This window comes from Ovis canadensis, chromosome 22 (genome assembly GCF_042477335.2).
Source record: "Ovis canadensis isolate MfBH-ARS-UI-01 breed Bighorn chromosome 22, ARS-UI_OviCan_v2, whole genome shotgun sequence".
Lineage (NCBI taxonomy): Eukaryota > Metazoa > Chordata > Mammalia > Artiodactyla > Bovidae > Ovis > Ovis canadensis.
In genome coordinates, this window is record NC_091266.1 from 52,003,331 (window position 1) to 52,075,419 (window position 72,089).

Consider the following 72,089-nt stretch of genomic DNA (forward strand, 5'->3'; position numbering starts at 1 on the left):
TATAATTTTGTGTCTCCCATAGTACCTACCAGAGATTTTACGCTTAGTAGATACTCAATAAATGGTTGTTAAACTTGGTTGAACCTACATTTTTTTTTTTCTTTTTGGCAGATGCCCTAAGAAAATCATAAAACAAATGAATTACTTTTCTTCTTTTCGTTGCAATATATATGCCCTGGGCTAGTGGATATTTGCAAGCCTGGTTTAGAACTTAGGGAAGTCATCAATCTAAGAAAGGAAAGGAAATGCATTTTAAATCACAAGAGCAATATAGCCTTATATAAGGCCTTCTAGCAAAGCAATTATCGATGGCTCAATAACCCAGGTGCTAGTGTTATTATGAACAAAAATATGAGGTTGAGAGACAGTGAGTGATCTCAACTTTTATATTCCATAGGTACACAATTCAGTGAAACATGTACAGATGGAAAGTTTAGATCTGAGAATCATATGTGGGTATCATAACACAAATAATTGGCTTTCTTTCTAAAGAACATCTGTTTAAACATCTGAAAGCAGTTGTTTATATTGCTGCCAAGATGCTGAAAAATATAATAATTCTCCAATGAGGTTAGAATATCTGGGGGAAGAAAAATACTTTTTATGTAGTTCTATTTTTATGAAATCCTGTTGTTGTTTCTCTAATATGGCACATAGGATATGCTCAGTAATATTTGTTGAATGAATAGCAGAGACTCATTAAACAGTTGTTGAATGAATCATCTTTCTTTTTAGGCTTATAATATATATGTTTTCAGAAAATAGAATGCCCTAGTTTTGCCATGTCATATATAATTTTTATTTGGCATAAATTTAAGTAATGCTACTCTTGCTCTAAACATTATAGAATGTACTCAGCATGTATATCTATAAGAAAAAATATGTTAACACTATGGAAAATGTTTGAATAAAGCTTGATACAGGACAGCAATATCTTAATATGTTACTTTTACTCATTATTATGAAACACTTTTAAGAATTGTGACCTTGCATAATTGTGTTTGTGCCTATAAATAAAATTAAAAATCCTGCTAAAGCCTATAGGTGTGATACCTCTAAGAAAACCCAAACTCGGGATTTAAAAGCACAAAAATATTCTGAGAGGTGAAGACTACAAAGGATGAAAAAGCCATATTTCCCATGCCCCTTCCCCAGAATTTCCAGCGGTGTTCTCTTCCATACTTCTGTGTGACTGAAGCGACACTCCCTAAAGTCTGCCCAAATTTTTCTCTGCCAAGTTTTAGCACAGAAAGAGCATGTTAAATAATAAATGTGAGTTTGAGTGTAACTAATAAAATTAGAATGTTAAAGAGCAGCATGCTTTCGAAAACCAGCCTCCTTGTGAGGATGTTCCCACTGCAAGTCCACAGGAAATCATTCTGAAGGGAGTGATATTAATTAGTAATATAATTTATCTTATGGAAGCCCTTTCTTTTGATGGCTGCTGTGGCACAGTTCATAAGCCTCCAAACGAGTACTCAAAGAAAAATGGTTCACACCACAATTTCAGCTTTGTTTTCCATCGCTGAACAGATAAAAGTCAAATTTATTTCAATATATGTAAATTTTACATATGCATCCATATGATGGAGGATTATGAAGTTCTAAAAAATGTATTAATAAAAAGAGTTTTCAATGAAATGGTAAAATGCTTGTGCTGTAATAAGAAGGAAAAAGAGCAGAATCCAAAATTAAATTCATGGCTTCTGATCTCAGATCTTGCTCTCCTACGTACTAGATGTGCAGTCTTGGCGAAATACTTAACTTCTGTGCCTCAGTTTCCTCAACTATGCTCTGAAGGTAATAGTAAAAGTTAGCTCAAAAGGGCTTATAGTGTTCAGAATAGTACCTGGCAAGTATCAACAGATAATAACTATTATTGTTACTTATTCACCACGCATGTGTAAAGAAAAAATGCAAATGCACGGTGAGGGGAATTACCTGAAGGGCAATAACCAAAACGTTATTAACATTTGCTTCTGAATGATATATTTATGGGAAATTATTTTCTACTTCATTATACTTTTTAATATGTATTTTTTATAATAAAGTTTAAAAATTAAGTTTTTGCATACAAGTCTTGAAAAAAGGTTAACATTTATAACCGATTATGCTATAGCATTATTGAAATTTTAATTAAGTTTATTATACAAATGATGTGACAGAACTTACATTTACCATTTTTTACTTAATATTAAATACATTTCTTTAAAGTTTAGCCGCTTTGAATTTAACATTTAGACAGAAAGTCAAATGTTTATTATAATCTTAATATTTTGACCTACTGAAACTAAAAATATTTTATTTTTTAATATAAAAATCCCATACCAAAGTCCCAAAGGTGCCTTTCATGTTTAAGCTTTAATTAGCAACCACTTTGGTCTCTGACACATATTACGCAGATATTGAAGTGTTAATATTACCGCAGCTTGATTACAAAAGGCAGTGATTAATTTAAAAGCAGACAAAAAAGATATGCCCTGATTACAAAGGAATGATTAAGGCGAATGTCAGACACTGCACATTTATAGCAGTCTTTCCCATCGTCAAATGATAAGACTTTGCAAAAGTTTATATTTAGAATCACAGGTACTTTGTACTTTATTATAAGACTGGGTTTGTGCCTTGGAGACAGATCACTGCAACTCCCAGGACGACCTAAAGACTGTTGGGGGCCACGTTGCCAGAACGGAACCAAGCAAAACAACTGAATGACGCATAGTGGGCCCAAAGAGACACCGTAGGCTCAGTTCCCAGAGAACCCCGCGAGGTGAGGCCTGCCAGGTCTCCAGCCCACCGTATTGTTGCAAGTACTTATTTTGCTGAGAGATTGCTTTGAGGACTTTTATTTGAGACTGGGCGTTGGGGGGCGGGGGAATGAGAGGAAAAGCCCGAGCCCAGAGAGGGCTGCTGTTCCAACTGCTCCAAAGCTCAGGCCTCGGTGACTCCATTTTTTTCCCCCTCACCCCCCACAAGAACGGAAAAGAACCTCGCACAGGGGCCAAGGCCTTGTCTGAGGGGAGCTGCGCTCAGCCAGGGGAACAAGGCAGTTTGAGACAGGTCACAGGAAAAACGAAGGCGCACAGAAGGGAAAAAAAGCAAGTCTGTCCAACTTAACGGAGGCCCGGAGTGTGGTTGAGGCCCCGGAGCCTTGGGCCTCACCTCATCCCGTAGGGGCCCCGTTCTTGCGGGGGTACAGGCCTCTGGAGGCCGAACCAGAAATGACCCTGGAATCAGGCTTCTTTCTGCTTTCCAGGATCCTCAGACTCGGTTATAAAATATTTTAAGGACGAAGACGGGAGCGGCAGGAGCGCGGCCTGAAATGAGTCTGGAGTCTTTGTTCCAGCACATCGTATTCTCCGAGCACCAGGCAGAGGAGAGTCGCCGCTTGATGCGGGAAGGTCAGGGACTCTGCTGTTTGAGTTGGGGGCTTGGAGCCGGAGGGAAGGCCCGGGGCAGTGGGCAGAGGAGTGAGGGGTGGGGGAAAGACAGCCGAAAGATGTCTTATCACAGGCCCCAGAAGAGGGACTCCGGAGAGATGGACGTGTTTAAGCATTTAATTTTTATTACAGTAAGGTCGGAAATAAACAGATGTCGTGAGAAAATTAAGAAAGCAGCAGAGCAGCTGAATGAAGAGAAAATCCAGTTGGAATCTAAGGTATTGACATGCAGAGCTTGCTCATTATCACTTGAAAAGGTGTTTTTTATTTGACTTTTTGAGGATTTGATACTATTTAACTAGTTGTCCTTCCATGTGGTGGCTATGATAATGAATCCTCCTGCCAGTGCAGGAGACCCATGAGATGCAGGTTGGATCCCTTGGTGGGGAAGATCCCTTCCAGGAGGAAATGGCAACCTATTCCAGTATTCTTGCCTGGAGAATCCCATGGACAGAGGAGCCTGGCAGTCTACAGTCCATGGGATCACAAAGAGTCAGACATGTATGAGCATGCACAAAGACACACAGACTCACACACACGCACCCACCCACCATCATGAAGCATGCTACTATGTTAGTGAGTGTTGTTCCATGCTGTCTGGTAATATTTAAAGTTCTGAATTGGGAGACACCTTCCACCCTAACATGAATTTGTCCTATAGAAACCAATTTAAGTCATGAAGAATTCATTGTCCGTGTTGTGGAATGGTTAACGTTTCAAAAGAGCATAATGACATTGGAAAAAGAATGATTCAATTAAGTAGTTGGTGTGGGAAATAAGTTCAGAAGAATAAATAATTTAAGAAGTGTGCTGCGTTGATGAAACAATTGAATGTAACTTTCAAAGGAGTCTCTACCATTTTTTATTATGACTTTCTTTTTTTCACATTTTATTTTAATTGGAAGATAATTGCTTTACAATATTGTATTGGCCTCTGCCATACATTAACATGATTCAGCGACGGGTACAAATATGTCCCCTCCCTCTGGAACCCTCCTTGCATCTTACTGTTTATTTTTCAGTTTTCTGCTAGATTTTGGACATGTCTTTCATCCAGAGGAATCATTTTTTTTTCCCACTAGCATTTCAGTCTTTTCTGCAGCATTTGTAAAGTTCTGTTGTTTTACACAGAAACAGAGGAATCTGATGATATCTTGAAGGTGGATTTTGAAATGTGGATAGAATTTTGGAGAGACAGAGTGAAATATAATAGTAAGAGAAAAGTATTTGGAGCAGGGGGAGAATATGAACAAAAGGGAGGCATAAGCAAGGCATTTGTGGAGAGAAATCTCTCAAAGCAGGGGTTGATGCCTGGGAATAGGAAGAAACCATTGTAGGATTTTGATTAGGGAATGGTGTGATAAGAGTAGGTTTTGGAAGATCTCTCTGAGCTCTGGGAGGAGGGGAACTAAGCACAGCATCCAAATAGGTCACCCATAGCCTTGTTATGAGTGGAGGGTAGACAGCCATACAAAAATATTTATCCAGCTCCTAAAGATAAATTATGTGAGCAGTGTGCAATGGGAAATCTGTTTGAGGAAGTCTGTTTGCTAAAATAAGTCAAATAGGCTTAACACTGTGAGAAATTTCCAGTTCTCTTTTTGGATAAAATAATCATAGATTCTTTCTCTACCTCTCAAGCTTCTTCAGTTATTCCTTTCAATTCTTGTTCAAACACCATCTGAGAGCCCTCCCTTGTACATCTTGGAAAGATTTTTTTTATCATAGCATTTCGGATATCACCTTACCATTAAACAACAGAGCATACTTGTGTTTGTATCCCTCATTCTTTTGTGGGCAATGTATTGGATTTTTTTTCTTAACCACCTTTTATTCCCACAGCCTGTATTCCATAACACACAGTATACTTTAGTGTTTTGAATGAATGAGTACTAAAAGGGAGATAATAGGGAGAGTTCAGTTCAGTCGCCCAGTCATGTCTGACTCTTTGCAACCCCATAGACTGCAGCACGCCAGGTTTCCCCATCCATCACCAACTCTCGGAGCTTGCTCAAACTCATGTCCATCGAGTTGGCGGTGCCATCCAACCATCTCATACTCTGTCATCCCTTTCTCCTCCTGCCTTCGATCTTTCCCAGCATCAGGGTCTTTTCCAGTGAGTCAGTTCTTCGTATCAAATGGCCGAAGTATTGAAGTTTCAGCTTCAGCATCAGTCCTTCTAATGAATATTCAGGATGTACTGTCTTTTAAAATTGAATTTGGAAATATGGTTCAGTGAGACCTTAGGTCCTATTTTGCCTGTGAATAGTAGATAAACTAACTGCTAAAAATAATTCTAAAAGCTGATGCACGGGCAAAGTTTTAAGAATGTCATGATGTAGCTTAATTTCCTCTTTAAAAAGAATTAAGATACTTTCAGAATTGTTAACTAGACGCTAATACAGGTAATAGGCAAAATATATGCAATTAAGTAATGCATAGCTAACACTTATTGTGCACTTACTGTATGTTGGGCACTGTTCTAGATGCTTCCCTTGTATTAACTCTTTTAATCCTGCCGGGAATCCTGTGATGAGGCACCATCATTAATTCCCTTTCTGGGGGGAGGAAAAAGAGAGGTTAAATGACTTGTTCATGGTATATAATTTAAAAACAAATGACAACAATGAAAGTAGTAATTGAGTAATGACAGTGTATTTTATTAAAACATTTTTTAAAGCTCATCTTAGACTTTTTTCATCATGAAATTCACATATAATAGTGTCTGAAGCTTTTGCATCTAGTCTAAGGCAGTATTTTAAAAAGTATAGTAGTGTAAGTTTTTGTGCAAATGTATATTTCCTGGGTTGGTGAAAATATTGACCTGGCAGATAACAAATGTTGAGAAAAAAAGGGTTTATTCTTGAATATCTTTAGAAAATAGTAGATTTACTCTTTGTAATATTTTCTCAGTTAAAAGCCTAGTTTGCTGAAAATGGAAATGTAGTTTGTTGATATATATGCATACATAAAAAGCTGATTCAAATTGTTTTATTTGAGAGAAGAAAGAGCAAATCCCTAGCATTGCTTGGAAACATTTGCTGAAATTACTAATTAATATACACTCATGAATGCACATTGCTTTTTAATCAGCTCATATATGTGGGGAGTAATACAATTGCTTTTACTAATACAATTAACATATGTGGTTCACAGTTCATACAGTACTAATTTATAACTGAAATAATTTGATTTATTATATAGTCAACATGGGGGGGTGTGTGTATAAAGATCTTTAAAGTAGAACCACAATTACAATGTAAATGACTAATGAGAAGAACTGAAGAAGTAATCATAAATTGATTTCTTGTTTCTTTTATTCTCAGAGTTAATTATATGTCTGCCAATAACAATGAAAATATATTTACTTGCATATTTGACTTGGCATTTATTGACCAATTCATCAAGTAGAAGCAGCATAAGGAGAAACTAGAACATAATTTGAATAGGCCAGTGCTTGAGCTATTTGCACAGTGATACATTCAGAAAGTATTTTGGGCATTTATTTTGGAAGTTGCTTGTGGTCAAAAAATGAATTCAGGAAGTATAGTATTTATATTTTTCTGTTCTGTAAAACCCAAGTAGCATGTAATTAGAACTTGAATGATAGCATTTGCCTTTCAGGGCTCAATGAATACTTTAAAATATATGGTTGCAAAAGTCTCAGATTATGTAGTATGAGTACTTTGTGAATTGGAGAACTGTGATATGCCCGGTTAGGTTTGGTAATGTGAAAACAGAAAGACAAGAACATGCTGTTGATTTGTGTTAATGCTTACCAGTACCTATAGCTTCTGATCATCAAGGAAAGGTTTTATAATATTGATGACAGGAAAAATCAAAATTAGGGACTTGCAGGACATTTGTTGTTTTTTTTAAAGCATCTGAGGTTTTTTTTTCTTTTAAAAATAGTAATATATGGTTAAAATTGGGACATTTTAATGTTTAGAAACATATTACAAAAAACCTAACATAAATCTATCCTCCTTCAAGAAGAAGTAAATGGAGGAAAATCTGAGGCAGTTTTACTTTTTGCTTCTTCCAGTTTTAACCTATTACATAAACATAACACTGATGAAATAATATTTCATGAATTTTTAAAGGAAAGTGGTATTGAAATAAACAAGTAGCTTAAGGTGGCTTCATTTACTTCTTTACTTCAGAATATATGCTTTCATTTTTTTCAATTGATAAAAATTATGAACCTTCCTAGAACAGCAGGCAGAGTCTTAATGTGTTAGGACTGATGCTGAAGCTGAAACTTCAATACTTTGGCCACCTGATGTGAAGAACTGACTCATTGGAAAAAACCCTGATGCTGGGAAAGATTGAAGGCAGAAGAAGAAGGGGATGACAGAGGATGAGATGGTTGGATGGCATCACTGACTCGATGGACATGAGTTTGAGCAAGCTCTGGGAGTTGGTGATAGACAAGGAAGCCTGGCATGCTGCAGTCCATGGGATCACAAAAAGTCCAACACAACTGAGTGACTGAACTGAACTCTATTACCTAATTAGGGAAAGAACACATCACAAATTATTATTATTTATAATATTGAAGCTGTGTAATTAAGATTTTTCCCCTTTTAAGAAGTTTAATCAAAGAAAAATTTGTCTACTACTTATGTTTCATTTCATTGTTGACGAAAAGTTGCTTAAAACATAGGTAAAAGAAAGGCATTTCTTCTTTTCCAATTAACATTTGTTAAATAACAATACATGTGAATTATTTAATCTTAATTTTGAAAAATAAAGTTCAAATTCTCCTTATCATAATTTAATATATACCTGTAGCTCTGTTAGTTGTGACCAAGACACTTTTGAGGGTTCAGTTGAGTTGAGTCACTCAGTAGTGTATGACTCTGCGACCTCAGCATGCCAGGCCTCCCTGTCTGTCACCAACTCCCGGAGTTTACCCAAACCCATGTCCATCGAGTTGGTGATGCCATCCAGCCATCTCATCCTCTATTGTCCCCTTCTCCTCCTGCCCTCAATCTTTCCCAGCATCAGGGTCTTTCCCGATGAGTCAACTCCTCGCATGAGGTGGCCAAAGTATTGGAGCTTCAGCTTCAGCATCAGTCCTTCCAATGAACACCCAGGACTGATCTCCTTTAGGATGGACTGATTGGATCTCCTTGCAGTCCAAGGGACTCTCAAGAGTCTTCTCCAACACCACAGTTCAAAAGCATCAATTCTTCAGTGCTTTTGAGGGTAGTTATACTTAATTGTTTTTAATCTCTGACCTTTCCATTTGGAATTATGAAGTTATCTTGTCTTAAACATGTATAGCTGATTTTTTAAAGTTGTCATAGACGTTTAGGTGTATTTCCCCTTTTTTATTCGCCTTAGTCAGTTGTACAAGTCCATGTCCTCCTTGGAGGAGGGTATGGCAACTCACTCCAGTATTCTTGCCTGGAGAATCCCATGGACAGAGGAGCCTGGTGGGCTACAGTCCATGGGGGTCACTGAATCTGGAGTCTCTTGTATGAAAAATAGTTTTTCTTTCACATCCAAGGTACCTCATAATTGATGGTTTGATCGATGTCCTCTTCACTCCCCAGTGCTGCTTCTAGGACATGATTTCTCTACTTGCTTATGGTGGTTTATCCTGTATTCTAGACTCCGCCAACTTTCCTCCCTGCTCTTTTCTGTCATTTTACTCACTCACTGGGTAATCTCCCTTGTTCTTTAGAATTTGGCACCTGGCTCTCAGGCTTCCACTCTATCTCAACTCTTGCTAGCATCTTGTATGATGTCATTGTCTATATGTACTATTCAGCTACCTTCCTGACCTGTTGGTTCTTTGGTCTCCACATGTTCAGTGCCCTTATTCTCCATTCTACCTCAGCTACCTATTTCCAGAATTACATTCTGGGTGAGTCAATTATTTACTACTATGCCAACACTCAGGAAATTCCAGGAGAGATTTGATCCAATATATATATACATGGATGTTGGCTTTAGTCTCAGCTGAGACTGCCACACTGCCTGGAAAACTGCTGCATTTCTCTTTCTCACTCTATGCAGTGACTGTTGTAAACCTTTTACTCTCATGTATTTTGTCCTTCTTCTGAACTACTTAACTGTCATGATAACTTTGCTTTGTGATAAAAAAAAAAGCAACCTATAAAACTTACATAAGCATAATACCATTTAAAAACACACAGAACAAATAACGCATCTTGTAGGGGGTTTATATGTGTATAGTGAAATTATAATGGCATACATAGGAATGAAAATAACACATCAACTTAGTGATTATCTCTGATGAGAGTGGAAGATAAATGTAATCAGAGAAGGATATACAGGGTATTTCAGCTGTATCTGTAATGTTTTATTTCTTAAACTGGGGCACATAGCTATGAGATTACTTTAAAAAATAAAGATATATCTTAAAAGTTACAGAGCTGTGGCTTTTAGTCCATTCAAAAGGTTTTGCAACCATCATTATCTGAGCCCAGAATATTTTCATCACTTCAAAAAGAAACTCTACCCACATTAGTCACTCCTTCCCATATTAGTCACTCCTCCATCTCCCTCAAACTGCATGAGTTCTCGGTCACCACTAGTCTACTTTCTGTGTCTGGACATTTCATGTAAGTGTAATCATAGAATAATGGCCTTTTATGGCTGTCTTCTTTCACTTAGTATGTTTTCAGGATGCATCCATGTTATAGCATGTGTCTGTACTTGATTCCTTTTCATGGCTGAATAATATTCCGTTGTATGGATACACTTTGTTTATCCATTCATCAGTTGATGGACATTGGGTTATTTCCACATTTTAGCTATTGTGTATAATGGTGCTGTGAACATTTGGGTACAAGTTTTTGTATGAACATTGTATTTCAGTTCTCTTGGGTATTCCACCTAGGAGTAGAATTTCTTGGTCATATGGTTAATTATAGGTTTAACTTATGGAGGAAATACCAAGTTTTCTGTAGTGGCCAGAAAGGAATATATGAAGGTTCTAGTTTTTCTATATACCAACCATAACTTGCTTTCTTGGGATTTTTGGTTTGTTTGATAGCCATCTTAGGGGCTGGGAGATGGTGGTTCATTGTGGTTTGTATTTCCAGTTTCTTAATGAGATTAATATTGAACATTTTTTTGGGTGCTTATTGGCCATTTTGCAAATCTATTTTCCAGATGGCCTACTTAATTAATGGTCATATAATTGGTTGCAGTTCTTTTATGGGAGGGTCTTGTCTCTGAGAAGTAGTAATCTTTCTGTATATTAATACAACTGAAATGATTTTATTTCTAAATGAAGTAAAATATTATTGCATATAACATTTGTTGGACTCCTTTTTCTCAGCTTTGTTTTCATGATCTTAAGAAAATCTGAGTAATATTTCATGGTAATAGCAGTATAGAGCAAACCATATAACAGTATGCCAGATAGCCTTTCTATTTGCAAATGCGTATAAATCACAAAGGTTGCACATTTCCTGGCTTGGATCCATGAAATGGAGAATCTGCTGCATTGTTTCTAATTGTTAAATCTACTAGTGTGCTTCTGTTCCTTTTTTAAAAAGAGCTGCTGCTGCTGCCGCCGCTGGTAAGGTCACTTCAGTCACGTCCAACTCTGTGTGACCCCATAGATGGCAGCCCACCAGGCTCCCCCGTCCCTGGGATTCTCCAGGCAAGAACACTGGAGTGGGTTGCCATCTCCTTCTCCAATGCATGAAAGTGAAAAGGGAAAGGGAAGTCGCCCAGTCGTGTCCAACTCTTGGCGACCCCATGGACTGAAGCCTACCAAGCTCCTCCGTCCATGGAATTTTTCCAGGCAAGAGTACTGGAGTTGGGTGCCATCACCTTCTCCCATTAAAAAGAGCTACTCTAAATAAATTGTTTACCCTGAAATGTTAGAAGTGTTTTAAACAGGAAAGAAAAGAAGTACTTCCTTTCCAGGAACTGAGACAATGATCTTCTAATTAAAGACAGTAAGTTTGTGGCTCAGTATGTAGAAAGCATGAGATTAACAAGTTTGCTAGCCTCCTAGGAATATACAGCACAAAAGAATACCTTTTAAAAAGTTTACCTTTTGATTTGTGATTTCCTGGAAAATCAATTAGCTATGCTCTTCACTTCTGTTATTCATTCACTCAACAGACATTCATTGAACAACTCTTAAATGATACCAAGAGTAATTGGCAAATAAATTATGTAACAAGCTTCTACCTTAATTAGAGGGTTGACATTAAACAACTTCAACTATAGAAACCTAACTGTAAATTCAAAATTCTTGATGTTCTCACTTTTTAAAAATTCTGTAATTACTTTAAATTTTCTCTAATTCTCTAAAGAAAGCCTTATAATGTTTGTCATGAATTCTTTTCTAAAATGGGGAACTACAATAGTTCACCAGATATTTTAATGTAGCACTGGCATTTTCTAGTAGCTCACCACTAGGGATAATCTGATTTTCTAGGGTGTGTACCTTTGCTGTGGGTTTTTAAATTCTTGACTAAAAGAATATTCTTGAATGTACCAGCCATTCTTTGACCTCAGGGCCTTTGCACTTGGTGTCTTCTCTGCTTGAAATGCTTCTCTCAGCTATTGGTGTTTTATACACACTTCTTTTAGCTCTCTCTCGGTAGGGAGGCCAACCATTCTATGAGAATGTGAGACTTTCAGTTCTCACGTTGGAACAGCCACATATAAATCTTGATGATTGGTTACCTTACCTCTCAGCCTAGTTGGCACTTTAGAGCCGTGGGTCTCAAAGTGTGATCTATGATCCATTGTTGTTCTGTCGCTCAGTTGTGTCCAGCTCTTTGTGACCCCATGGACTATAGTACTCCAGGCTTCCCTGTCTTTCACTATCTCTTGATGTTTGCTCAGACTAATGTCCATTGAGTTAGTGGTGCCATCCAATCATCTCATCCTCTGTTGCCCCCTTCTCCTCCTGCCCTCTATCTTTCTTAGCAGCAGAGTCTTTTCCAGTGAGTCGGCTCTTCGAATCAGGTGGCCAGAATATTGGAGCTTTAGCTTCAGCATCAGTCCTTCGAAAGAGTATTCAGGGTTGATTTCCTTTAGGATTGACTAGTTTGATCTCTTTGCTGTCCAAGGGACTCTATGCCATACCACAGTTTGAAAGCATCAATTCTGTGATCTATAGGAAGAGTTTTGTGATGTCAAACTATTTTCCTAATAATATAAAGCTATTATTTGTCATTTGCACTGTTCTGATATGTACATTGATAGTGCAAAGGCAAATATTGGCACCTCAGAACAAATTAAGGCAGTGGCAACAAACTTTTAGTAGTCATTGTATTATTCACTGCCACACGCTTACAGTGAGAAAGCAGACCCCACCAATTTCACTGTATGCCCTTGATTAAAGTGTAAAAAATATTGTTTTGAAACTAACCATTTTGTGTATGTGTTTTTAATATTGTGTGTGATGAAATGGGAAGTTTACATAAAGTACTTCTATATTCTGAAGTACAGTGATTGTCTCACAGGATAGTATTTATATGATTGAGTTTCAGTATGAACTAGCTATTCTTTTTCTGGAGCATCCTTTTAACTTGAATAATTGACAGATAAGTGTAGTTATTTAAACTTGAGTATTTGGCAAAATTTTCTCAAAAATGAGTGAAATGACCCTGACATGTCAAGGCAGATATTATTTTTGCCAATGATAATGTTCAGCCTTTCACACAAAGATTACAATGTTGAAAGACTCAGATCTGTCACTGTATGTGCAGTTCATGTGTCACTCTGTGTGCACTGTATGTGTCACTATTTGTCACTATATGTGCAGTTTCCCAGTACATATTTTTCTGAGTTTGTAGGTGGTATTAATAAATGTTAGTTTTTAATATTGCATTATGGAGTGTATCAACATTTGGAGGACCTGAATGATTCAGTGAAGGAATATTTTTGAAATGACCAGCACATAGTTTTAATTTTACATGGATAGAAGATCCACTCAAAGCACAAAATAGACCAATGGTTTTTATTGTAACAGGATGAAAAATTTATTGAAATGGTTTCAGATCCTACATTGCAACTAACCTTTAAGGAACTACTACTCATTAAGTTCCTGAAGAATATGGCATAATTATTCAGTTAGGGTAGTAAAATACTCCTCTCATTTCCAGCTCTACATCTGTGTGAGGCTAGATTTTCTTCATATACTTCAACCAAGAAACATAGTGTAAGAGATTGGATACAGAAGCAGATATAAGAATTCAGCTGTCTTCTGTTAAGCCAGACTTAGAAGAGATTTGCAAAAATGTAAATGCAATGCTTCTTACTTCATTTTGCTTTGGAAAATGTTATTTTTATAAAAATATATTTAATATACAACAAATTTATTGTCATTATTTCTAAGTGAATTAAATAGTTTCAAAGTTTCTCAGTTTTACTCTTTGATACTGAAAATATTTATAGATACAGCTCACAAATAATTAAATAAAAATCCTCAATAATTTTTTAAGGCTATAAAATCTTAAAGACCAGAAATCATAAGATCAAGAAGTTTGACCCTCCCCCAAGTCCATATATAAAATTACATATAAAATAACATATAAACCATATAGAAACCTCATGCCGTCTCTCTCTCTTTCCTGGCTTCTGCTTTATTTTTCTTTGTAGCTCTTAATTTCTCTTGATATATTTTTATATTGGTCTGTTTATCGTTTATCTTTCCTTGTGCTGCATGTGTGCTAAGTCGCTTCAGTCCTGTCCACCTCTGTGTGACCTTATGAACTGTAGCCTGCCAGGATCCTCCGTCCATGGGATTCTCCAAGCAAAAATATTGGAGTGTGTTGCCGTGCCCTCATCCAGGGGATCATCCTGACCCAGGAATCAAACCTTGCGATTGTTATGTCTCCTGCTTTGGCAGGTGGGTTCTTTACAACTAGCACCACTTGCAAAGCCCTTGTTAATGTAATGTGAAGCCCTTGTGGATGTAAACTCCATACGGAATACATATTCATTTGTTTTGTTTACTACTGTTATTCTTTCTTACTATCTAGAACAGTGCCTGAATTACAGTAAGTGTTACATATTATTGAGTGAATAAATTAATTTTTTTTCTCTTAGAATTCACTGTTTCTCTTTCCTCTTCTATGAATTCTGCTTGTGACATCTGTTGACCTTTTCACATGGTGGTACGTTTTTTTATGAGCCTTAAAATTTTTTATTGTGAACCTATCTTTAGCAGAACTTTCCTTTCTTGGGAGTCCTATCTAGTCTTGGTAAAAAAGAGTTCCTAAGGAGCAGTTTCAACCCTGCTGCCAGAACCGTGCAGAGTTCATTTGTTCAGGATGAATTTTCATGTAAATTTTTGGGCTCAGTGTTTCTGCCCTGTCTGGCTAAGAGACATTTGAATCTCACATCCATGAACTATTCAAGTGTGGCTTTGGTGGTTCTAGGGTATGATTCCTTTTCTATTCATGGATCAACAGAGGCAGCTCACTTTTCTGCTGCATCTCTAAACCAGTGGTAGAGTTTTCTTACTCCACGTGCATAGCCAGCATAGGCACTTTTTTTTTCTTTTTTTGCAAAGAACAAAAGCAGCATTTTAGTTGAAAAGTCTGATAGTGTTGAAGTTGTTATACTTGTTCCCTTGCCTTATTTCCAGACTGAGAGGTAGTCTCTGTCAGCAGTTTCCTGTAGGTATTTTTAAAAATTGACATATGGTTAATTTATGATGTTTTGTTAGTTTCAAGTGTATAGCAAAGTGATTCTATTACATATATATAATACATATATGTATATAACACATTATCCATGTATGTATCAGTTTGGTTCAGTTGTTTAGTTGTGTCTGACTCTTTGCTACCCCATGAACTGCAGCACACCAGGCCTCCCCTGTCCATCACCAACTCCTGGAATTTGCTCAGACTCATGTCCATCGAGTTGGTAATGCCATCCAGGCATCTCATCCTCTGTCATTGTCCCCTTCTCCTCCTGCATTCAGTTTTTCCCAGCATCAGGGTCTTTTCCACTGAGTCAGTTCTTCACATCAGGTGGCCAAAGTAGTGGAGCTTCAGCATCAGCCCTTCCAATAAATATTCAGGACTGATCTCCTTTAGGATGGACTGGTTGGACCTCCTTGCAGTTCAAGGGACCCTCAAAAGTCTTCTCCAACACCACAGTTCAAAAACATCAATTCTTCCATGCACAGCTTTCTTTATGGTACAACTCTCACATCCAATGACTACTGGAAAATCCATAGCTTTTACTAGATAGACTTTTGTTGATAAAGTAATCTCTCTGCTTTTTAATATGCTGTCTAGGTTGGTCTAGGGCTTCCCTTATAGTTCCGTCAGTAAAGAATCTGCCTGCAATGCAGGAGACCCGGGTTCACTTCCTGGGTCGGGAAGATCCTGTGGAGAAGGAAATGGCAACCCACTCCAGTATTCTTGCTTGGAGAATCCCTATGGACATAGGAGCCTGGCAGGCTGCAGTTCTTGGGGTTGCAAAAGTTGGACATGACTTAAAGACTAAAGAGAGAGAGGATGGTCATAGCTTTTCTTTGAAGGAGCAAGTGTCTTTTAATTTCATGGTTACAGTCACCATCTGCAGTGATTTTGGAGCCCCAAAAGATAAAGTCTGTCACTGTTTCTGTTGTTTCTCCATCTGTTTGCCTTGAAGTGACGGGACCAGATGCCATGATCTTAGTTTTCTGAATGTTGAGCTTTAAACCAGGTTTTTCATTCTTCTCTTCCACTTTCATCAAGAGGCTCTTTAGTTCCTCTTTGCTTTCTGCCATAAGGGTAGTGTCATCTGCATATCTGAGGTTATTGATATTTCTCCCGGCAATCTTGATTCCAGCTTGTGCTTCATTCAGCCTGGCATTTCGCATGATGTACTCTGCATATAAGTTCAATAAGCAGGGTGACCTTATACAGCCTTGACATACTCCTTTCCCAATTTGGAACCAGTCCATTGTTCCATGTCTGGTTCTAACTGTTGCTTCTTGATTGCATATAGATTTCTCAGGAGGCAGGTCAGGTGGTCTGGTATTCCCATCTCTTTCAGAATTTTCCACAGCTTTTGTTGTGATCCACACAGTCGAAGGCTTTGGCATAGTCAATAAAGCAGAAGTAGATGTTTTTCTGGAACTCCTTTGCTTTTTCTGTGATCCAACGGATTTTGGCAATTTGATCTCTGGTTCCTCTGTCTTTTCTAAATCCATCTTGAACATCTAGAAGTTCTCGGTTTACATACTGTTGAAGCCTGGCTTGGAGACTTTTGAACATTACTTTGCTAGTGTGAGATGAGTACAACTGTGTGGTAGTTTGAACATTCTTTGGCATTGCCCTTCTTTGGGATTGGAATGAAAACTGATCTTTTCCAGTCCTATGGTCACTGTTGGGTTTTCAAAATTTGCTGGCATATTCAGTGCAGCACTTTAACAGCGTCATCTTTTAGACTTAAAATAGCTCAGCTGGAATTCCATCACCTCTACCTGCTTTGTTTTTAGTGATGCTTCCTAAGGCACACTTGACTTCGCACTCTAGGATGTCTGGCTCTAGGTGAGTGATCACACCATTGTGTTTATCTGGGTCATTAAGATCTTTTCTGTATAATTCTTCTGTGTATTCTTGCCACCTCTTCTTAATATCCGAGAAGGCAATGGCAACCCACTCCAGTACTCTTGCCTGGAACATCCCATGGACGGAGGAGCCTGGTAGGCTGCAGTCCATGGGGTCGTGAAGAGTTGGACACGACTGAGCAACTTCACTTTCATGCATTGGAGAAGGAAATGGCAACCCACTCCAGTGTTCTTGCCTGGAGAATCCCAGGGATGGGGAAGCTTGGTGGGCTGCCGTCTATGGGGTCTCACAGAGTCGGACATGACTGAAGCGACTTAGCAGCAGCAGCAGCAGCAGCTTCTTAATATCTTCTGCTTCTGCTAGGTCCATACCATTTCTGTCCTTTATTGAGCCCATCTTTGCATGAAATGTTCCCGCGGTATCTCTAGTTTTCTTGAAGAGATCTCTAGTCTTTCCTGTTCTATTGTTTTTCTCTATTTCTTTTCATTGATCACTGAGGAAGGCTTTCTTTTCTCTCCTTGCTATTCTTTGGAACTCTGCATTCAGATGTGTATATCTTTCCTTTTCTCCTTTGCCTTTAGCTTCTCTCCTTTTCTCAGCTATAACATATATGTGTGTGTGTGTGTGTGTGTGTGTGTGTATTCTATTTCAGATTCTTTTCCATTACTGTTTCTTATAAGATGATGATATTCTCTGTGCTAGACAGTAGGTCATTGTTATATCTGTTGTATTTATAGTAGTATATATATGGTAATCCCAAACTCCTAATTTATCTCTCTGCTCTGTCCTACTCTCCTCTTTAGTAACCATGTTTTTTTTGTCTGTGCATCTGTTTCATAAATAAGTTCATTTGCATCACAGATTCCACAGATAAGTGTTATCGTATGATATTTTTCTCATCTGACATACGTCGCTTAATATGATAATCTCTAGGTCTATACATGTTTCTGTAGATGATATTATTTAATTCTTTTATATGGCTGAGTATTATTCCTATGTATTATATATGTATACCACATCTTCTTTATCCATTCATCTATCATTCTTGACGTGCTTCCATGTCTTGGCTATTGTAGATAGTGCTGCTATGAAGATTGAGGTGCATGTATCTTTTCAAATTATAGTTTTCTCCAGGGATATGCCCAGGAATGGGATTGTAGGATCATATGGTAATTCTATTTTTAGTTTTTTAAGGCATCTCCAAACTGTTTTTCATAGTGGCTGTACCAATCTTCCTTCTCACCATCAGTGTAGGAGAGTTCCTTTTTCTCCACAGCCTCTCCAGTATTTATTATTTGTAGACTTTTTAATGAAGGCCACTTTGACTGGTGTGAAGTGATACCTCATTGTAGTTTTAATTTGCATTTCTCAAGTTGGACTATGAAGAAGGCTGAGTGCCGAAGAATTGATACTTTTGAACTGCGGTGTTGGAGAAGACTCTTGAGAGTCCCTTGGACTGCAAGGAGATTCAACCAGTCCATTCTGAAGGAGATCAACCCTGGGATTTCTTTGGAAGGAATGATGCTAAAGCTGAAACTCCAGTACTTTGGCCACCTCATGGGAAGAGTTGACTCATTGGAAAAGACTTTGATACTGGGAGGGATTGGGGGCAGGAGGAGAAGGGGACGACAGAAGATGAGATGGCTGGATGGCATCACGGACTCGATGGACATGAGTCTGAGTGAACTCCGGGAGTTGGTGATGGACAGGGAGGCCTGGCGTGCTACGATTCATGGGGTCACAAAGAGTTGGGCAAGACTGATCGACTGAACTGAACTGAATAATTAATGATATTGAGCATCTTTTCATATGCCTCTTCGGCATCTGTATGTCTTCTTTGGAGAAATGTCTGTTTAGGTCTTCTGCCCAATTTTTTATTGTGTTCTCTTCTGATATTAAGCTGTATGAGCTCTTTGTGTGTTTTAAAAATTAATCCCTTGTTGGTAGCATCATTTGCAAGTATTTTCACTCAGTCCATTGGTTGTTTTTTGTTTTGTTTATGGTTTCTTTTGCTGTGTAAAAGCTTATAACAACCTATTTGTTTGTTTTATTCCAGACTTTATCCAGTTTCATCTCCCTTTGGCTTTGACTTTGAGTCGTATTTGAGCATTTAAAAAATCTTAGCCCCTGTTGCCTGTATCCAGTCTCAAAGATACCCTTTGGACTTGAATTCTAGCGTGATGACTTCTGGCATGATATTTCTCTCTTGTTTTTTGACTTCCCTATGTTAATGATATTTTAAATTATTTATATTTTATCCAGCATTTCCCTGTCTTTGAATAGAAAATGAGTCGTTTCTCGCTCTTATGTTTTTGTGGACATATTTTTGTTTGTACTTCGTGAGGACATCAAGTAGTTGATTAGCAAAAAAATTTGTACTTTATAGTAAAATTATTGTAGATATATACAGTATTTTCTCTCTGTAATTCTTCAGGCAGTTCTTTTATTCTCTTCTGTTATGGTATTTTTATAGGGTTTACATTGTTATTCTGTGAGAACTGTTCAGACTTATGTTTTGCCAACAGTTAGCACATATAAATTGTTCTTTACTGCATTCTTGTTTTCTTGAGTTCTTGAAGAATGAACTGTCTTCTTGGAACTAAAGCTGCTGTTTGACAAGTTGATGTGAATATCTCCAACCTGTTTCTAGCATTATTGTGGAATACTTGACTGAGGTCTGATCTTCTCTTGCTTGTGTGCCAAGTTTTCTTATTATGAACAGGAAAATGTATGTTTTAAAGAAGCTGTGACATTTTATAGATTGTCCGTTAAAAGCAGTACATGAAAATTCACTACCCTCAGCATTCCATTGTTTTATATCCTGACAGAACAGGAAGATGTAGTGATAGGTAAGGTAAGGTTCTGCTTCCTAAGTTGTCAAATTGCACAGAAGTCACCTTATTTCAAAGTAGCTCCCCAGGGAGAGTCTTTCAGATTAAGAAGTATCATTACAGACTGTTCCTGGCCTACCACTATTTGTATTTTACTATTCTTTCCCTAGTCAGATTAATGCCTAGCTGAATCAGCAATTCTCTGGAAATGGGAGTTTTATTTGAGGAAAAGGAGAAGAATAATTTTGAAGATGGAGGGTTATTTTGAGACGGTTGTCTATGGACTTTGGAACCCCAGATGGGTTCAGAAAAGGTGAATGAAAATGGTCAAAGGTAAACTGGCTATGCATAGCTGTGCCTGTCATCTCAGTGCTGGTGGGAAGAATTTCTTATAGCCTTTGGTGCTTGTGTGTTCTTATGAATTGTTATAGCCTGAATTAATATTTCAAGATTAGTTGAAAGACTGCCTACCTCAGCTTCTTTGGTTCAAGCTAGTTCCATGGTTATAAATATAGTCCAGTTTTTCTTGGTTAAAATTCTAATCAATTCTTCCCAAGAGAAGACAGAAAAGTGGAAGGAATGGGAGGTATGTGACCACCACAATAGAAAAATAGATCAGGCTATTACTCTAAAATGATCAACTCCTGCTCCTCTCAGTCTTTTTTTTTTCTTGATATATATATATTTTATTGAAGTATAGTACACAGCAAGGTGATTCAGTTATACATATATACACATATTATTTTTGAGATTATTTTCCATTATTGGTTATTACAAGACACTAACTAGAGTTCCTGTGCCATACAGTAAACCTTTGTTGCTTATTGCAAATGTGTCTTTTAAAATTAGAAATTTAGTATTCTATCCTTATAAGTCAAACAAGTGAAATCAAAATGTCATAAATTTTTTAGCTAGGCAAAAATTCTTAAGTTTTCTAAAATACATGTACATACTATTTATGTACATATATACAAAAGCTTTTCTGCTACACTTGATAAAGGCTTGAGAAAGAACACAAAAAAGGAGATGGGAAAATTGGAAAACATAAACTAAATGAAATGGGAGCACTGAATATGAAATATAAAAAATGAAACAACCTAGATAAAGTAAAAGATCCTCATATAGTCCAATTGCTTTTAATCATGGCTACTCATTAGAAACATATCTGGAGCTTTGGAGAAAAAAAGCAATACCAGGGCATTTGTATTTTTCAAAAAACATCAAGATAATTCTGATATGCATCTGGATTTTTAAAACGTGATTATAGGTTTTTCTATTAAATTATATAGATTTGGTGATATAGAATTCTATTATTTTTCTGTTGACCAATCATGATACAATGGCATTAAGTGAGCAATAGTTACATAATCACAGTAGTAAAATATGTTTATCAGTTTTCACAATCAATAGCCAGAGAAAAAATAAAATAATTACAGTTGTAAGCCATAATGGGAACATTAACCTAACAGTATAAAATAATTACATACAATTTGTGGGGTCAAGCAAAGTGATGTGGTAAGTGGAAATGCATACATGCACATGTTTTCATCCACCCAGCCAGTCTATGTCTTTTGGTTAGTGCATTTTAATCCATCTACATTTAAGGTAATTGTCAATATGTATGATCCTATTGCCATTGTCTTAATTGTTCTGGGTTTATTTTTTTGTAGGTCTTCCCCTTCTATAGTGTTTCCTGAGTAGAGATGTTTCTTTAGCATTTGTTGTAAAGCTGGTTTGCATGCGTGCTAAGAGTCATGTCCAACTCTTTGCTATCCTATGGACCGAAGCCACCAGGTTCCTCTCTCTGTCCATGGGATTCTCCAGTCAGGAATACTGGAGTGGGTTGCCATGCCCTCCTCCAGGGGATCTTCCCAACCCAGGGATTGAACTCACATCTCTTAGGTCTCCTGCATTGGTAGGTGGGTTTTTTTTTTTTGGTTTTTTTTTTTAGCCACTAGCACAACCTAGGAAGGCTAAACCTGGTTTGGTGCTGCTGAATTCTCTTGACTTTTGCTTGTCTGGAAAGCCTTTGATTTTTCCATCAAATATGAATGAGAGTCTTGCTGGGTAGAGTATTCTTGGTTGTTTGTTCTTTCCTTTCATCACTTTAAATATATCATGCTGTTCCCTTTCGGCTTCCCTTTTAGTTTCTGTTGAAAACCAGCTGATAACCTGACTGGAGTTCCCTTGTGTGTTATTTGTTGCTTTTCCCTTGCTGATTTAAATATTTTATCTTTGTCTTTAGTTTTTGAAAAAGCAAGAGTTCCAGAAAAACATCTATTTCTCCTTTATTGACTATGCCAAAGCCTTTGACTGTGTGGATCACACTAAACTGTGGAAAATTCTGAAAAAGACGGGCATACCAGACCACCTGACCTGCCTCTTGAGAAGTCTGTATGCAGGTCAGGAAGCAACAGTGAGAACTGGACATGGAACAACAGAGTGGTTCCAAATAGGAAAAGGAGTACGTCAAGGCTGTATATTGTCATCCTGCTTATTTAACTTATCTGCAGAGTAAATCATGAGAAATGCTGAGCTGGAGGAAGCACAAGCTGGAATCAAGATTGCTGGGAAAAATATCAATAACCTCAGATATGTAAATGACACCATCCTTATGGCAGAAAGTGAAGAAAAAATAAAGAGCCTCTTGATGAAAGTGAAAGAGGAGAGTGAAGAAGTTGGCTTAAAGCTCAACATTTGGAAAACGAAGATCATGGCATCTGGTCCCATCACTTCATGGCAAATAGATGGGGAAACAGTGGCTGACTTTATTTTTCTAGGCTCCAAAATCACTGTAGATGGTGATTGCAGTTATGAAATTAAAAGATCCTTACTCCTTGGAAGGAAATTTATGACCAACCTAGATAGCATATTAAAAAGCAGAGACATTTACTTTGTCAACAAAGGTCCACCTAGTCAACGCTACGGTTTTTCCAGTAGTCATGTATGGATATGAGAGTTGGACTATAAAGAAAGCTGAGCGCCGAAGAATTGATGCTTTTCAACTGTGGTGGAGAAGACTCTTGAGAGTCCGTTGGACAGCAAGGGTATCCAACCAGTCCATCCTAAAGGAGATCAGTCCTGGGTGTTCATTGGAAAGACTGATGTTGAGGCTGAAACTCCAGTACTTTCGCCACCTGATGTGAAGAGCTGAGTCGTTTGAAAAGACTCTGATGCTGGGAAAGATTGAGGGGGAGGAGGAGAAGGGAACAACAGAGGATGAGATGGTTGGATGGCATCACTGACTCTATGGCCATGGGTTTGGCAGGACTCCAGGAGTTGGTGATGGACAGGGAGGCCTGGCTTGCTGCGGTTCATGGGGTCACAAAGAGTCACGACTGAACGACTGAACTGAACCCAACTTAGTTTTTGTCAGTTTGCTACTATGTGTCTTGGGGTTTTCCTCCCTGAGTTTATCCTGCCTGGGACTCTCTCTGCTTCCCAAACTTGGCTGACTATTTCCTTTCCCACGTTTGGGAAGTTTTCAGCTATTATTGCTTCAGATATTTTCTCAGGTCCTTTCTCTCTCTGTCCTCTCCTTCTGGGACCCCTATAAAGCAGATGTTCGTACATTTAATATTGTCCCAGAGGTCTTTTAGGCTGTCTTCAGTTTTTTGTTTTTGTTTTCCATTCTTTTTTCTATATTCTGGTCTGGGGCAGTGATTTCCACCATTCTGCCCTCCAGGTCACTTGTCTGTTCTTCTGCCTCAGTTACTCTGTTATTGATTCCTTCTGGTGTATTTTTCATCTCTGTTTGTTTGTGTTCTTTAGTTCTTCAAGGGTCTTTGGTAAACATTTCTTGCATCTTCTCCATTCTGTTTCCAAGATCCTGGGTTATCTTCACTATTACTATTCTGAATTCTTTTTCTGAAAGATTGCTATCTCCAGATCATTTAGTTGTTTTTCTAGGGTTTTATATTGTCCCTTCATCTGGGACATAACTCTCTGCGTTTTCATCCTGATTAGCTTTCTGTAATGTGGTTTTTGTTTTAGCTGCTGTGGAATTGTGGTTCTTCGTGGTTCTTCTGTCTCCCTCTGGTGGATGAGGCTAAGAGGCTTCTGTAAGCTTCTTGATGGGAGGGACAGGGTGGAAAAAACTAGGTCTTGATCTAGTGGGCAGCACATTGCTCAGTAAAGCTTTGATCTAATTATCTGCTAATGAGTGGGGTTTTGCTCCCTCCATGTTAGTTGTCTGGCCTGAGGTGACCCAGCCTTGGGGTCTGTGGCCTCTCTGGTAGGGTTAATGCTGACCTCCAAGAGGGTTTATGCCAAGGGGGACCTTCTAGGACTGCTGCTGCCAGTACCCCTGTCCTGTGTTGAGCTGCTGCCAACCCACACTTCCGCAGGAGACCCTCCAACGCTAGCAGGTAGTTTTGGTTCAGTCTCCTGTGCGGTCACTGCTCCCTTCCTGTGGTGTGGGTGTGTGTAGGATTTTTTTGTGCGCTGCAAGACTGGAGTCTCTGTTTCCCCCAGTCTAGTGGAAGTCCTATAATCAAATCCCACTGGCCTTCAAGGTCAGATTCCTTGGGATTTCCCAGTCCCTGTCAGATCCCCAGGCTGGGAAACCTAACATGGGGCTCAGAACCTTCACAACAGTGGGAAAACTTCTTTGGTATTATTGTTCTCCAGTTTGTGGAACACCCACCTGGCAATTTGATTTTATCATGATTGTTCACGTCTTACCGTCTCACTGAGGTTTGTTCTTTGTCTTTAGACATGGGACATCTTTTTTTGGTGTGCTCCAAACCAGGTGGTCTGATATTCCCATCTTTTTAAGAATTTTTCACAGTTTGTTGTGATCCATACAAAGGCTTTAGCATAGTCAATGAAGCAGATGTTTCTTTCTTTTTCTGTGACTCAATGAATGTTGGCAATTTGATCTCTGGTTCCTCTGCCTTTACTAAATCCAGTTTATACATCTGGAAGTTCTCAATTCAGGTACTATTGAAGCCTAGGTTGAAGAATTTTGAGCATTACCTTGATAGCATGCGAAATGAGCACAGTTGTGTGCTGGTTTGAACATTCTTTGGCATTGCCTTTCTTTGGAATTGGAATGAAAACTGACCTTTCCTAGTCCTGTGGCCACTGCTGAGTTTTCCAAATTTGCTGGCATATTGAGTGCAGCACTTAAACAGCATCATCTTTTCAGATTTGAAATAGGTCAGTTGGAATTCCATCACCTCCTCTAGCTTTGTTCGTAACAATGCTTCCTAAGGCCCACTTGATTGTGGACTCCAGGATGTCTGGCTCTAGGTGAGTGATCACACCATCATGGTTTTCTGGGTCATAAAGATCTTTTTTGTACAATTCTTCTGTGTATTCTTGCCACCTCTTCTTAATCTCTTCTGCTTATGTTAGGTCCTTATCATTTCTGTCCTTTATTGTGCCCATCTTTCCATGAAGTATTCCCTTGGTATCTCTTATTTTCTTGAAGAGCTTGCTAGTCTTTCTCATTCTGTTGTTTTCCTCTTTTTTTTTGCATTTTCCACTTAAGATGGCTTTCTTATCTCTCCTTGCTATTCTCTGAAACTCTGCATGCAATTGGGTATATCATTCCCTTTATTCTTTGCCTTTTTCTCCATTTACTATACTTTGGATATATCAGTAAATGTATATCTAAGTAAACAATTTTTAATGGTAGCATAGTTTCCCATTAAATGGCTATGATATATTTTATGTAACTGATTTTCTATTTATAATATTATTAATATCACTGTGATGATACTTTTATACATACATCCTTGTGCACTTGCGTTTTTTTGGGTAAAGTCCTAGAAATCAAATTGGTAGATACAGTTGATCCTTGAACAACATAGGTTTGAACTGCATGGGTACGCTTACGTGAAGATTTCTTTTAAACAGATCCTGCAGTACTGCATGATCTGATTGATTGAATGTGAGGATTAGAACTGTGGTTATGGAGATCTAACTATGAATTATATGGTAGATTTTTTACCATACCAAGGATCAGTCCCCCAACCCTTGTGTTGTCCAAGGGAGGGTCAACTGTATTCATAAGGCTTTTGATAATTTCCAAATTGTCCTCAGAAAAGTTCCAGATTGTATTTCCACAATTTCACTATTTGTACAATAGAAATGATTGATTTTCTTTACAAATGTGTCAACAGTGATGGCTTTTATGGTTTTAATTTGAACATTTTAGGTTACTTATATTTTCATTTGTTAGGATTGTTCATAGTTACTTTGTGTATTGCTTAATAATATCCTTTTTTTTGTCTTTTTCTCACTGAATTCTAGCTTTTTATATGCAATAGATATGAACTCTTTCTTTGTCATTTGTTGCAAATTTTATTATTTGTAACTTTTTAAAATCAAAATTTAGAATCTTGTGTTACTAGAAATTTTAAGCCTTTTGTTTGTTTCTGAAGTTCATTGTTTAAGCAATGTCTTTTTCCAGTACTTTTACAAGTCTTTTTCTTACTCATAAATAAAAATGATTGTCTATTTTTCTTCTGGGTAAATGTCACATGTTTCTCATTGACTGGAAACATCTTTATGATGTAGTTATATATAAAACACCAGCTTGTGTTTTTGTGTGAAACTGTGTATTTGTGTCTGTTCTAATATATGCTGTATAATTCTGTTAATCTATTTGTTTGTCACCAGTATCACATTCACTTAAATTAGCTTTATAATACCTTTGATGCTCTGGAAGAACAATTTCTTTTTTAGAATTTTCCTGATTCTCTTTGTTTGTTTGTTTTACAAAATGAATTTGAGATCGTTTTATCAAGATCCAACAAATGTATTGCAGTTTTAATTAAGATTATACTCAGTTTATATGGGGAGAACTGATATGTTTACAACTATGAATTTTCACATTCACGAATACAGTGTATCTTTCTATTTATTTATACTTTCTTTTATATTCCTCAGTATAGGCTTTTTCATATAGGTCTCAGATGCTTCTTGTTAAGTTTACGTGTAGTTTTATTTATTTTGTTTTTCTGTTATAAATGGGATCTTTTCCTTTTTTTTTCCTACTTGTTGGTAAATAGAAAAAATACTATTACTAGCCTTTTTACTGAACTCTTCATTATTTCTAACAGTGTCTTGGATTTACTAAGTATACAATAATCATATTTACTCAAAAAATGAAAAAGAGAGAGAACTCTGTGCCAGGCTTTTGAATCATCATATCTCTTGCAGAACAAACCTACATAGCAGTGGTCTTATCAGGCATCCTTATAATCTCTAGTGAAAAGAGAAGAGATGAGCCAAGACTTGATTGAAATGAAGGAATGAACCATGAGGAATCTGGAGAAAGGGATTTCTAGGCAGAGAATAGCCAGTTCAAAGGCCTTGAGGAGAGAGTGTGGCTGGATGTATCGGGAATAACAAGGAGACCAGTGTGGCTAGAGAGGAGTGATTGAAGAAGAGACTGGTAGAAGATAAGATTATAGAGGGAATCAGCTCAGTTCAGTCGCTCAGTCGTGTCTGACTCTTTGCAACCCCATGAACTGCAGCATGCCAGGCCTCCCTGTCCATTACGAACTCCTGGAGTTCACCCAAACTCAAGTCCATTGAGTCAGTGATGCCATCCAGCCATCTCATCCTCTGTCATCCCCTTCTCCTCCTGCCCCCAATCCCTCCCAGCATCAGAGTCTTTTCCAATGAGTCAACTCTTCACATGAGGTGGCCAAAGTATTGGAGTTTCAGCTTTAGCGTCAGTCCTTCCAAAGAATACCTAGGACTGATCTCCTTTAGAATGGCCTGGTTGGATCTCCGTGCAGTCCAAGGTCAAAAGCATCAATTCTTTGGCACTCAGCTTTCTTCACAGTCCAACTTTCACATCCATACATGACCACTGGAAGAACCATAGCCTTGACTAGATGGACCTTTGTTGGCAAAATAATGTCTCTGCTTTTGAATATGCTATCTAGGTTGGTCATAACTTTTCTTCCAAGGAGTAAGCATCTTTTAATTTCATAACTGCAATCACCATCTGCAGTGATTTTGGAGCCCCCCAAAATAAAGTCTGACACTGTATCCACTGTTTCCCCATCTATTTGCCATGAAGTGATGGGACCAGATGCCATGATCTTCATTTTCTGAATGTTGAGATTTAAGCCAACTTTTTCACTCTCCTCTTTCACTTTCATCAAAGGCTTTTTAGTTCCTCTTCACTTTCTGCCATAAGGGTGGTGTCATCAGCATATCAGAGGTTATTGATATTTCTCCTGGCACTCTTGATTCCAGCTTGTGCTTCATCCAGCCCAACGTTTCTCATGATGTACTCTGCATGTAAGTTAAATAAGCAGGGTGACAATATACTTGACATACTCCTTTTCCTGTTTCCAAAATCAGATTGATTATATTCTTTGCAGCCAAAGATGGAGAAGCTCTATACAGTCAGCAAAAACAAGACCGGGAGCTGACTGTGGCTCAGATCATGAACTCCTTATTGCCAAATTCAGACTTAAATTGAAGAAAGTAGGGAAAACCACTAGACCATTCAGGTATAACCTAAATCAAATCCCTTATGATTATACAGTGGAAGTGAGAAATAGATTTAAGGGATTAGATCTGATAGATAGAGTGCCTGATGAACTATGGACAGAGGTTCGTGACATTGTACAGGAGATGGGGATCAAGACCATCCCCATGGAAAAGAAATGCAAAAAAGCAAAATGGCTGTCTAGGGAGGCCTTACAAATAGCTGTGAAAAGAAGAGAGGCGAAAAGCAAAGGAGGAAAGGAAAGATATAAGCATTGGAATGCAGAGTTCCAAAGAATAGCAAGAAGAGATAAGAAACTCTTCCTCAGCAATCAATGCAAAGAAATAGAGGAAAACAACAGAATGGGAAAGACTAGAGATCTCTTCAAGAAAATTAGAGATACAAAGGGAGCATTTCATGCAAAGATGGGCTTGATAAAGGACAGAAATGGTATGGACCTAACAGAAGCAGAAGATAATAAGAAGAGGTGGCCAGAATACAGAGAAGAACTGTACAAAAAAGATCTTCATGACCAAGATAATCACGATGGTGTGATCACTCACCTAGAGCTAGACATCCTGGAATGTGAAGTCAGATGGGCCTTAGAAAGCATCACTGTGAACAAAGCTAGTGGAGGTGATGGCATTCCAGTTGAGCTATTTCAAATAGATGCAATAAGGGAGTGTATCATGTAAAGCCTTATGAGCAATTGTAAGGACTAATATTTACTAACACTGAATCTTCTTTGCTTGCCTATATTAGGATTACTGTGTCATAGTGAGTTATTCTTTAATCATTCCATCTGTGGTTAAGAATTGTATTTATAAAAAAAATGTGCTGTGTACTCAGTCGCTTCAGTTGTGTCTAACTCTGCAACCCTATGGACTGTAGCCTACCAGGTTCCTTTGTCCATGGGATTCTGTAGATAAAAATACTGGAATTGGTTGCCGTTTCCTTCTCCTATTAAAAAAACAATAGATCTACTTTTTAAGTTAATATCTGCAACTGATAGAGTATTCATTGATGTACTCTAGTGGGTAAATAGTTAAGTAACTTTTTTCATAGTCAGTACAAACACATTCTTACCCCAGGTACCATCATTATGAATATGGAAGCTTCTACCTAACTTTCATGATGTTTTCTTATGTAATGTCTATTTTACTATTGGGCAGAGCATTTAATCAGCAAAATATCAGATCCTAAAAGTTGAAATTATTTTAAGCAACAGCATCCACAGCAAAGTGTAGATTATACTTTGTGCTTTGTTTCAGTTCAGTTCAGTTCAGTCACTCAGTCGTGTCCAACTCTTTGCGACTCCAGGGATGGCAGCACGCCAGGCCTCCCTGTCCATCACCAACTTCCAGAGTTTTCTCAAACTCATGTCCATTGAGTCAGTGATGCCATCCAACCATCTCATCCTCTGTCATCCTCTTCTCCTCCTACCCTCAATCTTTCCCAGCATCAGTGTCTTTTCAAATGACTCAGCTCTTTGCATCAGGTGGCCAAAGTACTGGAGTTTCAGCCTCAACATCAGTCCTTCCAATGAATACCCAGGACTGATCTCCTTTAGGATGGACTGGTTGGATACCCTTGCTGTCCAACGGACTCTCAAGAGTCTTCTCCAACACCACAGTTCAAAAGCATCAATTCTTTGGTGCTCAGCGTTTCTTTTCAGAGTCCAACTCTCACATCCATACATGACTACTGGAAAAATCATAGCCTTGACTAGATGGACCTTTGTTGGCAAAGTGATGTCTCTGCTTTTGAATGTGCTATCTAGGTTGGTCATAATTTTTCTTCCAATGAGTAAGTGTCTTTTAATTTCATGGCTGCAGTCACCATCTGTAGTGATTCTGGAGCCCAAAAAAATAGTCTCTCATTGTTTCCTCATCTATTTGCCATGAAATGATGGGACCAGATGCCATGATCTTTGTTTTCTGAATGTTGAGCTTTAAGCCAACTTTTTCACCCTCCTCTTTCACTTTCATCAAGAGGCTCTTTAGTTCTTCTTCACTTTCTGCCGTAAGGGTGGTGTTATCTCCATATCTGAGGTTATTGATATTTTTCCCGGCAGTCTTGATTCTAGCTTGTGCTTCCTCCAGCTCAGCGTTTCTCATGATGTACTCTACATATAAGTTAAATAAGCAGGGTGACAATATACAGCCTTGACATACTCCTTTTCCTATTTGGAACCAGTCTGTTGTTCCATGTCCAGTTCTCACTGTTGCTTTGTGACCTACATACAGATTTCTCAATAGACACGTCAGGTGGTCTGGTATTCCCATCTCTTGAAGAATTTTCCAGTTTGTTGTGATCCACACAGTTGAAGGCTTTGGCATAGTCAATAAAGCAGAAGTAGATGTTTTTCTGGAACTCTCTTGCTTTTCCCATGATCCCATGGATGTTGGCAATTTGATCTCTGGTTCCTCTGCCTTTTCTGAGACCAGCTTGAACATCTGAAAGTTCGTGGTTCACGTATTGTTGAAGCCTGACTTGGAGAATTTTGAGCATTACTCAAAATTCTTTATTTACTGGAACCCAAACACTAATTTCACATCCTTGGTCATTCTCAATTTTCAAGTTATTTTGGTGGAAAAATACCTAAGGGTGTCCAAGTGGCAAGAGTAGTGAAGAGTCCCAAATAATGCCTATGCTGAAAACTGACCTAGCTGACCAGATAAGTCAACTCATTGGGAAAGCTACAAGCTCTATTGACAGCTCAAATATCCCAGGAGAAATAAGACAGGGGAAGAAATAAGCAAAATCTTTATTGCTGAAAAAGAGTGTTGGCATTGTTAGAAATTAAAATTTTTCAAAACAGTAATATTTTCTGACAAAGCTTGGCTGTTTGATTCTAGAATATAATTTTACAGCTACACACAGATATTTTCATTTCATTTGTAGTCAGAGAAAGGAACAAGATGAGAAAGAGAAATTTGAACCTTCCACCCCTTTGTTTTTATTGTTTGTAGCCCCTTGAGATCCCTGGGTAATGTAGCAGATATAGCCAGTAGTTTCTTTTTGTAAGTAACTCTTTGTTTGTTTGTTTCTTTGCTTTTATCATGGATGTCCAGGCTACTATGAGTATAAGATAGTGCCTCAATTCAAACCTGACCCAGAGATAAGTTCAAAATATCTTTTTAAATTACAGTTTTGCATCTCTTTTAGTATCTTTCCAATTCTGATTTCTACCCATACTTTTGGAACAAAAGATAGATGAGAGAAATCTCTAATGATGATTTATTCTGTGAAATGACCTCATCTTGTGACCCTATCAGTATCTTCAGGGTTATATTTGGAATATTATATAGAGGTAGATATGGTTTTAAAAAGTCAGAATGTGAAAAATAATTTAAGAAATGAGTTTTGATAACAGGAAGAACAAAGGGAACAGTGAGAAACAATGCCACAAATAGGTGGTCTTGAAAAGCTTTTTTAGTAGTAAAATTAATAACTTATACTTGGTAGATGGAACTGGATGGATCCTAAAGCATTTGACCCCTTAGTTACGATAAAATATAAGGCCTGATAACATTAGACCCCATATAGTTCCCACAGCCATAACTTATTGCCGCCCTCAGCTTGTGAGTCAGCATATCATAGGCATCTGTTCTTTCTTAACCTTCCTAACTTGAGCTTCTCCAAAGTCCTGCTTCTTTCTTCTATTGCTCTCTTTTCCCTACTTGCCAATTCTATTATGCATTAAATGTTTTCATCACAGATCCTAAGTAAATTTAAAAATTAATGTTACTATAATCTTTCTGTAGTAATTGATTCTCTGGGACTTTTTAGGTCTTGATTAAAAGAGGAAAATGTATGAGAAGATAGAGTGTAAAACAGAAAGTAAGAATGAAGAGTACACCAATAATGAGTTAAAGCAAAGAAGTAAAAAGACCTCAAAGTGGATAATTTACATAGAATTTTAGGGAAGAGAAAATTTTCAGCTGTACCTTTCTTACAGATCTTTTAAATAGTTGTCTAATTTTCATTTGGTATATTTAGATTTCATTTTTTTCAGGTTATGGTAAAACATTCCAATTAAATGACAGTATGTCTAATATCTTTCTTTAATTATTATTTTCCCTGTTAAGAAAGAAGATGAGTTCAGTGATAATTTTAGGTCTTAGTGATAGCTGTAATAGCACACCTTAATTTCTGAGCCCTTAACATAAGGCTTTTCTGAATCTGAGTAATAAATTTGTTTGTCTTACTTTAAACTTCCTTAGTTTAATTAGTAATATTTTCTCCATTTTTGGTTTTCATTGCAGATTTGACTACAGATAGTGGTAGAAGCAGAATCAGAATTTAGGAATTTTGATTCTGAAAGGCATATTACGTAAAATGCCTAATTGGATTAACCCAAGATTAATCCAGCCTGATGTTTGGTCTCAAAGCATTTTTGTTAGCATTGATGGTTCTTGTTCATAATTGCAACTCTGAGAGTTAAGAGTATACTGCAAGCAACCTTTTCTCAATGAGTTCTGATAGACCTAGTATTTGGTAATTTTTCTGTCTCTTATCCTGTATACTTTCAACTTATACTGTTGTCAGAGACTGAAGTCCTGTTTTAGTTCCAAAAGTATCTTTATGTTACTGTGAAATAGTTCTAGTATTTCCATAATAGGACAATGGTTTAGAAGCAGTAAAGTCAGAAGAACTGAATTTTAGTCCTGGGTTTCCCCCTAATTAATTATATAACTTTTATTAAGGTATTAACGTCTTTGGAACTCATTTTACTCTCATTTATATAATATATATTAAATAGCTTAGAAGTATTTTCTTATTTGAAATAAATGTCATAGAATTCATGATCATAGCTTTGCTCACCATTGTTACCAGTTTGTAAATGATTTTATAGATCAAGACATATGTTTTCTAATTTCTGTCTTCTCAGACAGTAAAATTCTGTCCCATTCACCCCTCCCCCAATTTTGAAAGTATTTTCTGAATCGCTTTGGTCATGTAAGTTGCACCTTTCTAATCTTTCTTTATTGATGATAGAGTTGATGAAATCAGCACTAAGTGCTGAAGGTATGGGCAGATGTGCTATGATATTATATAAATGTAAGATCATATTTTCTGTTTTATTTCAGCTGCTTTTTTTAATGCCAGTATTTGTAGGGCTTTTTAGCCATATCATTTCAAAATGTCTTTTAGGCCAGCCCTTTGGGTCTGGACCAGACTATTCCTAAGCTCTTTACTATTCAATATCTTCTGGGACAGAGATTTCACAACCTGTCTCTCACCTTGAAGAAGCTCTTATAGCTAACATAAATCTTGCTTTTTGCAATTTAAGTTCAGATTTATTTCCTTTTTCTTTTCTCTTTGCAAATGGGAACAGACCCAAACTTGAAGCGATGCTTTCTTATGAGGGCCAGTACTGAATGTAGTGGAAGGATTGTTTCCAGTCTGGCATCATTTTTAGCTTTTACATATTAAAGCTTCCTGACTTTCATTTCAATATTCGTGGTCTCAAGAGATGCTATTCTTTATAGCCCAAATGAAATAACAGTTACATATCTAATATTAATGTTTATTATATCTTTTGCTAGTTAGACCCAAATGAGGTACTAAAATAAAAAATGAGTTCTCAAAACCCATTTGAGAACTTTAACAGATTTGTGTTTTATTGGGTATAACTATAGTCATGGGAGTGGATTTTTGCCTGTGGTTTGTAGATTTGATCTCATTATTTTATTAGTCATATTGTATACATGATTTCTCCATCATATTTTCTAGTAATAAGACTAAAAACTTGTTCTTTAAAACAAGCTGTCTTGAAGCACATTTCAGTGTGTGTCATCAAAAAGCTTTAGTACCTAAGCTACCAAATGTACTAGATATCAGGAAAAAGCAAATGCATTCTCTGCCCTTCATGTGCCTATAGTTTTATTAGAGGAAGATATTATAAAAATTATAAAGCACTTATAAAATAATTTAAAATAGAGCATGTAAAGTAAGATGTTAAATGTGAATTTTATTTTTCATTTTAAAGGTTGATATAAAAATTTTTATACTATATAGATCTATTCTATTAACTAAGATACCCTGAAATGTCTAATTGTTTCATTCTGATTCTTTTTTTTTTTTTTCGCTTTAAAGGTTCAGCAGTTTTCTGAAAAAGCCTTCCTCTTACAGCTTTTGAAAACGCATGAAAATGCCTTAGAAAGACAGTGCAATGAAATTACAAGCCAAAGGAATATGCTTCTCCAAACCTTTGTACGTCTCCAGCAACTTGGAAAAGTTTATTTTACTAATTGTATCAAAAATTTGTGTAAAAATATGCTTTAGATATATGTTTAGAAAAATCCTCCATACACATATTGGCAGGTAGTCCTCTTGAGATATGGAAAATTATTAAGTGCTATTTTAAACCAATTGGTAGAGTAATACAGTTTGAAAGAATTAAATTGTCAGGATGCACTATAGAAATTATTTGCTATTGTAATAAGCATAAAAGAAACATTGAAACTGAGTTGAATTGCTCAGGCTTCAAGATCTTGGTTTTAATGCTTTTGAAAGGCACAGAGATTTAGACTTCCGGCAAATTAATGGATGTGGGTGCAAAGATAAATTTTGTTTATTTTTAAAATCATAAATCATAGCAAACAGACTCAGTAGCTTTAAATGACAAGAACAGCTTAGGAATATAATCTATAACTAATTGACTTTTTGAAAAAATACATTTTAAACTGTTAAAAATATATATCCAGAGTCAGAATCAACCACCAAATGGTTACGAATGGCATGGCAAGTTTCCAGCTGTAGCTCTTAATTAGTTATGTTTCTTGGGAAAAAATTGGAAAACACAGTAATGTTTAGGTTCTACCATTGTCAAAAAGTTTAGGTTCTAGCATTGTTTAAAGTTTCTGGAAATTCTTATTTCTTTCTACTTCATATTGACATTTTATGAAATTTAAACTGTTATTTAGAACTGTATTTGAAATGACCATGTAATTTTACCTTGTCTACATTTTAAAAGATTTTCTTGGAATTTACACTCAAAGGACAGTAATTCCTTTGAGTGTAGATCTGCATTTTCAACTTTGGTCATTTAATTCTTTTACCATCCAGTTGCAATGTAATTCCTTTGAGTATACATTTTCAACTTTGATCATTTAGTTATTTTACCACCAATTTTGCAATGACAAAATGGCGTATATGCCTGTAAGTTTAATACACAAACAGACACATACATAATGATGAGTGGTAAAATTTCTACCTCAATAATTCTCCTAAAATATTAAGGATAAATCTTTCACATGAAAATAGTTGGTTGTTATCATGTAATAACCTCAGTTTTTAAATTAATATTGCTGGAGGAATATAACATTTTAGTACCAGGAATATAATTTTCTGTGTTATTCTCAGTATTTCCAAATGATTAAATTTTAATCATTAAAGAAGAATATTGTTGCAATTAACACCTATATTTGGTCCTTTGTTTCCATTTTTCAGGAGGCTACAAAAAGAAGAGCTACAGAGGAGGAAGAAAAATTTATTAAGGAAATTACAGACTTCAATAATGAATATGAATTAACAAAGAAACGAGAGCTTTCGATAAAAGAAAATGTCGAGATTCAAATATCTGACTTAGAAAACCAGGCAAACATTCTTAAAATGGGTATGAAAACATAGTGCCACCTCATTTATCTGGCATTAATGAAGATAACTTATTTTGACTTAATGAATTTTCCAGAAACTTTACATTTTTATAAGTAAATTGGGTTATTGCATTGCTATTCTTTTACTTTTATCTTAATTGTATGTCTCTTTTACTGTGAGCTGTCTCAAGCTCTTTAGAAGTAGGTGTGATACGATCATTGGTCTTTTATTTAATAACCAAATTCTGTTTACTGTCTGTTATATATTAGGCACCCTTCTAGGTCCTGGAGGTATAAAACTAAAATGTAAGGGGATGAAATATATAGGCAGATATTTATAGTACATTGTGATAGAAACTATATAGGTGATATTGTTGCTGTGATCTTTGTTCTACCATCAATACAGTTTAGGAAACACTGTTAAACAATGAGGTAGGGAGAATTCCATTTCAGAAACATTAGTATGCAGGTAATAGCAGTCTGTAATAAGATCCTGAACTAAAGAAATTATCGAAGAGAGGCTAGTGGTGAAGAATCCATCTGTCAATGCAAGAGACAGGGGTTTGATCGCTGGCCAGGGAAAATCCCATATGCAGTAGAGCAGCTAAGCCCTTGTTCTGCAGCTGTTGAGCCCAACAACTACTGAACTACCTCAACTACTGAAGCCCACATGACCTAGAGCTTGTACTGTGCAGAAAGAGAAGCCACCACAATGAGAAACCTGCCCACAGCCACTAAGAGTAGCACCCGCTCACTGTAACTAGAGAAAACTCAGTATAGCCATAAATAAATAAAATTATTAAAAAAATAGAAGTTACCAAAGAGAGGAGAAGACAAAGAGATTTTTAGGAAGAATGACAGATATTTCACTGACTAAACAGATATAAAGAAAGTCAAGCATGAACCACAGTTTTCACACTTCAGAGATTGGGTAGAATGTGGTACCAAGAGGAAGAGCAGAGATGGAGGTGAACTATAGCCTTTTCTGGACAAAAAATTAAGTTTTGTTAATTTTTTATGTTTTTAGTTAGAGGTGTCTATGGGATAAACAGGTAGAAGTGCCCAAGTAGCAGGTTGAAATTGGTTGTGAAACTGATACAAAAGATCAAGCTAGAACATTAGGTGTGGGATTTCGGACAAGTTGCTAACATAATTCAAAGGGAACATGTAGAGGGAACATAGAGGGGTAGCAAAGACCAAAGGCAGAAAATGGAAAAGCATAGCATTTAAGGAAAGGAAGAGAATAATGAGACAGAGATGTTGAAGAGGGCAAGAGAACCAGCAGAGAGTAATATGTGATTTGGGACAAGATGTTTAAGTTTTATTTGCTTCAGTTTCTTCATCTATGAAGATGGAGGATAATGATAATGACCTTAACAAGATTGTTGTAAGTACTCATGAAATAATATTTAATTACATAGAATGCTACCTGGATAATAATTAAACCCTTAAAATATAAGGATTATACTTTTTAATTAGCTTAATTTCATAGATGAAGGAAATGAGGCTCTCAGAGATAAGTTGCTTTGGGTAGAGAGTGTAGGACAGAGGTTCTTCAGGCATACATATAAGCATACATCTTATAGGCAAACATCTGGGACGTTCATATATATATATATTCATATATATATATATAAATGATCAGGAAGGAGCACAATACAAAAACTAGAACTAGAATAAATGTATTAAAAACTGTTTTTAGATATTAAGGACAAGAAACTGTCCAAGGCTATGATTCCTAAGAGAAGGAAAACACATGAGGCATGATTACCTAAGCTTATACCTGGTTACAGTTTTTTGACAACAGGAGTGAGAGAGGGAACGTAAACAAAACACAGTGGCATGAATGAGTCGAGGATACAAAGACTGGAGTTCAGGGAGGCTGAGTTAGTTGAAATTTTCAGGACAACGTACTGAGAGGAAAGAACTGCACAGACAAAACCTCCAGAAATCTTCATAGAGGTTGCTTTGAGTCTTTGGCTATATATTATTCTTTGCATACATAGGGGAAAGTCCTCTAGACTGAATAAAGAAAAACTGCTGGGGAATCATAAGGTCAACAATTCTGTGAGCTCACACAGGACTGAGAGACATTCATGTTCCATCCTTTAAGAATAGAAAGAGCTCATTAAACAGAAGAATCCTGCCTTAATAGTAGGATTCAATTAGCCTTCGACCTAAGGCTACTCTGGATACACTCTAAATCTTAAAAGCACGGTTTGAACCTAATTATGTTACCTAACTGCATGCTAAATAAGCAGGTATCAACATGCTTGAGGGGAAGAGAGCAAAATTCAAACATCAACAAAATAGTAAACAAAATGTCTGGTATCCAACCAAAAATCACTGTATCTGTGAAAAAGAAATTGTATCTCATACCAAAAAGGAAATTAGGTCAATAGAAACATCTCCAGAAATCACAGAGATAATGAAATTCACAGAGAAAGACTTTTAAAATTGATATTATAAAAATATTCAGGACCATGAGTATAATAGAGATAAATAAAAGATATAAAATAGTAAAAAATTCAGAAAATCATTTGGCAAGATCCAACACCCTTTCATGATAAACACAGTCAATAACGTAGACATAAAAGGGACCATTCTCAACCTGATGAAGAGTATCTTTGAAAAACCATGGTGAATCTTATTTATGATGAAGGAATGAGAATTTCTCATCTAAAATCAGGAAAAGATGAAGATATTCATCCACTCCTAGTATTTGTATCCAGCATTTTACTAGAGATTTTAGCCTGGGCAATCAGGCAAGAAAAAGAAATACGAGACATCTAGATTGAAAATGAAGTAGTAAAACTATCTCTATTTGAACATAGCATGATCTTGTGTATGGAAATCCTAAGGAATCCATAGGAGAACTATTTGAGCTAATAAACAAGTTCAGCAAGGTGGCAGGTTATTAGATCAATATATACAAGCCAAATGGACAATTTGAAAATTAACATTCAGTTTGCAATCAAAAAAGAGTAAAACACATTTAACAAAAGTTTAAGACTTGTATACAAAAACCACAAAAAACATTGTTGAAAGAAGTTAAAGGAGACCTAAATAAATGGAAAGTCATCTCAAGCTGATGGATTGAAATATCGAATATTGTTAAGCAGTACTCCCAAAAGTATATTGACCCTACATTGCTTACATTTTTACTACACAAGAAAGAGTTAATCATTCTTGACAGACATAAGGCAAAGCCAAAAATAGTTAAAATGTGTTTTTTTTGCATATTTATTTCTAGAAATGAAGTCAATGGAACATGATAGTGACCTGTTAAATGAACTTCAGAGACAAAAGAGTGAATTAATACAAGAATTATTTACTTTGCAGAGAAAGCTTAAAGGTATTACATATATGAGTCTTTGCTGATGAATATAGTTATATATCTATCATTTGTTGTTCAGTTGCTAAGTTGTTGTGTCCGACTCTTTGTGACTCCATGGACTGTGGCACACTAGGCCCTCCTACCCTTCACCGTCTCCTGGAGTCCGCTCAATTCATGTTCTTTGAGCCAGTGATGCTATCTATCTATCTCATCCTCTGCTGCCCCCTTCTGCTTTTGCCTTCAGTCTTTCCTAGCATCAAGGTCTTTTCCAGTGAGTCAGTTCATATCAGGTGGCCAAAGTATTAAAGTTTCATCTTCAGCATCAGTCATTCCAGTGAATATTCAGGGTTGATTTCATTTAGGATTGACTGGTTTGATCTTGCAGTCCAAGGGGCTCACAAGAGTCTTCTCTATTATAGGTTAATATTATTCTTTCAAAATGTATTTACTCATTGAGATATAGGTGATGTAAAAAGGGGATTTTTTTTGATGTGAAAAAGGAATAGGTAAAGCACTAAATTGATGTGTTGAATCTGGTATTTTTAATTTCATAAATTTTAAGATCTTTTTTTGTGCCTTTAAATGCTACATTAAAGTAGAAAAATAAAAATCATTAGTACATGTATTTTACACAAAACACCGAAATTTAGAGCATTGTTCTTATGAATGAAGAAAGATAACCTTTATATTTAATTTTTTAAAGAGTATAAGAATTGTCTTAATTGTTTAGGTTTTGAAGATAAAAAAAATGGAGCCATTTGTACTACTAAATATCTAGAGGCAGAAAAAATAAAAATCAATGAAAAACCTCAAAATGATGCTGAATGCTTAAGGTAAGAATTGCCTATTATACTTTGATATAAATCTGGTAATTTTTAAAGTTGTCAAGTAGATTTCAACATAAAGCCAAATGCATAATTATTTCAAGATCATTCTGAAATATGTTAATAAGCAAATGCGTTACTGGTTAAAAACACATAAGTTTTAAATTGTATCAGGTTGATAATACTGAAATCAGTCTTATCGTTTCCTATTCCTCAAGAACTCTTGAGTTATTCACATCCTAAAAGATAAAATGTAGAATCATTTCCACAACTCTTTTTTCTATTATCCCTAAGTTTTTGGAGTGAAATGACTGAAATTATCTTTTTTGGTCCTTCTAGATTTCAGGGGGAAAAAAATTACAGTCTACTTTACTTAAAATCTGTGCTTCTGGTTTTGTACCTAAAGATTTGAAAATATATTTTCTTTATGGAATATTTAGATGTTTTCTGTGTAGTTAGATAATGAAAGAATGGCTGAGGTCTGAAATGACATAGTTATATACCAAAGGAGTACATCTCCCCCAGTTTATTAATTTCATTGTTATTTCTTAATAATTCAGTGTTAACATTTGCTGGCTTAATTTTAAAGAGCTTCCTATACTTTCTAGGTTTCATGTAAGAAACAGAAACCTCATTACTGAATCTATGAAGAGGCAAATGAAGCCTTCTTTCACATAAATCATATAGGAAATATGTCCACTAGAGCTGAACAAATGCTTCATATTAGCAGTGTATTGCCTTAGGCCATAATTTTAGTAGATTGTGAGAAAATATTTGCAATTTAATTTTATGTTAAGTTTTATAAGCATGAAATATCAATCTCTTGGGTGATATGTTTGATATAGAATGAGTTTCTGTAATGACAGTCTGCTCATTGATTTTTTTTACACTTTTAAAAATGGTCATGCCCACTGGTATCATCATAGTTCATAGTGAAAGGCTTCCAGTATGAACTCCAGTTTTGTGGGTTTATCCGTCAGTCATAAAAGTTTTCCCTGGTTTAAAATTAAACACTCAAAGTCTATTAAGAGGGCCTTCTCCTTCAGAGATGGTGACAGGAAATTTGGGTAGAAAGAAACACCAGTTAATATGCCTAGTCCATTCTTTGCATTTTAGCAGTTACTGAATGAAATGCCAGTATTTATCAGTTCCCACTTTAAATTCTTTAAAATGTGTAGCTTAGTTTCCCTTCTGGTATGTTCCATAAAAATGATTTCAAGTATGAAGAGCAGAGTCAAAGTACTAAGTATAGAGATTTTGAAAAAGAGCGCCATCAGTCTTATAAATAGCAAAATAACAAGGAGCTAATACTGGTAGCAAGAAATGATATGACATTTATTGAACATCATTAAGACCAATATTAAGTAGATTTTACCCCTAAATTTTAGAATAGAATCTTTTTCATTTCTGTGTTCAAATGTATACTGAATTCTATAGTAATGACCTTCATCTTAAATTTTCTGATTTAACTGCTATCGGTATAGATACTGTTTTTGTAACAGGGTTTCTCAGACTTGGCACTGTTGAGATTTTGGGCCAGGATGTTCTGTTGTGGGAGAGCTGTCCCATGCAGTATAAGATGTTTATTAGCATTCCTGGTCTCTACCAACTAGATGCCAGTAGCACTACTCACCCCCAGTTGTTACAAACCAAAAATGTCTCCAGATATTACCGAATGTCCCCTGGGCAGAGACAGGTGGGCGCAATTGTCCCCAGTTCAGAATCAGTCTTCTTTTTAAGGTTTTTATCATTGTACTTCTAATTTTATTAAACTTTAGGCAGTAAGAAAGCAATTGCAAAAAATTAATACTTCATTTCTATGAGCTTATTGTTTCTGCTTTTTAGAATTAGAAAAATTTTGATACCTATTTTATTGTCTACATTATTGAAATTCTTTTATAATGATTATAAAGTTTAAGTTTTTTAAAGTTAATCTGCCACGTTCAGGTTGTTTATTGGACTTAATGCCATTCATTAATGAAGAGAACCAGAACTTTATATTCATAATATTTTAATGATCTCTGCTTTAGTTAATCTTTCACTATTTATAAATTGTATTTGTTTATTTAAAAGATTCTGTTGTGAAGAGTATGGGATCATTAATTAACACGTTAACGCAACTAACTTACAGAATATTGCTATGCTTAACACCTAAACTAGAGGTTGGGTTAATTTCTAAGAAGCATTCCTGAGAACTTTATAACTGATCAAGCTAGTGTTTTTCACATAGTCTGGGGAGGACAGAAGTGATAAACCTCAGGGTCTCAAGAGGCAGTAGCATAGAGATTAAGGTTACAAACCCTTTGAATCCCAGCTTTGCTATTTACTAGGTTGGTGACCCCAGACAAGCAAGTTGACATGTCTGTGACTCATTCTCTACATCTATCAAATGAAGTTAATAATGGTAACCACCTCACAAGATTATAATAAAAATTAAATGACTTAATATGTGTGTGTGTATATATATATATATATAAAGCCCTTAAAGCAGTGCTTAGTACACAGTAAATACTCTAAATTATTATACATAATTATAATTGTATAATTACTTATGATTTCATTTGTACTTATTATCCATATGGATTTCATGCCTTTCAAGCTTCTTTCTCATTTTTTTTCTGTCCTTTTAATGAAGAGACTTCCTGAAAGCTAGTTATTGATTGGATTTTTATTTTGTACTCTGCATGGCTTGTCCCATCTGGTCTAAAGTTTTAGTTATCATCTATAGATAATTTTTAAATCCCTGTCACTAATCCCTCCTTCCTAAGATCCAGCTGAATTCTCAACAATTTAATTATTGTTATTTTGTTCAGTTGCTAAGTCATGTCTGACTCTTTGCAAACCCATGGACTGTAGCAAGCCAGGCTCCTCTGTCCTCCACTGTCTCCCAGAGTTTGCTCAAATTCATTTCCATTAAGTCGGTGATGCCTTCCAACCATCTCATCCTGTGTTACCCTCTTCTCCTCCTACCCTCCATCTTTCCCATCATCAGGGTCTTTTACACTGAGTCGACTCTTCACATCAAGTGGCCGAAGTATGGGAGCTTCCGCTTTAACAACAGTTCTTCCAATCAATATTCAGGGTTGATTTCCTGTAGGATTGACTGGCTTGATCTCCTTGCAGTCCAAGAGACTCTCAAGAGTCTTCTCCAATACCACAATTCAAAAGCAACAATTCTTTGGTGCTCAGCCTTCTTAATGGACCAACTTTCACATCCGTGCATGACTACTAGAAAAACCATAGCTTTGACTGTATGGACCTTTGTCAGCAAAGTGATGTCTCTGCTTCTTAATCCTGTGTCTAGGTTTGTCATAGCTTTCCTTCCAAGGAATAAGTGTCTTTTAATTTCATGGCTGCAGTTACTGTCCACAGTAATTTTGGAGCCCAAGAAAATAAAGTCTGTCACTGCTTCTACTTTTTTCCCTTCTATTTGCCACGACATGATGGAATTGGATTCCATGATCTTAGATTTTTGATGGAGTTTTAAGCCAGCTTTTTCACTCTTCTCTTTGACCTCTTTCAATAATGTAATATAATCAAAGAAAAACAAAAGTATAACTTATGTTATCTCCCTGCATTTCTGTCACATACTCTATTCTACTAGCTCGTCAGAATACTATTTGTGCATTTCCAAATATGCCAGAAGACTTCACACCTCTGTATCTTTCTTTTTCTTTTCCATTAGCTAAAATCTGATTTAGTCCTCAAGGCATAGCTCACATGGCATTTTTCCTGGGAATGGCTCAAACCCAAAATGTGAAACCAAGAAGGACCCTGTGGGGCACCTGGGCACAGAAGTCTTTTTGTCTCCCTCTTGTTATAGGCTTCCCTGGTATCTCAGATGGTAAAGCATCTGCCTGCAATGCGGGAGACCCGGGTTCGATTCGTGGGTCGGGAAGTTCCCCTGGAGAAGGAAATGGCAATCCACTCCAGCACTCTTGCCTGGAAAATCCCATGGACGGAGGAGCCTGATAGGCGACAGTCCATGGGGTTGCAAAGAGTCAGACACGACTGAGTGACTTCATTTTCACTTTCCTTTCACTTTCTTATAGGCAAGGCTCCAACCTCCATGGCCTTCCCTGAGTTCCAAATGACAGGTTTGAACAGTTGCTAATCAAGAGAGGAGTAGCCAAGAAACCACCTGAGGCAAGATTAAAGGGACTAGAGAAGCTCCTCAAGATTAGGAGATTCTAAATGAGTAAAAGAGTGCAAGCCCTGCATATACCCTAATTTTGTCAGCAAGCCTACCCTTGAACTCCTGCCATAAAACTCCTCATCAAACCCCCCCAGACTGGGATACATAGTTTTCAAGAGCAGGAGTCTGCTGCGTCCCCCTTTACTTGGCAAAACAATAAATTTATTCTTTTCTACTTTACCCCAAACTCTTGTCTTCATGATTCGATTTGGCACTGGTGCAGAGAGGCTGAGCTTTTGGCATGAAATGTAGCAGGTGTGTTTGATGTGTTCACAAATCATTTCCACCCTATCCCAGCCCATCACCAAGTTTTGTTGCTTTTGCCTCCAAAACATTTCTTGAATCCTTCCACTTCTCTCTCCACGGCTAACATCCGATTTCTAGCCACTTGTCTCTCTTCCCTGGATCCCAGTAACAATCTCTCTTCTGCTTTTCCCTCATCCACTCTTGCTACCATTGCATTGTAAATTGAGTTGCATAATTTCCCTTATTAAAATCATTTGTGCTTTCATAATGAACATAATACAACCTAAAGCTCATGCCTTGTCACCATATGGTATATGACCACCTCCCAGATGTTTTTCCCAACTACGGTTACCAACAGAGGTCCATCTAGTCAAAGCTATGGTTTTTTCAGTAGTCATGTGTGGATGTGAGAGCTGGACTATAAAGAAAGCTGAGCGCTAGAGAATTGATGCTTTTGAACTGTGGTGTTGAAGAAGACTCTTGAGAGTCCCTTGGACTGCAAGAAGATCCAACCAGTCAATCCTAAAGGAAATCCTAAAGTCCTGAATGTTCATTGGAAGGACTGGTGGTGAAGCTGAAACTCCAATACTTTGGCCACCTGATGCAAAGAACCGACTCATTGGAAAAGATTAAAGGCAGGAGAAGAAGGGGATGACAGAGGATGAGATGGCTGGATGGCATCACCAATGCGCTGAACATGAGTTTGAGTAGGCTTAGGGAGTTGGTGATGGACAGGGAAGCCTGGCATGCTGCAGTGCATGGGGTCACAAAGAGTTGGACATGACTGAGTGACTGAACTGACTGACTGATGGTTCCCTGCTCACTCTGCTCCCTCAAGCAATCCAGGCTTTCTTCCACCTAAGACCTTTATCTATGCCTTTCTTTCTCCTCAGGTTATCAGATTGCCCCTTGCTTTATGTCTCCTACCTGATGGGACATACCTTATCCTTTAGAGCTCCATTGAACTATTTCCTCAGGGAAGGTTCCCTGTGATCATATTATAACCTGTTATTTTTCCTAATAACACACTGTATTTTTTTCCTTTCTAACACAGAATCCATTTTGTAATTACACATTTATGTGCTTTACTTTATTCATGTTTGTCTCATCACTCACCATATGCTCAATAAGGGGAAAGATCTTACCTACTTTGTTTACTATTGTATGCTGAGTTTAGCCAGTCAGTTGTGTCCGACTCTTTGCGACCCCATGGACTGTAGCCGACCAGGCTCCTCTGTCCATGGGATTCTCCAGGCAAGAATACTGGAGTGCATTGCCATTTCCTTCTCCAGGGGAATACCTACTCTAGGCCAAGCTCTGTACAAAGTATCAGTCTCTCCCACTGAACTGGGAACTCCCTCTACTTCTTGTTCATTTTTCTGTCAGTGTCTGCATCTAACATAGTCAAGGGCACATAGTGTTTAATAAATATTTGTTCCAGTGAGTACATCTACATTTTTAAAAACTTTTACTACAAAGAAGATAGAAGTTCCTCATGTATTTTCAATATTCTTTGCAAACACATGGTATATATTAACCACTGGGATAGCCACATGGAATTCTTCTTCCCGCTCCTGATTGTTTTCTTCTATGTAGAAAAAACTTTGCTGGTTTAGCTCTCCTAGCCATTCCCCCAAAACTCCTTCTTTCTTATTCTAAGGTAGAGAGGAGTGATTCAGTCTGATTGTTGAGTTTGGAAGGATAAACTGAAGACCAGCTCCTTTCTTTGCCTTATCTCTTTAGAGTCTGGCCTGCCTCACAGTGTGTGTTCTACTCTGCTCCTCTATCCCTTGAGTTTCACAGTGGTAGGACTTCATGGGAGAGAGCTTTTGGCATCTGCCTTTAATGGTGTGAGTTAGGTTAGTCTAATTCTGGATTCAGTATTAGTAGTAAACCCTTTGCGTGTAGATACAAGCCACATTCTTTAGTGTCTGCTGTATTAGTAGCAAACATGACATCTTGGCATCCCTTCTGCTTTCCTCATTTCTCAGATGCACAGAATTCAGGTAGCAAAGAATAGACCCCTTCAAACTTCCAACACCTATTATTTGTTATTGTTAATCAACACCAGGATAACCAAAATACAATTCTTCATCATGAGCTTTTATTTACTCCAAATAGTAACATACCAGACGACTTGAAACATTTCTGGCTTTTTCGTACCCACAATACTTAGAATGGTTTTACATTTTTATAATCAGTGTTTGTACTGGTTTAATGCAACAGGAAGTTTGTTTCAGAAATGAAGCTGTAGAGTCAGCAGCCTGGATTTTCTTTCATAGCATTTGAAGATAGTGTGGTTTTGTGAAGAGCATATTTGCAATGGAAACTGCACAAAAGTTAATATATACCTGCTACTGAGATACTCTAAATGCATTTGTATGAAGTAATAAATCAGTGCTGTTGCCTCTTCAATGAAAAAGTCATCCAGTTAAGTTAGTCATAGAGGTCACATTGATGGTCCTTAGATTTATAGGAAAGTATAAGCACATGATGATGTTAGAATACTTCTAACCTCTCTGAAAGATACACAGATAAATATGTATATTTACATATGTATATATTTTTTATTTTACCAAATATGAATAGATAGTTTTAAATTATGAGAGTAGACTATGTTGATTAAATAAAACAGTTTAGACATTACAAAAATGTAAAACATCAGTCTCCTCTCTCATGTCTTGTGAAAAGTTTGACACGTATCCTGTCAGAGGTTATAGTCTGTGTGTGTGTGTGTGTATGTGTGTGTGCACACATGTGCATTTAACATTGGTCTGTAGTTTGCTTTATTACTTAGAAAACATATTTCTCATTAATACATACTGATCAATTTGATTCTTTTTAATGCTGATGTAAAAGATGCCATATTTTGTAAGCTTCCTCCCATTGATGGATGGGAGGAAGTTCTTAAATATTCATAATTAGAAGCATTTTTATAAATGTATCCTTAAATACTTGTGGAAGTGTTTCTGTAACATCATTTAGCAGAGTAATAAGAATTGTTGTCTATATTGAGGAAATAATACACATTTACATTGCAGTACTCTTGATTATCAACAGTAATAAACTCCAAGTAGACAGGTGTAACAAAATCTCAGTTCTAAAGTTTCTAGAAAATACGAGTCAAAAATTAGATATCTTTAGCCAACCCCTATCATCTCTTTAGTTTTTAATATTTATAAAATATGAAAATCCTCATTTAATTCCAGGATCATTCTTAGCTATGTATTTTGTTGAATATTTCTGTTGACTCTGCATTTTTCTGGTAAAACTTCATCATTTATTCACTAAGAGAAGTGCCTTTACAGCATTCATTATGTAGCCTTCAAGCTAATAGAAATCCCCTGTTTCGTGAATTCCTGGCACACACTGTAGTTATTAAAACTTCGAGTAAATACAAAGGAAATTTTTATGGTAGAAGTCAGTTGATTATTTTAAATGTTATATTCTGATATAAATGTGCCTGTTTGTAAATGTCCTAAACTTTGAAATAATTTTTCTTGTTATATGAGCCATATATAATATCATTTCAAAGTTCATTTGTCCCTTTGATATCATAGTACACTTTGTTTTTCTCACTTTCACATGTTTGCCTTTAGAAACAACCCCTTTTGGTTGTGGGATGGGGAAGGTGATAGAAAATACCTGGTGAAAGGAGATGCCTAAGCCACCTAAACCAGGATTTGAAGTAATGGAGATGCTGGTAGCACTCCTCTCTCTTTTACTTCCTTTTCAGTAGATCTCATCAGTTCAGCCTTACCCATCTGTGAAGGTTCCTATCTGTCTGCTGATGGCCTGGACTGAAGAAATGCATAATTAGAAAACTAAAATTCTACTTTCCTAGAATGAACTTTGAAACCCATGCTCATAAATAAATTATGTATGAAAGAGCATGACATATATATCTTTTTTTTTTACATTAGGAAAACCATGTTTAATTACAAGATATATTAATGGTTATTCAGTAAAAGCTTGAAGATAGCACTATTTAAATATAGGCAGCATTAGTAAAAGAGTATGTTCCCAGTATGATGCATATTGAATAGCTCTTCATGAAGTGCTGAGAACACAGGATTCACAGAAATGAATAGTCTGCTTTGACTTTTTTTTTTACATATATATATATTTTTTTTTAAATTTTTATTTATTTTTATTTTTTTATTAGTTTTTTATTTTTTAAATTTTAAAATCTTTAATTCTTACATGCGTTCCCAAACATGAACCCCCCTCCCACCTCCCTCCCCATAACATCTCTCTGGGTCATCCCCATGCACCAGCCCCAAGCATGCTGCATCCTGCGTCAGACATAGACTGGCGATTCAATTCTTACATGATAGTATACTTGTTAGAATGTCATATATATCTTTAAAATGGAGTATTTTGTGTTTAAATGGCACTTAAATAATTTTTGTAGGAATTACTATAGAGAAATGATATTAAGAATGTCACACCGTAAAAAACTAGTGGAAAGTAGTAAGGATTGCTTATTAAACCTCTAGTGTGATTAAGTTAACCAAAAAGGATAAGATTCATAGACTTAACATGTTAGGTCTAAAATTCCATGTGTCAGAAATGGCATCAACATGGAATGATAATCTGGGAGAAATTTGTAGTACTTATGATGAACAAAGGGTAATAGTTTATCAAAAATTAACAGATAAAAAGTCAGCAAGAAAACACTAAAAATCAGTAGTTTTTAATTTATGTATTTATCCAACAAGCATGTATTAAACACTTGCTTTTACCATACACTTTGCAAGTTATAGGGATACCAAAGTGAATAAGACAAGGTAATTCAGTTATACATCTTATTATTTAAGTGCAGATTAAAACTACTGAATATCAATTTTTAAATCAAATTTTGAAAGATATACTTAGATGACCATACTGAAAATTGGCCACAGTGTGGTACAGAGATAATTTACTCATTGCTGTGGCAGTATACATTGGTCGTATTTGGAATGCAATTTGATGTATATTGCTTGTATTTGGAATGCAGTTTGATTTATACAAGTTATTGTAAGCATCTTTAAAATGTTTATGCCATTTAAAGCAGTAATTTCACTTAGCTGTATCCCAAGGGAAATAATCCAAAGCACAGAGGAAGCTTTATGAACAAAGGTGTTCATAGAAATTTATTTATGGTAGAAAAAAATAAGAACTTAAATGCTGTACTATAAATGAATGATTAAGTTAACTGTGTTATAGCCACTTAAACTACTATATATTTATCTTAAATGGTATTAATTGGCAAATGTAATTAACTGGGGGAAATATATATGATAGTATAAGGCAAAAGAAAGAACTAGAAGGCAAGATTACATGATCAATATCATACAGAAGCAAAAGACCTGAGATGAAACATACCTGCATTTTAATCTCATTGAATTTGTGTACTAGGACTTTGGGTGAAAATTGTCCTTCTTTCTAATTAAATAGTACTTGTTTATATTTCTATAACTAAAAAGAGTGTTCTTTTAGTTAAGGCTTCTCCATGGCACTTAGAGGTAACTGATAAAAATGGAATGGTGCAAGAAATTATAAAAATACATAGAACATACATTTTGCTAAACTAGCAATGTTGGCCCATCCTCATCAATATCTGATGATTTAGAGAAAGAAGACAGTAACCAATGCAAACTGCCCTTAGTTGCTGTGCAGTAGGGAAAGGAAGCTCTTCTTGACTCCTATAGGCAATCAGTCTATGCACTGAAGCATGAGATCTGCTTACCATTATATAGCTCCAGCCTAGCTGCAAATACATAAATATTCATACCGTTAGCATCCAGTCTCCTTTAAAGCTAGCAACAGTAATCTTTCCTTTAAGTGAGATCTAAATTCTACAACTTGGTTATATGCTGAATTGTGAAATGCTTCCTATAATTCATCTTAAATGCCATCCTTAATTTCAGTAGTCTCTCCTCCTTCTTGTTAGCTAACTAAAATGGAAACCAATCACCACCCAATTCTGATGGGCATGAGAGCTCTTATCAAACCATTTGAACTGAAAGGTGAAAAAGGGCAAGTATTGATGGCACAGTGGGAAGAACAATCCCTACCATTGTATGTATTTATAAAGATATATATATTAAAATGAACATTGTATAGCAGCATATCTGGTATATTGTTCCTCTCCATTTAATTTTACACTTACTTTTAAAAAATATTTACTGCAAGGGATTTTATGCTTGTGTAGACATCTAATGCTCCAAATCATTAACTTTTTCTCTCTTTCCAACTTGAGCATTCCTTCCAAATTTTTATTCACTATTAAATTCCTACAAGTTCAGAACACAGTGAACTTCATATATATTAGGTATTGTTTCTCAATCCGTTCTTGTAACTATTATGTTTTTTTCCCTAGCTAGGTGTTAGTTCTCAAGTACAATAATACAGTGAGGACCTGTGAACTAGGCTAAAACATTACCAGTATCTTGCTATGGGGTCCTCCGTTAACCCACACTCCCTTCTTTACCTCAGATGTAATTGCTGTCCTAGAGTGTTTCATGTGTGTGTGTGTGTGTGTGTGTGTGTGTGTGGTATGACTTACTTAATTCATTCCTTGCTTATATATAATTTTCTTTGTTACTTTATGATTTACTAACTTTATGTCATGTATTCATATATGTAATCAACCTGTCATTTATATGCCTGCCAAAACAAAATATTGGTTATTTTTGCTTATTTTTGAGTTATGTAAAAAGGGTATCATTCTGTCTGGGACTTGCTTTTTATTCACTTGTTTCTAAAATTCATCCACGTTGTTGAGTATAGATATGTGAATATGCTTTTTCTCTTTTTAATGCACATTTGAGTTTTCAGTTTTTGTTGTTGCAAACAGTGCTGTTTTGATCATCCTGGTGCACTCTGCAAGAGTTTCTGTAGGATATATGCCTGATGGAATTGCTGAGTATAAGGCATGTAAATGTTGAACTTCACAAGGTAGCAACAAGCTTTCTATCAAAGTGATTAAACCAGTTTATACTTCCATTGGCACATTACCAAATTCCCCAGTGATCTATATTCTCTTAAATGCTCTATTTTCAGACTTCTTATGCATTAAAAATCTCTTTCCCAGCTTATGAAGTTTCTCGTTTGTTTTTGGTGTTCTTCACACTGTTGTGCTTGGGTACATTTCTTACTTTTACGGTGGCTGAAGTTATCAGTCATTTCTTTTTGTGGCTGTCATTTTTGTGTCTTGTTTAAGAACTCTTTCCCTACCTTAGATCAGAAGGTTATTCTCCAGTATTTTCTTTAATAATTTTTAAGGTTTGTGTTTCACATTTAGGTCTTTAGTTTATTTGGAACTAATTTTTGCTTACATTCCACAGTAAGATATAGCTTCATTTTTCTCCACATGATAACCAGTTGTCTGAGCAGCATTTATTGAGTAGTTTCTCCTTTCTCTAGTGATCTGCAAAACCATGTCTTTTATTTAAAAATAATAATCAGAATAACATTTGTGAATCTATTTTAAGATTATGTTTTCTATTCTGCTAAATTGGTCAACATTCATTTCTTTCATAACTGTCTTAATTATTGTTAAATGCAGGCTATTAACTTTTAACTACTTAATTACTGTTACTTTATAATGAATCTTAATCTAATGCAGAACACTTCCCTTTATCCTTCTTTGTCTTTATCAAGAATATCTTGGCTGTGCTTGACCCTTTGCTTTTTTATGTACATTTCCAAATCAGCTTAAATCCATGAAAATCTTTTGATTCCACTCATCCTACAGTCTCTTTTGAGAGATTTTAATCTTTATTAAGCTGAGATTTCTCGTCTGGAAACAGAATATACTGATTTTTTGGTCTTAATTTTTTAAATAAAAATCTTTTGTGAGTTTTATTTTTAGATACCTTGTAGTTTTAAATGTAAATTTTTAAATGACATCAGTATTCTCTTTATTGCTGGCGCATGGCAATATAACAGATTTTTGTATGTTGATTTTTTGGCCACTATCTTTGTTAAACTCTATTTTTTTAAGTTTTATTATAGAAGACTTAGAGCACAAACAAAAGTAAAAAAGTAAGATATAGTGAATCCTAGGTACTTACCACTTAACTTTCAGTTCAGTTCAGTTGCTCATTCATGTCTGAATTTTTGTGACCCCATGAACTGCAGCACGCCAGGCCTCCCTGTCCAACACCAACTCCAGAGTATACTCAAACTCATGTCCATTGAGTTGGTGATGCCATCCAACCATCTCATCCTCTGTAGTTGTCCCTTTCTCCTCCTGCCTTCAGTCTTTCCCAGCATCAGAGTCTTTTCAAATGAATCAGTTCTTTGCATCAGGTGGCCAAACTATTGGACTTTCAGCTTTAACATCAATCCTTCCAATGAACATCGAGGACTGATCTCCTTTGGGATGGACTGGTTGGATTTCCTTGCGTCCAAGGGACTCTCAAAAGTCTTCTGCAACACCACACTTCAAAAGCATCAATTCTTCAGCGCTCAGCTTTCTTCATGGTCCAGCTCTCTCATCCATACATGACTACTGGAAAAATCGTAGCCTTGACGGACCTTTGTTGGCAAAGTAATGTCTCTGCTTTTTAATATGCTGGCTAGGTTGGTCATAGCTTTTCTTCGAAGGAGCAAGATTTTTTTAATTTCATGGCTGCAGTCACCATCTGCAGTGATTTTGGAGCCCCCAAAGATAAAGTCTGTCACTGTTTCCCCATCTACTTGCCATGAAGTGATGGGACTGGATGCCATGATCTTAGTTTTCTGAATGTTGAGCTTTAAGCCAACTTTTCACTCTCCTCTTTCACTTTCATCAAGAGGCTCTTTAGTTGTTCACTTTCTGCCATGAGGGTGGTATCATCTGCATATCTGAGGTTATTGATATTTCTCCCAGCAATCTTGATTCCAGCTTATGCTTCATCCATCCCAGCATTTCTCATGATGTACTCATGTAAGTTAAACAAGCAGGGTGACAATATACAGCCTTGACATACTCGTTTCCCGATTTGGAACCAGTCAGTTGTTCCATGTCCAGTTCTAACTGTTGCTTTTTGACCTGGATACATATTTCTCAGGAGACAGGTCAGGAGGTCTTAACAGGTGGTCACTTTAAGAGTTATCAATTTATGGCCAGTATTGTTTAATCTATGTCTCTTCTCGTTTTTCTCTTGTATTACTTGAAACATATCATACATATTATTATCTTATTATGTCTCTGTAAAAAAGTACTTTAAAAATATAACTAAAATCCATTATTACACATAAGGTAATTGACAACAAATAGCGATTCATCAAATATTGTCAATGTTCAAATTTCCAATTATTTATAAATGTCATTATTTTATTTGTGTGAATTAAGTTCCAGATAAGGTCCACACATGACAAGCAGCTGATATTTTAAATCTCTTTTAATCTAAAAGCTTCCTCTACTTAAAAAAATTTTTTTGACATATAATTGATTAGTGATATTGTGCATCACTAATGCACAACATTAGCCATTCATATGTCTTCTTTGGAAAAAAAATGTCTGTTCAAATCCTCTGCCCATTTTTTAATCAAGTTGTTTAAGAGTATAAGCCACTGTAGAATGTCTCTCAAATTAGACTCATTTGTTCCTTAGAGATTAGATTCAGGTTAAGTAATTTGGGACAAGAATAATATATAAGTAAGATTGTATCCTCAGAACATTGCGTCAGAAGGCATATAATGCCAGTTTTGTTTCATTTTCAGTTATGTTAGGTTTGATCACTTAGGTAAGATTGTGTCTGCCAGTTACTCCAATGAGAAAATAGTCTTTTCCATGGATATTTACTAAATGATATAGGGGATGACTCAGACCCTGTGCATAGTCTTTTTCCCAGTAACTTTTCATGCAGTCATTTTAGCGTCCACTAATGATGCTTCCCGGAGTCAGTTATTACATAGGTGGTTAGAAAGTGGCAACTTTCTAATACTGGAATTCCTGTTCATTTGTTAGTTAGTAAAATTCTGGGGGAAAAAAGAAGTTCCTCTTCCTGTTACCCCATTCTTTTAATTTCTCCTTTTTAAGATTTTCTGTGGACTCATGAATTTCTTTTTATGTCATGTTATAAATACATGATTGTCATTGTTTTTGATGCTCAGATTGTCCCAGATTTGTATATAGGCAGCCCCTTGAACTAAATTTCTGTGTCTTTTGACATGTTTCCATTAGTTTTTGGTCGATTTCCTTCCTTCTTGTGCAACAAACTATCCTAGGCTCACCTTGAATATTACCTACCTCAGCCCTGGGATAAATTATTTCAAGGAGTCCTGGTATCTTTTGTTGGTACTGATTTTAAAAACTAAGATTAGCATGCTAGAAATGCTCATTACTATTGGGTGTTGCTTCCGAGTACTTTAAATGGACAGAAATAAAAATACCATTTTTTTAAATCATAAATTTTTATACTGATTTCTTCCATTCAAATCCAAAATGACAGTTTTTTTTCCTCCATCCATTTTCTATGTACATCTTCCTTTTCCTAGTGAAAACTCTTGTTTGTAACAATATCAATGTAATTATCCATTTCTTATAACTGTCTAAAATCATTTTAGAATAACTAGCTGTGTACCCTCACTAACAACAAAAGTAGTAAAATTTAAGATTCCTTTGTAATTCTTACTGCCTTACAACATATCTCACTGAAGGTATATAGACTACTATTTTTGAAAATTACTTGAGTTCTTTTTAATTTTTATCTGTGATTATTAGTTTGAAAAACAGATTTATTTTGTTCTGTTTGTGTTTAATTCAGCTGTCATTTTGTGTTATGGTTCTTTTTCTCAATTTTATTTAATTTTATTTGTCAAGTATATAAATAATCATCATGGTTCAAAAATATATAAAAAAAGATACATGCAGATGAGTTTCATTTTATTCCTTATTTATTCCACCCCATTTTCACTCACTGTTATAGGTGATCAACTTTGTTAGTTTCTGGTTCATCTTTCTATGTTTCTTTTTATCTTCATTTTTTATACTATATAATACTCCATTATATGGATGTGCTATAGTTTATTCAACCCATCTCTTAAGAATGGACACAGGTTGTTTACAATATTTGGTGATTACAAATAATAATGCAGTAATAACTTTGTGCATATATTGTTTTGTACTTACAGGGTGTATTACTGGTGGTGAATGGTGAAGTCAAAGGAAAAATTTAAATGTAGTTTTGTTAGATACTACCAAATTCTCTTTTGAAATTTAACCATTTTAAATTACCCTATCAATGTTTGAGGACACCTGTTTACCCAAAGCTCATGAAAAAAATGTGTCATCAAGTTTCTGGAGTTTTACCAATCTGATAGATGAGACATGATATTCCTGTGTAGTAAATTTTCAAGTATTTATTGTGAGTAATACTGAGCACTTTTCATATGTTTAGGGATGATTTTTATACTTTTTCTGTGAACTCACTTTTTATGACTTCCCCATTTTTTAATCAGCCTTTTGGTCTTTTTTCCCCTTGATTATAAATTCCTTTACATATTAGAGAGATTAGACTTTTATTAGTGATACATGTGGCAAGTATTTTCTTGAAGATTGTCATTCATCTTTCTACTCTACTCATGTGTTTTGCTGTGCAGTTCTTAAAATTAAATTGAATACTCTTATATTTCATTTATATTTTGAACCACAGTGAGAAAGTTCTTGAACACTATCAACTTATAAAGGAATTTCCCTATTCTTTCAGTTTCACTTTGTCCTTACATAGTTTTATTATTTTTGCACTTAAATTTTTGATCCAGTTAGAGTGTATTTTGATATGTGCTGTGAGATAAAGAGGCGATTTTAGCTTTGACAGTCCATTTATTGTCATATAGCAGATAGCTCTCTAGTTATTCTAACACAGCTTATAAAAAAGTCCATCTTCTTTTCTTTTTACAGTGATTTTAGGTGGCTCTTTTAGCATATCCTAGCATGTCCATTTGTTTCTTAAGCTGTTTCTATCTTCTCTGTCCCACTGCTCTATTTATATGTCAGTACTGTACTTTTTTAATTATGAAGGATTAATGGTATGATCTAGTATCTCATAGAGCTAGTTATCCTTCTTTGTTTTCTCTTTTTTTTTGAACTTTATTGAAAAAAAAATTCAAGACTTTTTCTAGACTGTTCTCTTCTCTTAATATGTGAACTTTAGAATCAATGCACCCAGCACCAGGGGAAAAAGTATTAGTATTTTTTCTTAGGATCAAGTAAAATTTTATTTAACTGGGGATAGTAACCATTTTTCTGATATCCTACTCATGAAAAACCCTGAAGGAGAAAATGGCAACCCACTCCAGGATTCTTATCTGAAAAAAATCCCATGGACAGAGGGGCCTGGTAGGCTACAGTCCAAAGGGTTACAAAGTCAGATGCAACTGAGCAACTAAGCAACTAAACAAGCCATCCATAAGAAATTCAAGTTAGTTATTTGACAAGTTAGTTGGTGACAGTGAAGGCTACTTATTTTTGTTTGCTAATTTTATATCTTGTCACCCTACTGAGTTGTTTTATTATTTGAGTTGGTTTTATCACTGATTCTTGAGTTTTCAAAGTATGTTTTTAAATCACCTGAAAATTAGGTAGCTTTATTTCTTCTTTCATCTTTCAAATTCTTATTCCTTTAATTAATTTTGCTAGACTAATTTTAATGGCTAGAATTATAGAAAATTAAAATCTCTTTCCAAATTCTTTAATCTTAACTTTAAATTGTGATGATAGAAGCTACATATCTGCCACTATTCATTTAATAAAGAATTATTATAAAATGTATTGCTGAACAATAATTACTTAAGTGAATTTTTCCTTTAAAACAGACTTAAAAAAGAATTAGAACTTTATAAGGAAGATGACATGCAGAGTGTTTATGATGCTCTCCAAACAGAAATAGAATTTTTGGAGTTGGTAAGCCATCACTGATTGTTTGACTTTTGTTTAGCATTTTTTTAACCTACTGATAAGAATGTTTTTACTGGAATAAATTTCATTAAATTAATATTCTGCCCTTCACATGGCTTTGCACTAGATACAAAAAACAAAACAGCAGCAAGCAAAACTAAAGTAAAAATATGAACCTGTGAAATGTTTTCAGTCTTGGAGAATTGATGCTGCATAAGGCAAGTTATATTTAAAGAGACTATAAATTAAAAAAAATTTAAACCTGACCTCACAACATCCCCTTGACTGAAACTGTTATTAGAGGATTAATGCACTAAAGAAGTTTAACTATCATAATGCTTAAAAGCTTTTTGTTTTTGTTAAGAATAAATTATATTTCTATTATATTTGACCCTAAAACTTTCTTATTATAGATTTTTATGATTTCAAGAATTTTGGATTCAATTATTGGAAACCTATTTTCAGATTGTGTGGGAATGCTTCGAATTGCTTTTAACCTCTTTGGTTGTTTATAAAATGAACAAGTATTTGTCATGCTCTGTTTTAATAGAGGACATATATAGCTAGCTTTAAAGCATGTTAAAATATAGTTTTAATTTAGTACACTTTGTTTTCTTTCATATTTATTTTCCAAAAACATTTTCTTGTTCAAAATTTTCCAATAGATTGTGTTAGGAGTTATATTTTATAGGATTTATATCTTTATTAAAACTCACGGTAGTAAAATTTAGAAATGCCCAGTTGTGCTAAATTTATATGAATTTTACGTAATTCTTTTGTTGAGAATTTTATTTGTCTCATGAAAAATTGTATGTTTTTGTTTCAGACATTGGCACAGAAAGATCATAAGGAAACAAATAACTTGTAAAGAATTGATCAACTACCTAAGATTTGGTCAAAGCATCTTAGTATTAGATCTTTGTGGTAGATACATGAATGATACCCATTACAACAGATTCTTGTGGAAAACTTGAGGTTAAAAATATTTAGAGTTGTTTGATATCTAGAATTGTATATTAGAACTCTAAAATATAAGTTTGGGTCTTGTTACCTACTGAAACTTAAGGGTTTTTATGTGGTTTGATTGTGTTTCTAAAAGAATTAAAAAGGAGAAACAGATACTGTGTTCTCAGATTTTTTATTCACCCTGACCTTTAAGCTCATTTGTGCTTTCTGATGTTATTCATCCTTTGTTTGCAGCTTACCTTGGATCAAATCAGACACGTATAGGTGGAAAAACTCAGATTATAGACCCAGTTTTTGTCAGTACCATTTGCACCAGCGAAGATGTTTACTTTGATTTTAATCCTTTGTAATCACAAGGTGATGTCTTTCGACAGAGGCCTTCTGAGGCCTTTCATCTTGAGTAGCCAGCTTTCTCCACTTTTCTCTAAATATATCTGTAGATTCGAGTCTGGGGCACCTGCAGCCACTTTCCAGCACTTTGTCCTGCCAGTTTTATTCCTAGTGCCAGTGTTGGTTAGAATGAAATAAATCGTCTACTTGGGGAGGTACATAGTCTTCTTTTGGCCGTCAGGATTCACTTTTGCTGGTGTCCTAAAATATTGAAACTGAATGTTGGGATCAACCTTGGTACTGTCACTAAATTTATAACATCAGATATCTTTCTGCTGTTGGAAGTCCTAACTAGGAAGAAAGGTATGTTTTCATCAGTTTCTTTAAAATTTTTAAATTATTAAAAAAAAAAAACTTTGGCGTATAGTTGATTTACAACATTGTGTTAGTTTCAGGTGCACAATAAAGTGACTCAGTTAAACATATACACATTTTCATTATATCGGATTCTTTTCTTGTATAGGCTGTCACAGAATACTGAGTAGCATTCCATGTGCTATACAGTAGGTCCTTGATGGTTATCTCTTTTATATATAGCAGTGTGTGTTTGTTAATCCCAAGCTCCTGATTTATCCCTTCCCTCCATGTTTCCCATTAGTAACCATAGTTTGTTTTTGATATTTGTATGTATTTTCATGTATAACTCAAGACTATATATTTGTGGTGGGAAGAAAGAAGGAAGCAAGAATAAACAAAGAGGAAGAAATAAAAGGGTATTTATTACATTCTCTGTATTTACCTAGTTGGAACTATCAGAATTAGAAGTCATATGTCATAAGTACAAATTACAAATATTATGTAGGCTTCTACAGTTCTGCCTGTGGTTATCGTTCACTGTATCGATCTACATACAGGAATGTAATCATGGCACAAAAAAGAAAGTATATTGAAACTGTTCAACAAGGCCCTAAATTGTGGTCGGTGGCGAGGGGGACAAAATCTATTTAAAGATATATCTCAAAGTACTGAATGCAAATGTTTTGTGATTGTAGTTGAATTAGTTTGATATCAAATATGAGATGTTTACAAATGTCTTAGATATATTGATATTAAGGTAGTCTTGTTTCAAATCACGCTTATTTGGGCATAACTTTTTGTATAGGTTACTTTATATCCTTATTTTTTTTAAGTAGCAAAGTTAAAACTCTCCTCTGAGATGTGTAGCAGTTGCCATCTGTTTAAGTAATTTGCATATTAGAAGTTATTTTTATTTTGATTCTTTAAATATTTAATAGTAAATTACTTTTACTTAAGAAGAAAAAAAAGTAATGGTACCAGGGAATTGAAGTCTATTTTATATGCAAATATAGAGTGGGAAGTGGTTACTGGGATAAGTCATAATTTCAGTTCTGTCTTATTTTAGTCCATTTATCTAACCACATTCTAAGTTCTGAGTCTTGTGAATATTTATTATTAAATGTGTATCATATCATTAATATGCAGGGTAAGTTTACATGTAAAGCCTTTTTTGCAGTGATTTTTGTTCATTATTGATTTTGTAGCTAAAATATTAATGTGAAGTAGAGATCTGCATATTATTTATATAGCTTACACAGAATGTCATATATGCAGAATAAACTTACTGATGTAGAAATCTTTTCATGAATGTGTATATAGACTACCTAGATTGAATATTCAGTAATGGAGTCAGAATTCACATGAACTGAATTTGAGAAAAATGGAAGGCTCAGAACATATTTTCATTATTTCAGAATGTTTAAAATGAATATTTTAAGACTTAAACTAATTTTCAAGCAGTCAAATAATTGTTTTAAGATTGCATGGTAGACTACACTGCTCAATACCAACCAGAATAACTGGGACTGTTAGAATCAGGTAGTCAAAGGAAGAAGTTCACTGAAAAAAGGAAATACAACAATCAGTAGAAATTGCAGTGTACAAAACTACAATATGTTAGATGGCTGTTCTTAATTTTTTTTTTAAGAATTAGTAATTCATTAAACTCTTAAGTAGGAAAAAGTAACTGAAATTACCTAAGTAAAAATATGTCTCAGACTGACTTTAATTACTCTAGAAGATGACATTGGCTATTCAAAAAGGCAGTTTTCAAATGAATGCTCATTCATTAAATGAATTCACTAAATTTTCCCTATACTTAGTTATAACTAAAGCCTAACTAACCCAGAGTAACTGCTACAGCGCTAAGGTTCCTGACTTGCTACCATAGTTCTTTCCTATAACGGAAGTTATTTTAGAAGCAACTTACTAATTCTCAGCCCTCCACTTGCTATAATACTAGGATGTATAGATAGTTTCGGAGAAGGCAATGGCACCCCACTCCAATACTCTGGCCTGGAAAATCCCATGGACGGAGGAGCCTGGTAGGCTGCAGTCCATGGGGTCGCTAAGAGTCGGACACAACTGAGCAACTTCACTTTCACTTTTCACTTTCAAGCACTGGAGAAGGAAATGGCAACCCACTCCAGTGTTCTTGCCTGGAGAATCCCAGGGACGGGGGAGCCTGGTGAGCTGACGTCTGTGGGGTCACACAGGGTCGGACACGACTGAAGCAACTTAGCAGCAGCAGCAGGATAGATAGTTTGCTGCATGTTTTTCCTGCTGATTAATGGAGCTATTTGGCTAGGGGAAAAACAGCAACAAAATTACAGGATGTAGAGCATAACCACTGGACTAAAAATTCCTTTCTCTATTCCCTGGCCTAATTATTGAAATGGGAGGAAAAAGCAAAGAAAGGGAAAAGCTTTAAGGCCTGTACAGTCAGAAAGATTTCTAAACTACTCATCGTTTTATCAATAGTTTTCTTCTGTAAAATAAAAATTGAGGATTGTCTGCCTATCCTTTTTCTCTTAAAACTTGATAAATCATGATGAGATTCTTAAAAGTCCAAGATAAGGGTGAAGTCACTGTATCATAGTGAATTGGAATCTAGAAATGACTCTAAAACAGAGTCAATTGAGATTTGATAATTTATTATAGAGTAGATATTATGCTGAGAAAAGTCTATTGAGTCTTTTACCAGAAGGGCAGTCAGTAATTCAGCTGGCTAACTGCAGCTGGACAGACAGCATGCACTGGACAGGCCCTATTCTAATCTCTGATGAGGACAAAGTCCCTTTCTATTTTGTACCAATCAATCATACATAACTGTGTCACATTATTATGAATAAGTCATTTATTTGAAGTCCAGAAAACAGTAGCAGTTCAGTGACATGATTAGAAATAAATTTGATATGCTTTTAAATCCTGGCTGTAGAAGACTAAGGTGTTCTGTCATTCAAATATTTATTTATAGTATAAAATTTGCTACTTAAAGTTGTTGAGTATACTGAAAAATATTTTAATGTATCTGAAGCAGATATATTTTAATTCAACTTTTATGTTTCTTCCTGACTTCTCTCCTTTGTCATCCTGAAAAACTTAGATGAAGCAAATATACTTGCCTTTCAGAGTCTTGTTCAGAGCATTTTCTGTCAAGGGAATTTTTTCCAAGACATGAACTAAAAATGAAAAATATTTTCTGTCATTAGCCTAAAGCAGGGATTAGGTCTCAGAGTTTTGTGGCCCTTTTATCTTAAGACACCAGACTTTTTTTTTGTTTTGTTTTTAATGAAAGAACGGGAAGAATGAAGTTATCTTTGAAAACGTTTGAGGTAGGAATGCTTTCTAAAGTTGCATTTATGCATAAAGTTGCATTTATGCATAAAGTTGCATTTATGCAATTATGCTTTCTAAAGGGCTTCCCTTGTGGCTTAGCTGGTAAAGAATCTGCCTACAGTGTGGGAGACCTGGGTTTGATCCCTGGGTTGGGAAGATCCCCTGGAGAAGGGAAAGGCTACCCACTCCAGGATTCTGGCCTGGAGAATTCCATGAACTATACAGTCCATGGGGTCCCAAAGAGTCGGACACAACTGAGCGACTTTCAGTTTCACATGCTTTCTAAACATTGTGTTTCAAATTTAACTAAACTTTTGCTTGGTCTGGTAATGATTAAATCATCCTACCAGAGAAGAACCTTTATTTTTGTCACACAAGTGTATGTTCCTCGGTTCTTTGTCTGGTCACAACAAAGATTTGGAGTGATGGACATTAAAGCCCCCTCGTGTGTCACAGCTCTCGGGTCTTGGACAGACCGTGTTGTAGCTCTCAGGTCTCAAATGAACCATGTTATAGCTCTTAGACAAATCAGTGTAACAGCTCAGTGTTACAGCTCTATTTTATTTAGAATATAGCAGGAAAACCCATCTTCGAGGTGTGAGGGCACGAGGATCTAAAGACGCCAGGAGGAGAGCGCCCTAGCACGGTGTGGGGAGAGAGAGAGAGAGAGCTAGCTTTGGCTCCTCTTTTTATATGTTTATCTCTCCCTGGGCCTGTCCTGTGTAAATTGGGCCAGCCAGGAGTGTTGTTTGTTTTACCTGAGGTCCTCATTCTGGTCTTCGGGACCTTCTTTTGTTCTGTTTTCATGGGCTTTTCCCTTCTTTGTCTTTTAGCCACCACCATTTTGGACTCCTTTTCCCTATTCTACCTACCTAACATTTTCTTACTAACTTTACTGACATTTGACAAAGGAATGATACTGAGACAGCATCAACTAATATATGAATGAAATAATACAATAACTCTGTATCTGAGGGAAAATTCGGATATCATTGGTTCGTTGTTAGAATGAACTAAGGGTCACATTCATTAAACATCAGGAAAATTTTGCAGGGTAATGCTGGTTGTAAAAGCATATTTACTTTGATTGGAAAGAAAGAAAGTATAATGAGGAAAGCCATGACTGATGGTAAAACACTGTCCTAGCTGCTTCTATGGAAAGTATCAAGAGCAAAGCTGACAGTACCGAATGCTTATTTAAACAGCTGCTTTTGATACATAGCAAATTCATCTTAAAAAGACCTTTGTGAAATTGACAGCAGCAGAATTCAAATGTCTGGGAAAATAAAGAGTAAGTAAAAATGTGAAATTAATAACAGTGACTAATATTAGTAGTTGTGGGAAATGAGGCCCATAGAGTGGGAGAAAAATGATTTTCTTTTTTTCTTGCAACCAGAAAAGCTGTACTGTTCTGTTAATTCTAAGTTAATTGTTGTCATACTGGTAATAAATTGTCATTCTAATTAGTTGATAAATAAAATCTTGTTAAAATAAAATCCTCTTAATCTACATTTAATAGACGCAAATACAATTACTAATGAATATTTCTGGGTAGGGCTTTGTGATTGCTGAAAGTGTTTGTAAATTCAAACCACCAAAGTACATGATGTTGATGGCTTTTGTAGCATTTAGACAAAGAAACTCCTGGTTGGAAATGGGTGACATGAATGCAATCATAGCAATCAGTGTAATGTCAGCTCTAAAATATGGTGCCAATTAAAATCTATAAAATAAAGGTTATATTTATAAAAATATTTTTATCCAGTAAAAGCAAAGCTTTTTATTGAGATTCTAGTTGGAGGTCTAACATATATTGCAGTTTTTGCAGGAAAAGCTGAGATTTTGATTGATGTCTGATTCATGTGAGATTGGAGAAGGCAATGGGTCTCTTTATTTACTGTTTAATTTCTTAGACTTCAACAGTCTTAAAAATACATTGTTTTTGAAAATGTGCTTATAATAAAGTCTTAACACAACAGGTAAATATTAGAAGATAACAGAAATTTGAGGATCATTTAAACCACCCTTTTGCTTCCAGAAAACATTGACTAATCAGAATCAGTTAATGTGAATCTTTAATAACCAAGAATATCCTTTAGACTCCGTGAGAAGTACAAAACAGACTCAAATCAAGTATTATTGAAAATTCACCTTATGGGTATCTCTTGAAATTAATACCTATTCATCCCACTTTTTTACATTTTCTGCAGATTTTTTTCAGTGCTACCCTGTAGTTACTGATAATTTAAGGTGATAACCTGAGGGATGGCATCTTCTTAAACTCATACATAACGAGTTGTATTCCTTTCTTCAGTACCCGCTAAGGCAAGAATATGGACTAATGGAGAACTTCCAGAAAGATCAGCATGTAAAAGAATCTCTGCTTAACCTGAAATTAGTGCTCTTCATATTTCTTTCTTTTTCCCTTTCTGTTGTTCTTCTGTCCATTCTTTCATCCATTCGTCCTGGCTCCTAGCTACCTCTTAGAACTCAGGTCATACCCTCTCCTCCTTGAACATTCCTCTCCAGCCACACTGCCTGTTCTTTCTGTTCTTTCTGCTCCCCAAAGAGGCCTGACTCACTCTGGCCTTGGGTTCATTTCGAAGCTGTGTTCCCTCTGCCTGGGATGCTCCTCCTCCTGGTCTTTGTATGGCCATCTGTTCTGTAGTCCAGATGTCAGCTGAAATGTCACCTCCTGGGAGAAACCTTCCTTTAAATAGTCAGTCTAAAGTAGTCATATGATCACATCACACCGTCTAGTTTAATTCTCTTCATACTATTGAGATTTCTGAAATCGTTCTTGTCTGTTTTTGCTTATAAAACCACAAGTTCCATGAGCAGGGGTATTATGTGTCTTATGCACCACTCTTTTCTCAGAGCCTAGAGCAGTGTCAGCATATGGGAAGTGTTCAATAAAGGTGTGTTGAAGTATGGCTTGAATAAACTTGTTCATTAAACCCATATTTATTAATTGAGGATTTCTTGGTTATCCAGTTCTTAAACTGGATTCATTTATTGTTTATTTTCTTTCTTAGTTGAATTACCATATCCAAAATGGCAACCCACTCCAGTACTCTTGCCCAGAAAATTCCATGGATGGAGGAGCCTGGTGAGCTACAGTCCGTGGGGTCGCAAAGAGTTGGACACGACTGGGTGACTTCACTTTCTTTCTTTCTTTCTAATTTTCTTACTGTTTCTGAGCCTCTGTTTACTTAGTTGAAATGGTAGTAATAATGTTTCCTAATTTCAGAACCCATCTATATAGAACAACCAATAAAAGCATGGAAGAGAAAGTGGAAGAAAGTAATGATCCCATATGCCATCATGAGAAATGTTTGTGAGTCTCTCCGTGGTCACTTACAGCCTTCTATTATCAAGCTGTTGATTGGCAGGTAATGATTATGAATGCTTACTTTCTATCAGCTGCTAGAATAGGAAGTGAAAATTGTAAGTTGCTTGCAAGCTACGAATGTGCGTTAAAGCAGCTTAAAAGCATTATTTCTCCACAGTAATAGAAAATTTTCAAATGTGTTTGCTTCCAGCTATGATTTATTTGGTCTTTCTGGCCTGAAATACAAAATTTAAACAATTCTGTTTTTAATTCAGCATCCCATTTAGAAAAATGTATGAGTGCCACCTGCTGGATTTCTCTGGTACAGCCTTGGATAAGATCATGTCATGATACTGGAGGAAGTTTGGGAATAGCAAATGCTTGCAAAAGAGTGATGCTTCTTCCTTCCCTCCCTTCTTTCCTTGTCTTCTTTCTTCCTTCCTTCTGTCTCCGTTTATATAGATATAAATTTAAAATTTCTCTCTATATACATTTTCCAGTTGTTCCATATATACTTTTCAATACTATGTATTTGATACTTATTTTCAAATTAGTTTCACATGTTCCTTTGAGAAACTATAAAGTTTAAGAAACATAAAAGTGAAATTTCAGTAGCATTACCGTATTGTTTTTACTTTTGCTAAACTGAAAAGAGCCTTATTGGTTTAATCAGTACATTTTATTTTTGAATTTAAAAATATAAGTAAAAGCCTTTCACCCTGAGACCACATGAAAAGTTGATGTTAAGTTGTTGATTATTGAAATAACTTCCCTGTGTGTTTAATCTTGATTATATAGTATTTTTCTTTAGTCTTCAAAGATTCATCATGAATTATTGGTCCATCAGATAAAGTGAAGGCATTCTATTTAGGATCTTTGGTAATTGACTTGTCAATCAGCTTTATCACCAGAGATGTGTTTCCTTTAAAGCCTTACTTTCAAATTCCTATCTCCTTGTCATTTAACATATAGGGAATTCATGATATCAGAATTTTTGTTGTTTCATGAGTTAAGAGATTGAGTATCTCCTAGTGCGGTGTTGTTGATGAAGGAAATTGGTCGAAATGTCTATTGACTCCAACAATATCTCAATAGTTGAATATTTGACAATACTTCATGTGTCAAATCCATCAGTAAATTCTGTTTGTACCTTCAAAACAGAGACAGAGTCTGGAACTTCTCCTCCCCATACCAGGACCACTGCTGTGGTGCAGGCTCCTTGGTACTTGCTGTCTTTTCTGCTTTGTCTCTTAACACTTATCTGATATATTTTACTTTTTTATGAACTCTGTCATATTCACTGCCTGTCATTTAGACTAGTATGTAGGCGATTTTTGTTTCTTGTTTGCTGCTGTCTCCCCAGTGCATTAAGCAGTACCTGACACATAGTATGTACTCATATACCTTATTTTGTATACAAATGGATTTGCTTTATTTTCTTCTTTCTCAAAGTATTTTTAAAAAGCATATCAGTAAGGACATATTCTTGGTGCTTTTTTCAATTAAGATGTCCAAATAAGTATAACCTCCTTATTATTCACATACACTCAGTACAACCAATTCCCATCTGTCATTCATGGTAGCACCTTGATAGTGTTTAAAGGGAAATAGGGAATAGTCCCTGGTAGGGGAGCATTTTTAAAGGAATGGAGGAAGCATCTTGAAAGAACATCTGATGACAGACTGATGTAGTTAAAAATCTAAAGTGTACATACAGACCAGTGGGAGTTCTTCTCAGGAAAGGATGTTTTGGTTAACTCCATCCTGCATTGGAGAAGGCAATGGTAACCCACTCCAGTGTTCTTGCCTGGAGAATCCCAGGGATGGAGGGGCCTGGTAGGCTGCCATCTATGGGGTCGCACAGAGTCGGACGCGACTGAAGTGACTTAGCAGCAGCAGCAGCATCCTGCAAGTGTGGAAAGAAGCAGACTTGGCCGAACTGAATGAGTATTATGCAGTGACGATGTTGTGTTAAACAGGCTACATGTACTTGTTTAATTCAGTTCCATTTTCTGTTTTAATAAAACTTCATTGCTGCTGCTGCTGCTAAGTCGCTTCAGTCGTGTCTGACTCTGTGACCCCATAGATGGCAGCCCACCAGGCTCCCCCATCCCTGGGATTCTCCAGGCAAGAACACTGGAGTGGGTTGCCATGAAAAGGGTTGTCAGGGCTGCGCTTTGGCAGGAAGCTCAGCTGATCAGCAGACTTAATTCCTTTTGCAACCTGAGTTCCTCTTTGCCCGGTAACTGAACATATTCATAGGTTTTGGAGATTAGGGTGTGGACATCTTTGGAGGGGGCATTAATGTACAGACCAATAAAATATTTGTCTTTTCCAGATGGGTTAAGCTGTCTTCTAAATTGGGCAACACATTTTGTGTTAGTTTTCCTAACAAGTCCTTTTAAATGGAGTGAACAACTCAGTATTTTAGTTAATGACATTTTACTTTGTATGACTATATGACATATCTCTTGGCCTGACATAACATAAAATGTAGCTGAGTAATTTTTTTCCCCTTCCCAGGAAACAGAATCCTGTGGTCTTGTAACAAAGACGTTTATTTCATGGGCAGTTGTAAGCACATTTTTTTCCTTTCCATCTCCTCCTCCTCCTCCTAATTGTTAACATCTCTGCATTTCCTTTTAGAGCTTCTCCCAAACAAGCTTAAAAAATATTTTTTTCTTTTATTTTTCACCTCTCCTCCTGTTGCCCACACTCTTTTATCTGTCTACTGGATTGCTTCCGCTCTAGGGTAGTAAGTGAAGCTGTGTTCCTTTATTTTTTAGATTTTAAAACTTGATTACTCTCTAGCTGAATCTCCCTTTTCTGATTAAATTCTTCATTTAGAAGTCTCCCTAGAGAACATAAAACTTCAGAATGACCTATATAAACTAAAGCAAGAATACCCACCCTGAGAATATCCTTTGGGAAAACCACCTTGTTGGTTCAAATGCTTAGACTCTGTTTTTGTTTAAAAAACAAAAACAAAAACAAAACAAAACAGAAGATAGTGCAAAGTAAAGTTAACAAGCTCTGTGTCTCTCTGAAGGCTTTTCTGTCCTGTTGAGTCTTTTGGCAGAAATCCATCTCATAACATACCATTTATATTTATAATAATCATAAATGAACTGGTTCTTATATATTACTTATAGAGCTATTAAATTATGTCTTTAATTTAATGATATTTTGCTCTGTTGGGTGCTGTATGGGTCCCACACCTACACAAAATAAGATGTGGTCCAAATCTGTAAAAACTTGAATTCAAATGTGCTGTGTTACATTACAAAATCAGCTTGGTTTATTACAAAAACAAAATTTATTTTATGTTCAAAATAAATGTTTTTATTTGCTTTTAACTCATGTTGTATCAAAATGGTTATGTTGGGGCTTTAGAATAAGATAAGCCTACAGTTCTATTCTGCTCTGCCCTTCCTGTATAGCCTTCAACTGGTTTCTTACCTCTTCTAGATATCAGTTTCCTAATTGGTATTAAAAGATTAAAATACATAATGCCCATCTTAGCAGACTGTGTAAATGAGACAGAGTACATAATGGAACCACCATAATTCTGACATTGGATATTTGTTCAGTGAATTATAATTTTAATTGTTGTTGGGCAGAAGATAGTATGAAAAAGATAAGAATATCTTAGCATGGCATTAATGATTTTATTGTTGCTCTTTATATGCAAAGATAAACTATCTTGTTCACATCCTTTGGTTTCTTGCTTTGAGTCACCAGTATTTCATATATGTAGCTTATATTACAGACCTGTGGCACACTGGCTTTGGGAGAGTTGCAGTCTAAAGCTGTGAAACAGATTTTTCCCTATATAAACATAGTTGATTTCTTCTGCCAAGTCTGAAATGAATAAAACTGACCAGCCTAGTGTAACTTTTGAGGATGGTTCAATTTGCTTTGAGTACGTCCTGTTTGTTTTATATTCTGAGATACAATCAGAGTCTGGGAACATGGTTCCCATGTTCACTCTTCTAAATTCCTAATGAAGTTAGCAGACTGAACACAAACCTTTACCTCTGTTTCTCTCCCAAACTCCACTGATAAGATAGTAAAATGATTTTCTTTCAAAGTCCTAATGGATAAAGAGAAGATGATGTAGAGAGTTGATAGCAATATGATTTTGGAAGTTGGGAAATAGATGGATGAATGGGAAATGACTCATAAAATTTGATCAAGAAGAGCCCAAAGTGGCAAAAAGATGAAAACCACCTTGACTTGCCCCCAAAGAATCCTCAGAACACTTGAAAACTGGCAGTGCTATGTACTTCTGGAAATGTAAGTGAAAGTGGGATTGAAAACAAAGGGATTGATTGAATATATGCTTAAGAGACACTGAGAAGCGCAGTCCTATTTCCCATTCCAGTTAGGGAACATCCCTTACTCTGACAGAATATTTAAGCCTTATTTTCTGGAGACCATTAAACAGAGGGTCTCTGGACAGAGCGCTGTAGGCGCTGTTGAGGACAGTATAGTTATTGGAAACAGAGGGATTTTTAAACCTTACATTCTGAAGATTGTAATCCCAATACTTTAACTGAGGTCTTGTTTTGGGCAATCCAGGCCAGCCAGTGTTCTCAAAGTATGTTCCTAGGACCTGCAGCATTAGTATTATCTAGGAACTTGTTAGAAATGCAAATTCTAGGTCCCTATCCCAGACCTATGAATCAGAATCTCTATAGGCAGGGCCCAGTGTTTTAACAAATCCTCACAGCTGATTCTGGGCTTCCTAGGTGGCACAGTGGTAAAGGATGTGCTATTCTGTGCTTAGTTGGTCAGTTGTGTCCGACTCTTTGTGACCACATGGACTGCAACCCTCCAGGCTCCTCTGTCCATGCGGATTCTCCAGGCAAGAATATTGGAGTGGGTTGCCATTTCCTCCTCCAGGAGATCTTCCCATCCCAGGGATCAAACCTGCATCTCCTGAGTCTCCTGCATTGGCAGGTAGATTCTTAACCATTGGGTTTCCCTGGTGGCTCAGATGATAAAGAATCCACTTGCAAAAATAAAAAAAAAAAAGAATCCACCTGCATTGCAGGAGATCTGGGTTCGATCCCTGGGTTGGGAAGATCCCCTGGTGGAAGGCATGGCAACCCACTCCAGTATTGGATAATGGATAATCCCCGGACAGAGGAGCCTGGCGGGCTGTAGTCCCTGGGATCACAAAGAGTTGGATGTGACTGAGCACACACAAGCACTAGCTGATTCTGATGCACACTCACATTAGAACCGTACTGCTCTAAGCAAAAGATTGAAATATTTTAATCTGAGGAATTTTACGAGCTCAAAAGGAAAGACTTAAGGAAAGAAATTTTTCAATGAAGCAGTTCAGCCAGATAATCCCAGAGTTAAACTCATAGTTGACAAGTACCACCTGTGCATCTAGAGCTTCAATTAACCTTTTACAGTTTCATTCTTGAATAGAGACAGTCCATATTCACACAACATGCCTTTCACATAAAGAGGACCTGTCCAAACAATTAGAGAAGAAAGTAAATTGCATTGATATTCTCAGAGAGATGAGAAAATATCTGCCATTACAGGATACAAATAAATGAAATTTAAAATGTGTTAGCAGATGTTTTCAAAAAGTAATGAAAGAGTTAAAAGACCTATAGAAAGTTTAGGAAATCTTTCAGAAAGTACTGCAAAAAGACAAGAAAAAATGGAAACTATTAGAGAAGCTCATTTTGCTCAACATCTGAATAACAGAAGTTTAGAAGGGGCGGAAAAAAAACAGAAGAGAACATTTTCAAGAATTAAAGGATAAGAGTTTTTAGATTGAAAGACTCTTAAAGGCCCAGTGGAATCAATGCAAAACCTGCTCCAAGTGACATCATTACAAAATTTCAGAATATAAAGTGAAAAATGAGTCATCTCTTAGGGATCAAGAGTCAGAATGCTTTGGACTTCTCAACAGCAATACTTAAGGAACAGTCCAACAATTGATTTAACAATTCGCACGGGAGGTGATGAGACTCTCACAGATAGGGAAGGTAAATTCCAGAATCATAACTGTGTACCACCCTGGGGCAGTCAATCCAGATGACAGCAGCCTCCAGAGACATGTTTCCCAGAAGAGTAAATTGCTGAAATATCTGATATGTTGGCACTATTGAGAGAAATTTTAGATAATTGGGATAGAATTTTTGGTATAAATCAGTGATAAGTACGTAGAAAACAAGGCAAATTAAAAAGGCATAGAAATACCAGTAGCTCCAGAGAAAACAAAAAGTTGTGCGAGGAAGGAAAAATAATACTAATCTTAACACTAGACAGCTCAGCTGTGAATATTTTCATAACCATATTAGTGTAAACACTGAATATTGATCTAATTAAAAGTGTAACACAATGTTGGAAGGATAGGAGTGGTGTGAAATGTGGTTTTGATGGTGGCAGGTGTTCTGTGGGAAAGAAGA

At 36.0% G+C, this 72,089-nt stretch overlaps 1 protein-coding gene across 1 annotated transcript; it reads left to right on the forward strand.

Moving 5' to 3' along the window:
* Window positions 1-3,322: 3,322 nt before the first annotated feature.
* CCDC172 (coiled-coil domain containing 172) lies at window positions 3,323-40,027 on the forward strand. The gene is made up of 6 exons (XM_069568046.1): window positions 3,323-3,401; window positions 3,573-3,658; window positions 34,352-34,468; window positions 35,708-35,873; window positions 39,107-39,208; window positions 39,921-40,027. Exons 1-6 carry the CDS (start codon window positions 3,323-3,325, stop codon window positions 40,025-40,027), a joined length of 657 nt encoding a protein of 218 aa, XP_069424147.1.
* Window positions 40,028-72,089: the final 32,062 nt, after the last annotated feature.

What these genes read in the sequence shown, in the direction of transcription:
- CCDC172 (XM_069568046.1), top strand. Translation starts at nt 3,323, where the DNA reads ATGAGTCTGGAGTCTTTGTTCCAGCACATCGTATTCTCCGAGCACCAG. An exon ending in TCGCCGCTTGATGCGGGAAG is followed by an intron (nt 3,402 to 3,572) that starts GTCAGGGACTCT and finishes TTTTTATTACAG; the next exon opens with TAAGGTCGGAAATAAACAGA. An exon ending in GGCAAACATTCTTAAAATGG is followed by an intron (nt 35,874 to 39,106) that starts GTATGAAAACAT and finishes ATTTATTTCTAG; the next exon opens with AAATGAAGTCAATGGAACAT.